At 44.0% G+C, this 72089-nt stretch overlaps 1 long non-coding RNA gene across 1 annotated transcript; it reads right to left on the bottom strand.

Moving 5' to 3' along the window:
- Positions 1-23487: 23487 nt before the first annotated feature.
- Positions 23488-53610, bottom strand: LOC122152664. Its single transcript, XR_006164714.1, has 3 exons — positions 53471-53610; positions 53295-53355; positions 23488-23787 (listed from the first exon to the last, which is right to left on the bottom strand). It is a non-coding gene; the product is annotated as an uncharacterized LOC122152664 (long non-coding RNA).
- Between the last annotated feature and the right edge of the window lie 18479 nt (positions 53611-72089).

Raw genomic sequence — 72089 nt, 5'->3', positions numbered from 1 at the left:
GATATGTGATGATCTTGCTGGGTCTCAGACATGAACTGAAATAACAGCAGAGATAATGCTTGGCTGTGCAATGTCCTGCAGTGGAATAACCCAAGATTTCCATCCAAAGTCAACAAAGCCCCAGGGAGGAAGACATCTTCACTGCTGTGTGCTAGGGTGTTTCACAGTCCTCTCTCTGATTTTGCACATATGGAGACAAGGGAAACTAGGAGAGATGCAGCAGTGGGAGATAAAAGAGCACCTCCTCCATCTCCACTGACCAAAATCGCTGCTCTTATCAATGTTCAATAACTTCCAATGCAAAATGAAAAAGGAAATCCTTTCTAATTCAGGAACCAGTAAGGAATAAAGAGCATAGGTGGTCAGAGCTAGGGATTAAAATCAGCCCTTAAAAATGCAAACGTTTAAACGATCCTGTCTTAGACAGCCACCCAGGAAAAATCAGTCTGCTGCAGAGCAGCCCCGTACACTTTGAGGCCCAGATGCCTCAAACACGTAGGAGGGAAGGGAGTGATGCCTCCAAGGTAGCCACGGCCACTGGGCAGTCACTGCCGCCTCCAGCCGTGCACAGCGGGGAGCACCAGGCTCAGCATGGCAGCTCACATCCAGCACCGTGTCTTCTACAGCCACGGAGAGAAGGTGATGGCAAGGCTGGGTTTGGAAAGAAGGAATCTCTGCATTATAAATATAGGGTTTCGCAGCAGCACGAGATTCCTCAGCACTGGTATCTTGCCTTGCCAGTCTTGGGCTGGTGCTCTGGAAATGGACAATGAGCAAGAGCCGCAGCTCTCTCTGAAGAACATGTGGAATTAAATGACAACCACAGGGAAATGCAATCCCAGACAGACTTTCTGCAGGGAGAACGTAAGAATATTAACCTTAATATTGATTTTTTAATTATGCAGCACTCCTAGAGATGTGGCTCTCATCCTGGCCCAGCAATTTAAAGAGATTATTGTTGTTGGGTGATTCAGCCACCAAACCCACTTAGGATGTAATGCCTCCCATGCAGAGTATGCTTTTAAACATTCAGTCTCTGGTTTCTCACCAACATTTATACCAGTAACAGAATAAGAAAACCACAAAATGTTATTTCTCTGTAGCTCATGTGTCTTCCTCTGCTGGAGCAGACAAACAAGCCCTGTTCTTCCAGCCATGCAGGTGATGAGCAGAAGGCAGGTGAGGATGAGGAGTGGTCGGATGCCACTCTGAATGTCAGCAGTGGAAGTCCCAGGAGCTTGGCATGGTCTTGGAAGTGGCTGATTCATCCTACCTGCCTGCAGCATTTTCTTCAGACACCGCTTCAGGTGTAGGCAGGGCGGCAGCACCGAGCTCTTTACCCACCCACTTCAGTGCTTGCAAGGACACTGTCAGAGGTGGGTCACAAGTACCTGCTAGGCAAAGACCATAAGCCATTGATTTGCAAGTGACTGAGTGTGAGTAATCTTGGAAAGCCAACAGACCATCCCTACAGCTCCAGCACATAACAGTGCCAAAGAGAAAATCCATTTTTTTAATTACACTTCCCCCCAGAATATTGAACACTGCACAGATCCCTGTAGTTCTCCATTACTCACTTCTAATGCTTAGAAAATAATGAGTAAAACCCAAGCCGTTGTTTATCCTCTTCATTTTCCATTTTAGGGGTTTTTCCTCCTTTCTGTTCTCCACCAGTTTTGTTTTTTTTTTTTTTTTTTTAGGTGCATTGAATCATTTTACAGTTCTGAAGTTGTTTCAGTACAGATGCTCTGCCTCCTACCACTATGAGCCCATCACACCACTCTGTGACCACAGCTACCGCAAGGAAATAAACCTTGACGACAACATCTCAGCAGAGGAGCATTTGGAAGCTTTTAAGGAGCAACAGTGCCTGCGGCAGAGCAGCCTTTCCCACTGCCATTGACAGATGGAGGTGGAATAGGCTTTCTTAGTCTCTTTTTAGAGAACAGATGCGACGGCAGCAACAATCCACAGACCAAATCCCAAGTGTCTTGCCCATTTTCTGCCCCAGCTCCCATGAGGCAAAGTCCTCCTGAAGAAAGATCCCAGTCCAGCCCCAGCCACCCTTGTGCTGGTGCCCTACTGAGACCTGTTTGTTGCCCTCCTTAATATCAAGCTCGTTTCCCGTACTGGTCTGGTCACTCCTTCATGTCATCTTAACCCAGCAATGGCCCTGGCCAGCCCATTTCCCAAAGCATCTTTACGGAAGTTGTGGGGATGGCACTTGATCCCTACCAACATCCCCTCTCTCCCTGGGACATCAGCTTTCACCCCATCTGAAAAGCTTCTCACTCTTCTGTTGTATGGAAGCTTTGAAAACAAAGACCAAACTGTGACAATGTGGCACAGGCAAGGTCACATACAAAGAAAAGTGACTTTTTCAATCAAAGTTGGAGTTACTGATGACAGTAACATTTCAGGCAGAAATGGGATTTGTTAAAATTTGCTAACATCTCTGTGTGTCCTTTTATACACGCTAATGGCTCGTCCTTCTTGCAACCTTACTATACTCTTGATGTTTGATGCATCTGCAGGCTAATTCTCTGCTGGTTGAATAAAATGTCTTTGTCAGCTGCAAATCTACAAATTTTTAGTCTCCTTGAATATCTACTTGTATTCTGATACAAGGTGAAGAGAGACTTTTTTACATATATATAGTATACATATGTTATTATTTTATGTATGTTTATTATATTTTATTTTATATATATGTAAAAAAAAAAAACAAAAATAGTTTTATAATCTTCTTTCTTACTGCTCCCCTTTGTAAAAGAAAAGCTTAACAATCCCCTTGGGCTCACTGCTACCCATCACTTATTACATCCATTTCAAGAAGGGCTGAGAAGACTTGAGCACCATCAGGTAGCTGCAGCACACTTCCAGGTTCCACATTTCCCCTCTGCTTTTCTTTCTGCAAACATGCTGGTTGCCTTTTGGATTGCTGCTGCAGCAGCAAAGCAAAGCAAAGCCTGAGCCACACAGATGGATGGCCAGAGATTTCCCCTCCCTAGTATCTACCTCCATCAGCTCCACAGCAGCACCTATAATTTAGACTCTAGAAATGGATGTATTTCACATTTATTCCCTAAATAGGGCAAGCAGGGATTGTCTGTCCTTTCTTCAACTCAGCAGTAAGCCACTTTAGTACATTTACTGACAGCTAAAAATAGACCGCCCATGCCTTGGCTTCCTCTACTGAGTCACCAGCAGTTTTCTGACCAAGCCACAGTTGTACAGCAGATGGTCGGGCTCCAGTTCAGAAGGTGCAGAGAGTTTAACTCCAAGCACCAGCATGCTCACAGACCTCATCCATTGCCTTACAAGTGTGCGCTCCTGGGAAAACAATGGGCAATAGTTTCATTAATGGGGACACTGGGCATCAAGGGGACACCAACATGGGCTTTGCATTACCTGCAGGGCAGGTAAAAGCAAATCTTCTGGCCCTCAGGGTCTCTTCACTGAAGCAGAGCCTGAAGTGGAAGAAAGTCTGCACAGTCCCAAGGAAGAAGAGGGATTTCCCCGGCAGCAGAGAGGGCACATCCCCGGCTCAGCTCAGGGACTCCTGGTGCAGTGCAGACAGGTTTTGCATGAGGTATCTATAGAAAAACACAGTCAGTGATCTCTAAAGAGCTAAGCAGAGAGACCACCAGCACTGTGCAGGGCTTTGTCCTGGTACTGCCAAGAAGATGAGTCAGAAATGTGGCTATAACCCCCTGCCCGAGCAGCTGGCTCTCCGGCAGCCAGCAGCCCTACGGATGGGAAGGGTGCCTCTGGGGATGGGCGTTGCAGAAATAACGCGGTGCCTCAGCCAAATCTCTAACCCAGCACCCCTCAGCTGCCCTTAGCTGGGATGACTTGGTGACGTGGCCAGGATTGGCGACAACGAGGTGCTGGTGTGGTTCAGTGACCGGGCAGCAGCTCCTGCGTTGCACAGCCCTGTGCCAGAACCAGGCATTTCCATAGCACGTGTAAAGCCCAGGGGAGGCCCAGTGCTGCACTCAGCTTGCTTTCAGATAGCTGACAAACCAAAATGACATTCCCTCCCTGTCGAGAGCTGCCCCACTGGCTGCCAGCCCAGCACCTCCTCTGGGAGACAGGGGGACAGGGTGGTCCTGGACCAGAAGCAGGCTGCCTTGGTGCCATGCTCACATAATGTGTCTAGCAACACCCTTTTAAACAGAAACCTAATTAGATTTCTCTGATGAGACAGCATGTTTTACTGGATGGAACAGGAGACAAGATTTCTGGCTTCTTTTTTAGGATTACCCAAAATGAGTCATTTTTCCAGCTCTCTCTCAGATTGAGAATTATTATTTATGTATTTGTTTATTTAAAGTCTGTTAAGATTTTTTTTTTAATTAAAAGAGAATAAGTATAATTTCACTGAAAAAAAAAAAAAATATCCCATTTTAACTATTCCAGGCTGGTCTCAGCTTGACAACAAGAAGGTGGGTGTGGGGATGTCAGAAAAATTATTTATATTGGGTAGCTTTGTTGCTAGCTGTTTCTGCTAAGTTGTTCAATAAATCAGTTAGCCATGGGGTGCTATTTTTGGATGGTGTTACCCTATTTAAAAACGGTCTGAATTCAAAAACTGAAACCTGGGCTGGCATACACTGCTGCTTTGCCAGATTTGAAGCAGGTCTCTTTGGACCCAGCACTTGTGAACCAACATCTCTGTCTATAGGCAGATATTACAAGAGAGAGGAGTCTGGCATGGGAATGTTTTCTGTGACAGGCATGGGGACAGCAGTCAGGATAAGAGGACAGGATTAAAATCCACCTAGGATCTTTTCCTTCTTTACAGGGTGTTTAGGCAGCCAGCACCCTGTTGAAATCTCAACCAAGTGATTCGGAAGGCTGGCACCCCAACAGACAACCCAGGCTTGGTTTTCAGCCAGGACCACCACAAGCACGGGGAGAGAAGATGCACCTGGAGCTACGTCCCAGGTCTGTAGCTGTGATGAAGCAAAGCTTCATGGCTGGGGTTGCAAAAGCACAGACCTCACAGCAGGCAGCTGCAGGAAAGCAGTTGCATAGCTATTGCCTTGCAAGGCAAATGTTTTGATGCTCCACCAAAGTGCAGGAGAGTTATTTGCTAAGAAAACTGATGGTTGACCTGTTCAAGATGTGGTGATGGCCCTGCTGGCCCCGAATTAGGAAGAACCCTGATACACACTGCACACAGGGGCCAGATCAGTGCAGCCCATGCCCTGCCCATCAGGCACCCACGGGAGTGGTCGGAGGGTCCTGTGCTTCACCGTGAGGCTGCAGGGCTGCAGGGGACCTCTCAGGAGTCCTCCTCCCACCCCAGCACCTCCACTCCACTGGAAGCCTCGGCTGCCCCATGACACCCAGTGGGTGAAACACCCCTCAGGGTCACTGGTGTGGAAGAAGGGAGGAAACTCACAGTGGGTCCAACACGTTACTGCAGGCTGGAGAAGGGATGCTGCACCCAAGTGACAAGGTTGTGTCCTATGTGACATGATGGAGGATGCTGGCCCCACACTGATTGCCCACCCCTAGCTCCCCAGGTTCACTGTGGTACAAACGGGTCATTTGTCGGGGCCACAGCATGAGGGGAGCATGGGGAAAGTCCTGTCCTTGGGGCAGAAAGCATATGAGGTAATTACTTATCACACATGCCGCTGTAAAATCTGGGATAAGGTGGTACACAAAAGACTTTCTTCCAGAGGCTGGAGCGGGAGGAGTCAGACCCATAGCCTTGCACCAGCTTGTGCAATAGATCTGATCCTCCAGCCACTTGTTTTGATTTTCCCAGCACCTGCAGCCTGGCAGAGAGGAGCAGATGTTGAGAATACACAGGATTTTAGAAGGAAATCTGATTTCCCTTGAGTTTACTGCTTCTCCTGCCTGGCTCTGCTTGTCTTTTCAGCAGCCAGGAGCAGTTACCGTACGCACAGTACACTCCCCTAATTTCCTAGCTGTACTGGGAACAGTCGTAGTAGGAGGTTCAAATAATTGTTTTTACAAGAGCTGCTTTCCGCAGAGCCTTTTGAAGGTCGTGCTGATTATTTCCTCCTGAGCAAGCAAAGCACCATGTAATTATTACAAATGTCACCTGGTGAAAAATCACTTCTAGTCAATCATCTCAGCCTGAAGATAACTGCTGCAGCTCTTTGCTACTGCAACAAGTCAAACAGAAGTGATGAGGGGTCTCACATCTCTCCCATCAAGACTCCTATATCCCTCCAAACACAATAAATCTGTTAAATAATGTTCACGAGAGGCCAGTCCTCAGGCACCCTGCTCAGTGGGATCTGCACGGTGCTGGATCACACAGGAGTCTGCTCCCACTATGGGTGTTCACACGAAGCAGAGCAGGTTGTGGGTTTTTAATTCAAAGTGCAAATAGATCCTGTAGACCTACCGCTCCTCGATTGCTGCAGAGCAGGGGACTCAGGGACGAGATGTAGATTTGGCTCCTCTGGGAGGGTCAGGCACAGGAACATGACCAGCCTCAGCCAGGCAGCCCCTGCAGCACACAACTTAGAGTGACTAGAGTCTTGAGCCAAAAGCAGGTAGTATATGGCATTAATGATATTTATGTGCTTAACAGTTTTTTTTTGTAGAACTCTGGTTCTATTTAATCCTAATTTGTGATGTTCCCCCTTTGGGGTAAAAGGTTTCATGTGTAGTTAATGCTTCAAGAAGATGCGCTTGCTTTCCTTAAAAGACAAACAAAGCTTAAGAGCAAAGATGATTCAATGACATCAACTGCAGTTAATGTATTTAATGAGCTGGTGGAACTCAAGCATATCACCAAAAAAAAAAAAAAAAAATCTGGTTATCTGTTCCAAGCATTGTATTGTAAGCAATCAAAGTTGTGATATGGAAATAAATTTTATTGAAAATGAGCACTTAGCATACCATAATGATGAGCACGGATATAAACATCTCAACAGGAAAACATCCTGGTTCCAAGAGCAACTGTTTGGATGTGACTGAGACATGGTGCAGCCTCATATTCAGCACAGGACTCAGGAGACTGTGCTCCCATACATACACAACTGCCAAGCATCTATCAAGGCTGAAATGCATAGCAGAGATACATGACACAAATTTACCTGCTTAGATACGTGTCTTGTCAGAAATATTGTCAGAACTAAAAAGGACACAATTGACTAAAGAAAAAAATATTAGTAGCATCTTAAGTTACCTAAAGGTTGAAGAAAAAACCTTTGAGGGCTTCACAGGGGTGAAATAGAGGAAAGTGCACTGTTGCCATACTGTGTCATTCAACTAAGGGCATGCACCCCAAAACGTGTTGCCGCCACAACTTGTATGCACCAAGTTAGCGAATACAGCAGTTATTTATTCTTTTTTGGGATTGTTTGGTTTTTTTTTTCTTTTAATTTCAGCATTAGAAGCTGCCATCTAAGGAACAATAACAAAGTTCTCTCTTGTTGGTGCTCTGAGTGAAGCTGACACAAGGAGGAAGGATCCTTCTGCAGCAGTGCTGGAGAATATTTATTTCATACAGATTTCCTTTCCCCAAGTCTACACAATGTTCTGGTCTGCTTACTGAAGATGTCAAGGAAAACAACATTCACAGATGCTGGAAAATACAGTCCCAAGCACCAGTCTCACATGGTAGGATAGCATCAGAAATAAATGCCCTGGCACCCACATGCTGACTCACAGCCGGGATGGTGTTTTTTGCAAATTATTATAATGCAAACTTCCATCATTATCAACAATTTTAATAATGATCTGAGAACAAAATCAGATGTGTTAAAAAAAACCCCAACATTCACAGGACCACTTGATGGTCATGGAAATCTTCCTGTCAGAGCATAACATACAGTGGAAATCAATTCAGGTATTTTACCTACAGGAAAAAAACGCAGAGCTCGTGAACCATCTGCTGTGAGGTTACAGGATCTGTGACCTGGCTTGTTAGTGGGACCAACAGACCTGTCACAAAATATATAATAACGAAAAAAAATCATTAAGGAAGTTCTCTGATATTTTCTAGCCTGCAAAGATAAATAATGGAGCAAGGTTTCAGCAAAAAGTTAAATCCAGCCTTTCCCAGAAGCTGTCTTCCTCACAAATCAATATGTAAATTACTTGACAAATGCTGCAGGTTTCACGTGCTGGATTCCTAATGGCACAGAGCTGAAATACAGTAGGAGATGTTGCTCCGACTCCATGCATCCATGAAAAGTATTTTTCATGTCCTGTGTTACCTTTCACATGTTCCCAATGCCCATGGCCCAGGAGAGGACAGAGCGATGTCTGTGGGACCTGCTGCCGGTGGTTGCACTGCCTGGCTGGGACCTGAGATCCCGTGAGGGATGCTCTGGAATCCTCCGGGTGGGAAGGATTGCCCTCAGCCCTATCTATTCACATCAGAAAATAATTTCAGAAAGCTTTCTATATTTCTGCTCTAACCCTAGGTCTCTTTTAGGAAGTGACTGATCGTGACACATAGCTGGGATCCTGCAATGCCACAGAAAGCCTCTTCTGACACAAAGAACTGATGTGACCTAAAGTCAGTGCTGGGTTTCCCCATGGAGGGGAGAAGGGCTGAGCTGCAAGCTGGTGTTGTCTGCTTGCTGGGCGGGAAGAAGGGTCCCCTCTCCCCCAGCACTGCTGTGTATCTTCCCCCTCCCAGCAAAAGCTGCTGCAGGGGGATGCAGCAGCGCTGCAATGGGTGCCAGGGGCCCCAGCTGGGCTATTTTTAGATCAAAGGTAGTCAGAGAGCTGATGGTAATCAGATTGAGGGCACCTTCAACTCTGCAATATGCAATTTCAATGTTTGAAATTATGAGAGTTTAACAGGGCCCTTGAGGATTTCAACATTTGTCTGAAAAGTATTTGGCAAGTCTTGAACCAACAACATAATTGTCTCAGTGTATCCCAAAGCTCTGACAAGAGAGATCTTTAGCCCAAATTCCTTATTTTCAGAGCAGCGTCCAGTACTTGGTCGCATTTACCTCTACTATATCTGCAATGTCTGCTTAAAAGTGAAGATTACTGCTTCACCTGATCTGTTTTCCAAAATAAAACCCTGATACCGATCTTCCTGCTGAATCAGGAACCGTGCTGTGCATGCTAAATTGCCCGAAACAAAATAGTCCCTAACTGATAAATTACATGTTTTCAAATAAATCTCTCAACAATAGCTAAGCTAGTTCAAAGTGTTTGCTTTTGACTGGGTAACACTTTTGTCTTTATTAACAATTTGTTGACCGTGTAGCTGAAGAAACATTCCACTGAAGATCATAGACACATAAAGCCTCAGCAGAGGATCCATTGTACATTAATCTGGTAGATGTAATAAATTTCATTTAAGAGCTTCAGCACTCGACAATACTTTAAAATGGCCAGGAGAGAGCTACCAGTTTTTATGGCAGCCATTAGTTTCTTCTCTCCTGAAAAAGATAGAAGTCTAAAGATGTCATCAAACATGAAACCTGATTTTCATCCCAGCCTTTACATGGCCTCCTTATATACATCTTTGTTTCAGATTAGGTTTTCTGTATGTGCCATTTTTCGTCTGCGGGATTTAATTCCTACCGCTGTAAATTCTCACTGTCACCCACAAATCAGACCATCATCTAAATTATTTTCAAGTATGTGTTATAAAAAAATGGTTCCTAAAAGAATATGTGGTTTCTGAGAATATAATTTGTCCCAGAGCATTTCAGATTTAATTTTTTAAGCCAAGTTATTTATTCTGAGGTGACAGGCATAAAGACTTCACCTAGCTAGAAAACAGCTCTTCAATTGCATGCTTTCAATTTATTTTCAGATAGAAATGAGCAGTCTGTAAGATGGAAATGAAGGGTACTCACGGCAGGCAGCTGGAAGAACAACAAAACCAAAAGGTTTTCTTCCCTTTTGCCTGCTCATTTCCATCACACCACAGGTTACCCTTCCTCTGTACTGCAAACAAGCAAATGCTCCATCTCCCCACTTTGTTTCTCGGTCACCCCAAGGGTGTTCCCTCTGCCAACACAAGCACTGTGGTGCACTGAGTAAGAAATCCTACCAAAGACCACTGGAAAATCCCACCAGGACTTGTCTTTTACACCTTATTAAGATCTGGAAATCTCACTTAGCCAACCTTTGCCTTTAACGTGTTTCCAGAAAGACTTACAATCCTACTGGTGGCAGAAATCACCAAGTACCTATTCCAGCTCTCTGACCATAAAACTTTGACTAGTGAAATGTCAATCTTCCCAAGCTACAGCACTTGTAAAATGTCTCTGGGGTCAAAAGAGAGCAGTGCAAAAAGCCCACGAACCAAGTCGGGAAGGCAGCAAAGCCCCAGATGTGTTAGCTTTTCAAGCCATCGGCTACTAACAGAAAAGGTCCCAGCCCCGAGGAAAACGCACTAGAGGAGCTGGATTTTGTCAATCCCAGTACAGCAGTGCTGTGATGGGCACAGAGGGAGCAGGTCTCTGTGGACAGCTTCAGAGGAGCTTCGGTCACACCTCGACCCCGAGCTGCAGCCTCTGCAGTGGCCCAGCAGCGTGCCAAGCACACTGGGGACATGGGGTTACCTCGAAGGAGGCAGCGCAGGAAGAGCAGAGGCACTTCAGCTGCAGGGCTTGGCCACAGCAGGAGCAATGGTGGAGAAGAGCAAGACAGAAGGAGAGGAGAAAGTCCCAGGGAAGCAGCTGCAGCCCCTGTGTTTATTACTTTGCAACTCCTCAATTTTTTTTGTCGTTATGCAAACGTGGTGGTGATCGAAATCTCCTCCAGCTTCAGGCAGGCACTGTTAATAGCACAAACGGGGTCCTGAGACCCGAAAGTGAAACAATTTAGAAACTGATTTAAACACAAAAGGTTGCTACAATCACTTCAATTCCAGAGTTGGCGCTGCATGATCCTCCACTGGTCCACAAACAGCATGGTCAATACACAGCAGCTAAATTGTGTTCAGAAAGTGATTTCAGTTCTTGTGATCAGCACTTCTATTAATGCTCAGTCAAGGAATTGATGAGCCACTTTATTTTTTACCATCCCCTGACAACTTTTGGACCCAAAGCTGAGGATCACTATGATGCAAGGAGCAAGTGAGAGGGAGTGCTGAGGCAGGTGGGTGTTACAGTGGGAGGTGAGGGGTGATGCCTCAGCTCTAAAGTGTGGTCAGCACTAGAAGAAATGGCAGGATTGTACCAGAAAATCTCCAGGTTCTCTCTGAAAAGAATGAATCGATCAGGAAAGTCATCTAGGCCAGAGAGTCACTCTGCAGGAGTAGAAAAAGTTAGAAAATATAAGCAACTCACTCAAAAAAAAAAAAAATTATTAATGTGTTTTAATTAATACATTTCCCCTACATATAGTCTTTCCAGCAGGAACCCCTTCCTACCCACTTGTACCTACACAGTGTATTCTGTAATTTGCCCTACAGCTTTTGAGAACGTCGCAAACAATCTACGTGCCATGCAACAGCTCTTGTTACTTTTTTTTTTTTCCTTTTGCTGGCCACAGATACACACACACACTTTGCTCTGGCATTTGCTCTTAGCAGCAGGTGGAAAACAGGTTATTGCACTTCCTCACTGCCATTAATACAATAATTCAATAAACTAGGAACACATGAATGAGCAAGGCTAGACTGAGAGCACAGCTTGAGAAGCTGACAAGCAACCAAAATTAAACAGAAAGGAAGGCAAGAACACACACAGACTTGAGAAGAAGCCTTTGGGCACTCTTCTGATCCCTTCTGGGGCAAACAGGCCTGGTTTTCCCCAGCCAGGTTGAATGTGGTATTCAGCATCCTTACATACAGTAGAAGGAATCAGTAGCACATTCAGGGTTGCGTGTGTCTATGCAGAGAAAGAAGACATCGGTTTTCAGTGCTGCATCTTCTCGGTATCCTCTGACACAATATGCATCTTTGTCACTTTCTAGTAGTGGGCATTTGGGTTGACCCCTTGATGACAGCCTGCAACTGCCACAGCCATATCTGCATTTGTTTCTGGCTGGATGCAGTACTGAAGTTTTCCAAAATCCATCACACAGGAATGCAGCTGGGATATAGTCACAGGGCAACAGGGAAGAAAATAAAAAACAACAAAAAAAAGCTTATTGCTAAACTACTACCCACACTGGCAGACATTCCAGTCCGATTTGATAATGATATTTTTAATCTATATTAGGAAATACACCTCTCCTACTCTCCTCCACACCCCTAGCACTGCTCTGGGTAATTGCCCACATCAAGCAGAGTTACTGCAGGCTGGGTGCATGGGCAAGGAGATCACCTGTTGACAACATGGGTGCAGAGAAGGAGGTGTGAAGGTGGCTGGGTGCTACCTGTGGTGCTCCAGGGCATCTGAAGGCTCAAAGCTGCCACCTTTCTGCACCTCAATGCAGTTCTCTACCTCCCCCAGCATACAGGGAAGTGGGAAGGCAGGGACTGGAGTGGAGTTAAGCAGGACATGGGCTTGGTGTGTAGCAACTCAGGTCAGCGTCTGCACCTTCTGTTTTCTCCTTGGAAGGGCACAGCACATGCTGCCCTGGGTGAGAAGGACACAATGAGGAGCAGCAGTGCTTTTTCTGGCAGCCCTGAGAGAAAAATCAGTGCACTGGTCTGACCCCCTGCTTGCCATGTCCTGCATCTCTTCCAGAATCAGTGCCTTCCATCTGGCACTTCATCATGATTGTGAAGGGAAAGGAAAAGCAGCTTCTCCTCCTTCATTTCAGGGCACTGAGGGTACCCAGGGCAGCACATACTCCATCACTGTCCAGCCTCAAAGTTAGGCAGGTGTCCACCACACTTAGGAAATCTCAGCTGCTTCAGCTGCTGGAATGAGAGTGTGTGAATGGACTTGCCCTCATTTGAGTCCTTGTCCTGGGGCAGGCAGAAGGCTGCTCCCTGACACATGGTAGAATGACAGAGATGGAGACTCTGCTCCTCACTCAGAGAAAACCCTGATGGGGTTTCTTGAAGGGGAAGTTCACCTAAATGCTCCTATTACCTCATCCCTGAAAACGAACACATCCTTTTGGCTGAATATTTCCAGATTTTCTCAGCCTGAGGCAGACACCTGGTATGCAAAATTTTGGCTTCAACAGTTGAAAATTGGCAAAGTCAAAAGAAAAAGAAACCATGATGCTTTAATGGAAAGTGTTAGGCAATTTTAACACCACACAGTTTAACACCAACTGTGCTGCTCTCTGGATTGGGTTGTGAACCCACAGGTCAAGCCAGCATTTAGGTGTGTTTCTAAACAGCCACAGAGATTACTGATATGAAGTTGTCAGTTTTGCCCTAGGGCTGGGGTAGGTTACTCTTGTTTAACAGTATATGTGTGGCTGGATCTACAAGGAGGAATGCAATTACAGAGATCTTATCCTGCTTACCTACTGGCAAGGCTTTTTGTCTTATTAAGACTTCTGAATGTGGAACTCAGGTTTTCCGTTCCCTGTGTCATTGCTCTACTCATTGAACCCACTGGCAGAAGACAGATGTGTTTCACTTCATCTGGTTTTCCCCAGCGGGCTTAACCAGAGCTCAGCTGCCGCCTAGCCAAAGAACAGCAACAAAACCTCAGGTGGGAGAGGTGCCCATCTTCCCAGGGTGGGCACTCCTGGGTCAGCATGGACATCTTCAGGTGTGCACCCCGAGGATCCAAGGATGCTGCGGGGAAGGGTTTGCAGAGGGGCACAGTTTGGGAGAGCAGGAGGTCAGGTCACGCCAAGACTCAGCCTCACCAGGATACAAGCTATCTGTATCTTATCTACAAGCATTCAAAAAGCCAAGTCCTCGGGCTTCTCAGCTGATCTGGGACCTTTCCAGTGGATCCAGCAGTGCAAGCCTTCTTTTGGTGCAAGCAGGTACCAGTTCTGCAGCCATCACACAGATTTAGGTCAGATACAAGGCCCAACTGATTTTATTGACATGCACTGGAGACTGAAGCGAATGCTGTTAAATCAGCTTAAAAAATCAGACCTAAGCTTCTGTCAGTCATCCCCACAGCCTGCAGCACATTCCCAGCTGCTCAGACCTTGCTGGCCTCCAGCAGCACCACACGCAGCCCCCAGTGCCTGGCACAGACCCCAGGTTTTAGCATGCACTTTACAACACGCACTCACCATGAAACAGTCCAGTGAAGAAACCTGCTCCGGGCTTTCAGAGCCCACTGTACAGTACTGAACTCTTCCCCAAGCCACTGAGAAGCAAGGGCACTCAGTACGGTGAAAGAAGAGTCCTGAAAAATAAAATGGAATTGGTCAGTGGAGATGATGCATCCAAGAAGGAATGCTCCTACTCATGGGATGTCCTTCATCAGAGACCTCTTTCCATAGTAAAGTTCCTCAGAAACAGAATGCCTTGTGCTCACTCATGTGCTGCTGGATGTTTCACAGGCTCCGGGGTAGGTGAGGAAAGTACAGCTCTGACTTCTACAAATGTGCATTGCAAAGAAGAAAAATATATTGCTAGATTGTGTGGAGCTTGTAAGCCTGAGTTTGTATTCTTAAAATGCTTAATTTTTAGTAACTCTTTGGAGTACAATTGAATTTAACTCCCTGTAGCAAAGACATGCCAACTATCCCCTTGGGGTTTCATATTTGTGAAGCCCCATCCTTCTGAATTTGATTATTACCAAAAAAAGGTCAAGAATCCTCTTAACAGATGGTTTCACAAGAGAAAATGTAAACAAATTCTGCAATCCAATATGAAGTAATACTAGCGTCCAGGCACTGCCAATGTTTCACTCCCTATGTAAAAAGTGGTGGGATGATATTATCTGTAAAGGAAATAAAACGGGCTGATACTAATTAAGGCCTTTCAAAGAAACAGGGAGACTACCATCATATCTACACTTACAGTCTAGAGTAAAACCAATCTTTTAACTATTTAGGATCCTGGCAATAAACACCAGGAGAATTGTAAGTTGGTATATAAAAATTTAAACAAATGACAGCAGTTCTAATACACTGAAATAATGCTCTCATGACCAAGAACACCCAGATGTTAAAAACAAACCTAGCTTCTCCACTGACTTTTCATTGTAGATCAGGCTAGAGATTTTTTTTATATCATATGCATATTCTGGACCTCAGATAAGGGCATGGACTGTGCCTGCTCAACTCTTAGAAAGTAAGTTTGACTCTGGGAAGAGAGCACTAGGTTGGGATACAGGAGAGGGAGATATAATTCCCAAAATGTTTGTGTGACATTGATTAAACACACTTATTTTCTCATCTTTTTGGTCAGGCTGTTTTTAGCCTGCAGGGAATGTCCTGGCTTTTACCAGGGCATTTGTACAGCATCCATCATGGTCTAGTTCTCATGTGATCAGTCATTCAGTATTAAAACAAATAGCTACCAAACAATTATTAAATCAATTATTCTGATGCATATTCTGAGTATCTTAAGCTTAGTTTCAGGGGAATTGAGAGCTCAGAACCCTGCATTGTCTCACACAAATGCCACCAAATACTGTGACTGTCACCTTCGCTTGCCATCCAGCAGATATGGTAGAGGTGACTTTGCAGAGATACATAAGAGCAAGGCGAAGCACTTAAAGCCCATGGCCAGGCTACAGCAATAGCTGGTTGTGGCACAGTGTGTTGTGGGACACTCCCAGTCTTCGCAAATTATGCAAAGCACCAAGCTCCATGGCAGAGGCATTAATTAGTCATCTACAGGAAATCCCAAATCTGCTGCACTGGATTGTATCTAACTTTACTATATTACTCTAATTACACACAATAAAAACTGCATAGACCATGAGTTTAAGAAAACATTCAAAGGATGGGCCCTGGACTCCTGATCTGACACCTGCCCAAACATTACTCGCGCGTGGAAGTGCTGCTTCAGTAAGGGGCTGAAAGGGCTGAGTGCTCTTTGCTAGTTCGACTTGGGGCACTACGCACCTCAGCCTGCTCATCATAATGAGATACGGCAGCATCCCTGAAGTCAGAGTGCCTTGCCTTCTTATTATGGCTGTGTTTGGCTCTCGTGTTAAGGGTCCTAATACACCTGCTGCTAATGAAAGAGGCAGCACTGTGCTGAAGCAATCCCTATCTGTGAATTGGTCTGAAAATGGTCAGAAGAGCACGTTCTTTCTTAACTTGGGGTAAATCTTTATCTGCAATGCAGATCCTTCATCCAAAATGAAGTCCCCAGCTGCACCTTCTGTGGTTCTCCCACTAGCCGTGGCACCCAGACCTCAGGGCACCATTGGCTTGGCCCTGAGGCAGGGAAGGGAAGGTCAGGCACGCTGGTATGGCATGTTGAAAACTCACATAAACAGGATGAGAGCAGCATTCCCCCAAACACCTGGACACTGATGGTAAGGACCCTGGGACCCCCAAGAGTTCCCAGGAGATGCCCGCACCATGAGGATGCTGCTGAGTGCAGGGTGCCTTGCATGGCACCATGCAGTACCACTGCCCTTCCCGCTGCAGCATCCCCCATCCCCAGCAGCTCAGAGCCAGCAGGAGACCATGGGGAGAGAGCTGCTGAGCCGGTCACTACGACTTGCCACCACAGGGTCCTGGCCAGATCACTGAGCTTGCTCCTGGACACTTCGCACCAGCAGCAGCGGGTTTTATTTCCACTAACTAATCATTTCAGGGGGCAGTTTCAAAGCTGGCACCCAAGACACCTGATGAGGAGTGCTGAGACTCATAGTGATAACCGAATATTGTTTGTGGCCTTTTGGAAGGCTGTTGGCCATATGTTGTCTCAAGCCACGTGGAAGGAACTGCAAACACTTTTGGTCTGGGAAGCTATAGGTTTGTTTTCTCTATCGCTCTCATGCCTCCTTTTCCAGTTTAACAGTTGGATTTTAGAGGATGGCTAGTGTTTATCTAGGGCATACCATTTTAAAATTATAAACCTGGAATTCACCAAAGCATCTGCCTCTGCAATCTCACTCCTTAACATTATCCTTAAGTGAGGAGGTCAGCCCTGGCAGGCTTTCAAGGAAAGCTAAAGCTGTTTACTTGCCTTGTAAACGTCAGCGTGCACCAGCCTTCCCCTGGCATGTTAGTCAGTCGGAGACACCTTCAGCCACCTGCTTCACAGTCTCCAAAGGGAGAATTCGGCTTACTACTGTGCTGGCACAGCCCCCTCTGGAACCTGCCTCCCCAGCCAGCAGCCAGCAGCACATTGTCCCTCACGGAGGTGATGCCCCGGCCCCAGCAGACAGGGCTGACCCTAGGCACGGGGCAGGAGCAGAAGGTTTTGTGTGTGGCTGTGAGATGCCCAGGGCAGGTGGGCTTGGGCTCCTCACCACAGTCAGCTGTCCCCCCCGTCCCTGGGACTCACAGGAGGGAGCAAGCACGTTGGTAGGGTGCATGGGCACTGGGGGTCCCCACCCCACCGCAGCCTCGGCCCTGTGGTGAGGCACTGCCCAGGCAGCAGGCACAGACTCCGCACGGCAAGTTGGTCTCTGGACGGACACACAAATGTTTGAATGCCAACATGACAGGCTGCAGGAAGGGGGTCCCTCCGGCCATTCACCCAGTGGGAAGGCTCAGCAACTCCTTCCCTGCAGCATCCTCCGCCCTGGGGAACATAGGAAATGGGCCAACAACCTCAAACAGATATTTTTGGGGGAAAAGAGTTGCTCAGTGATGTACAGATTTTTCTTGCCAAGAAATGTTTCAGCATTTCAGGCTCTGACCATCATTTCAATGTTATCTAAAAATTCTTTTAATGCTTTTTCTATTCACTCTTGACGAGTTAAATACCGGTATTTAATACTGCTTAGCTCAAGGTCTGCTGCCCCAGGCAGCTGCAGACACAGGTAACCATCATAGCGCAAATGATCTGGAGAACTTCTGTGAGCAACATTGCCACAGGGGATGAGCAGGTGGGTAAATCGTAAGTTCAGCAACAGATATCTATAGCCTCCTAATGTTTAGCCAGTGTGCTTTATTTCAGTAAACAAAACATAGCTTCCCCACCAAACAAACAAAACCACAATGCAGAGGTGCTTCTTCAGCAGCATGAGATTTCTGAACATTCCTCTCTCTCAGATTTGTCATCAGAAATACATCTAAACCACAGCTCTGGCTCCAACAAGCCACAAACATTTCCTTCCTTCCTTATCTATTGAGGTGAGGGTAGGGGGCTTAATCATCCACAGCCACGCTGGATTGTGCATCTCGGCCTTGTCCCCACTGTCTGTCATGTCGTACCTACCATCACAGGGTCCTGGCCAGGTCACTGAGCCTGCTCCTGGACACCTCACACCAGCAGCAGCGGGTTTTATTTCCATTAACTAATCATTTCAGGGGGCAGTTTCAAAGCTGGCACCCAAGACACCTGATGAGGAGTGCTGAGACTCATAGTGATAACTGAATATTGTTTGTGGGCTTTTGGAAAACGGTTATCCATATGTAGTCTCAGGTCACGTGGAAGGAACTGCAAACACTTTTGGTCTGGGAAGCTTTAGGTTTGTTTTCTCCATCGCTCTCATTCCTCCCTTCCCCTCGCTCCCCATTTTAGTGAAATTAGTGCACTTTTGTGCAACAGCATCCTTTGTAAGTGAAGTCAAAACGTGTGTCAGAACATCTAAACACGGTTGCACAGATGTAATAATGTTATTCTGTCACTGAATTTTAGTCAAACTGGAGGACTCTGTGCATAAGACAAACACTTGATTTCAAATTTTATTTGAAGGATGAGCAAGAAAAGCTCTGTTTGAACCATAAAGACTTTTATTAACTTATGCCACTCCTATAAAAGTATTAGAATTCAGTGCACATCACTGAGCTAAGAAAATAATATTGCATCTCTATGGCAACCTGCAATGAACAGCATATTGACCATCTCTGAAGACACAGGGAATTGCATTATTCTTGCATTATGACGGTTTCTACTTAGAGCATGCCTTGTGCTTACTTTTCTTTAGGATTAAAAAAAAAAAAAAGTAAGAATTGTGAATCACCAACCTTCCAGCCAAATGTTTGATGCATGAAGCATTAATTTTATCTCCTGTAGCTCCTGCTTTGTGCAGAGCAACTATAACTTCATTCATGCTGCCAACATTTCTCTACACAATTCCCAAGGAAAAGACAAAGTCAAAGACTCTATATACATTCTTGATGAAATCATGAAAATAAGGCCAACTGCTTCTCTTCCCCTTTCATCTTTGATCATTTACACTGTTCACGTCTCAGCTGTTACAACACTGCACCATGACATCAGATGTTCCTTTATTCCTCAGGGTTTAGCTCAGTGAAAGGGAGAAAGTGTGCATTTCAAAAAGGAGATGGGTCTGGTATAAACTAGAAAAAACACAGAGGGCACTGTAAAGAAAAGAGGTTGCAGAGTGTGCGAGAGCCACAAAGATGCGTGGACAAATGCGCCTGCTCTGCCTAGAGAAGGGCAGCAAGCAGAAAGGAGAGTAGGCAGAGAGCACCACTGGGAAAGGCAGACACTGATCACACAGCAGTGCAAATCCATCTCCAAAGTCCATTAAATGCTTTTCAGAAGGTTTGTGGCAGGTTAACAGTGGTGAAGTGCTCACTGATTCGTTAATAATAACATCTTTCAATATTATTGGGACTCTTTGGCCAGACATGATGACATTGTGCTCGTTCTGCCTAGTTGTAAAATTGAAGCACTGTCAAAGGCAGCACATTTTTCTCCAGCTCTTTGCACATGCACCTCAATAAAGCTTTAAGCTTTAGGGCATAAGTCCCTGACAAGTAATGGCAGCTAGAGACACTCATTCTTGGTGAACAGATTATTCCATTTCTGACTATTTCATGGTTTTCCTCCATTTCTCAGAGGTGTATCAACACAGGAGAGATGGTACTGGAATAAAAGGACTGCAACTTGTATGTTTGGCATGTTCCCTTCCCTTTCCTGTCACTGTTTCTGCATAGGAAAATTCAGTGGCTTCTGGCCACATTTAAAACAAGTTATTCTACAGAATGCCTCCCAGCCAAATTAAGAGGCTAAGAGCAGCAGAGAGTATTTTTTTAAAAAATGATAATAATAATTAAAAAAAAACATTTGGCAGTGGTGAAAAATGGCAACATGTAGTATAATTATGTGCCTTCAAATCTGGATCAGCAATCTAGTCCTTGCTGCTACGTCCAGTGAGCAAATTACATCAGAAGCCACTGGAGCTGCCTGCAGCAGGCAGAGCCGCTGGCAGCTCAGGCCTGCCAGTACTCGCAGCAGTGCTGTGAGACAAGTGAAAAGTGCTTTGCATTAAAATTCAGGGAAACTTCTGCTCTTTATCAGTTTGATTTGATAGTTGATTTAACTGTCTTGTTTTTCCTCATCCAGCACTCAGTGGCTGAATTTTGTATTTCATGTTCTCAGACAGCAGATGACCTACTTTTCTTGCATTATTATTCCTGGTTTAGGCAGCCTGCCTCCCTGGGGGCGGAGGAGGAGTGCTGATGATATGTTTGTGGAGGATATACAGCTGGGACTAGGTTGGTGACTGATTCAGAGAGGAAAGGGGTAGAGCTTTCAGTATGGTTTCATGGGAGGTGAAAATGTATTCAGCCTGTGATGCTGCACCCTGCAATGGGAAAGTCTGTTTACAGAGGGGTTTAAAACAAAAATGAGTAATTTCTAAACATCAGAAGAGTAAGTAAATGGCCAGGCAGAGATGGGGTGAAGGAGAAGGTGTGAAGCGTGGGAGGAGTGGGGCAATGGGTGACAGGTGGGGAGGGTAGTTTGAGAGTGGGTAGCCAAGAGAAGGGTGGATGAGCTGGGTGAGTGCTTCGAGAGCCCCTGGATGCTTACAAGGAGTGGCTGTGCAGTGAGAGGCTGTCTTTGGAGAAAAAAATGGAGGCAAGGATGTCAGCAAATGTGGTAAGTGCATGGGAGAGAGGAGGGAATAAGAAGCAAAAGGACAATATGCCTTAAAGCTCTATTTTTGCCAGTGTAGGCAAGTGGGTAGCTCAAATTCACCTCCTACACAAATGAGCAATCCCTGCTGCTTTTGGGTAAACACAACTCTAAACGAGACCTGTGCTTGCAGGCCTGTTATGGCTACGAACTTGTTGCATGAGAGCAAGCCTTTGTCCCAGCTGAATGTGAGATGTAGTCAAAATCATCTTGTGGGGTCCAATAACCAAAACAAGGAACCTCCACGAAAACACAAGTCACACACAAGCAGGTGAGAAATGCCTTCAGTGAAGGGAGAATTTCTGCAGTCAGAGAATGGTATCAGGAGGTCAGTCAAAAGAAGGAGACCTGGGAACATACTGCAGGGAGAAAACTAAGTTTTCATGCTGAAGAGTTGTATGGGACAGGAGTAAGACCTGGGAGTGGGAGCAATAAACCCAGCCTGTGTTTCAGCCTCTATCCCTACTCCATTTGGAGAAAAACAGCCCATGTGTGCATTCTTCATAGGTAACAAAGTTTACAACAAATGCTTAAATCCATCATTTTAATTGCCTGTCAGGGAAGAACCCAAATAACCGTTAATTTACCTGGTCAAAGCGAACAATAAGTTATTCTTCTCTTTCTTAATGCATCTGCACAATCTTCCTCTGCAGCCCTTTGGGCAGTCTAAGGTAAGGCTTTTGCTGCTGCTGTAACTGAAGCAAGATGCTTGCAACCAACTGCGGAGTCAGGCAGTTATAAAAGCAGAGGAAGGAAGGGATGGTCTTGCCTTGCAACTGGAAAAGCTCATGACCAGCAGGGAGCTGTGCCTCCCCTCATAGCCACTGGCTCCTTTCAGGCATTTTGCATATTTGCACATTGAAATGAATGAGCATTAATGAGATCTGATGAAGATCATTCCATTTAATACAATACCTGAAGGTAGTAAAACACCTCCCTGTAAAGGTCTGGTTTGAAACTCCAGCTTTACCTTTTCTGATACAGCTAGAGAAAGGAACTGAAAAATTCTATGAGCAATAATAACTGAAAGCTCCTTAGTCTAATCCTTTCTTCCAACACCCATCTCTCAGGCTGCAGGCAGGTCGATAGGCCCTGACACTTAGCAGTACTTAAATATATCACGTATTATCTCACATATTCTGTGTACGACTTCTTGAGCAGCATAAGAGCTAGTTGCTGCTATTGGAAAAATACACAATAGTGGTGCACCTAGTAATGGCAAAATCACATTTGAAGATTTTCCCTTCACTTGGAAATGGCTTTTCTAATTCTCAAAGCAAGAAATCAAATTGCATTATTGCTGGAGAGCGAGGAGAGAGAGAATGCCTATAGCAAGAAAAAGGGTAAACAGCCACTTGTTTCCATGTCATCCACTGAGCAGGTAGAAAACCCCAAATATCCTACCACTGAAGTGGAAAGGCTAAAGATGTGATGTGTCTCTACTTTGTAACTTAAATTATTTCTCGCTAATCAGTCCCAGATGACCAACAGTGAAGATATTTCATGAGTGAATTGATCATTTACGACCCTTCAACAGCAGGGAGGCATTGCCATTGCTTGCTGGAAAGCTCACCACCAGCTGCAGTCCCCAGAGACAATAAACACTTTGACAAAATTTAAGATAAGAAGACATTTCACATAATTAACAGACAGAAAAAACGTCATTAACTTCTCACCTACCCAGACATTTGTCGTGACCAGTCAGTTTCATGTCTTGATTTACTGAAGAGGGGTCCAAAATGTTCTAAGGGATTCTGTATTTCTATCCACTATGGGAAAACTACCCTGCAAGAAACTAGAAGATGGCATCTTTAGGTTAACCACAATTGCAAAGAAGCCGTTTGACTTAGTCCTCACACAGGAATGAGCGTGGCTGCTTGCTGTTTATCATCCTGCAAGAACTGATGTCTGTTGCCCTGAGCTACAATAAAAGGCCAATGAGAATTAAATTAACATCAAAAGAAGCAAAGCTGAGCCATATCATCAAAGGAGTAAAGCAGACGTGTAATTGTGTGATCAAAATGAGTTAGGTTTCTTCTGGTTCACTGCAACCCTGCCGTGTCTGTATCAGGCACTCTCTGCTCACGTGTGCAGCCCAGAAGTGGCCAGAACAGGGGGTTTCCTACCTAGACCCCTTCTCATTTCCATATTTCCCCCCCAAAAGAAGCAATAGAATGCTTGAGGCATCTGCACTGTCATTTGCCACTTGCCTTCCTCGTGGTTCCTTATCAGTGGGAATAATTAGCTTGAACACTGAAAGCCCCTCAGTGGGAATAAAGGGACAACCCCATGTCTCCTAGCACAGAACAGAAGCTCATTAGCTTGCATGAATTCCCCATGAAATGTGGATGCATATACAGCATATGGCCTTGTTATGCTTTTCTCCCCAAACAGATAGCAAAAAAAAGGTATATTTTTGTTGATCATCTTCTAGTATAAATTTGTTTGGGAGTAGGAACATTTTTTTTAATGAACTGTGTATTCTACATCTGTGATTCATGTGTTAAAGAGAAAATTCAATCATTTCAGTGTAATTGTTTTATTTACACCAGTTTAACCAGAAAATAAATGGCTACAATAATCTTATTCTGAGTAAGAAATTATGCAGTTCACACCAGGAGGGTAGTCAGCAGTGAAAAAAAGTAATATTTTCCTGACAAAGCTAGAAATTCATGAATGCTTCCGTGATGGGCAAGAAACCAAACGTTAAAATTACCTCAAGCCATTTCACATGACAAAATAACAATGTTTTATTCATCCTCCCCTTCATCTTTTCTCTTCAAACAAGTGCAGGCCAGGTGATTAACACGCAATCAAAAGCATGGCCCCAGAAACAGAAGGTCCTTCCCTCCAACTCTGCCCAGCACTTAGAGATCTCAGGGAAGCACATCTGTTCTCTTGTAGGGTTTGAAGTAGCAAAATCGCTGAAGGATCTTGATGAGAGGGAGCCTGAATGTCAGTTGTACCTCCTATAAATGAAATTTGATAAGAGAAGAGTGATTGGACACCACATAATGACATTTCATTTAATTAATGTGCTCTGGAAGAAGCAAACATGGGCAGAGCAGCACCGTCAGATGCCCGTACCAGCAGTGCCGAGCTGTCAGCCCGACCCTTCATTTCTGTACTGCCTGTGGAGCAAGTACAGAGGATGACTACCCCGCTTTTCAAATTACCTTTCAAAACAGCCACTAAGTAGGTGCTGACATGTAAGGGCAACACTATAAACCCTTCTTGCGACTTCAGAATGGCACCTGAGCATTTCCCAGGATGTGCCAAAGGGACTCCAGGCTGGGCAAGAGGGAGAATCCCGGGAACCAGGCTGCCCGCCCGTGTGCACAGGGCTCTGGGGATAACACCATGACCATGGCACCCCCCAAACCAGCCGCTAACCGGGATGGGCCAAAGCCCTGGCAGGGAGGATGCTCGCAGGTAAGTAGCATGGATGATCGTACCTCAGTACAACCAGAGGAGTCTCCTATCACTGAAACGGTTGTCAGCCTGAGGAAACAGGGAGCTTCACATGCCTCATCCAGCCTCAGGAAACACCGCTGAGCCCCCAGAAGGTGCCAAGTACAATATCAGCTCAGAGACAGCAGATCCAGGCTCACAAGGCTGGTGCAGCCTTTGAAGCACACACAGTGTTTGCAGGAGGTGAGTAAGCTACTGCTACTCCCACTTATTGGGAGGGTGCTCCAAAACTACGCGGATGCTGCATAATGCTAAAGCTTCTGCTGGTGGATCTGCAGGCGTCCAGGGCAGCACTTACCCAGCCAAGCTGAAGCTGAGTGTCCCTCTGAAAGCCCGGGCCACACTGCAGCTCTGAAGCCAGCCTTTCATCTCCACATCTGCTGCATAAACAAATGTTTGACTTAATGTAGAGGAGTAAGGAGTATCCTTTTCTGTGTCTTTTTTGCTACAAATAATGTGAGCTACCTAGGGAGGACCTGTGCAATGAGACAGATGAACTAAAATAACGCACCCAGACATGTTTAATAATGTGTCCACCCAGCAAGAGCCTCCTTTTGTTGAAGGCCAGGATACTGTTCTGCGGGAATGGAGAAGGTCAGAAACATGCAGCTACCCACGGGGATGGAGGAAATGGCAAAGAAAGGACACCGTGTCCTCCTGTGGCACCTGTGCCAAACGTCCTGCACCTCAAGAGGACACTCTCCAAAAGCAGCAACTGTCTGAGTGCTGCTGCTGAGGCTCCAGCACAAAGTGAGCATTATCCCGTGAGTGAGAAGATGCAATGGCCAGGCCAGCACAGAGGCACCAGCACAAAGTGGGCATGTACATGATTCCTGAGCACTGGTGTTTTCCAGTGCCTTTCTTGAGGAGATCTAATGGCTTTGCTTTACTTTCAGCTTTCAGATAACAGCTCCTAGCGAGAAGCAAGAGAAATCAATACAGCTTGCTCAATGGTACCTCTGGAGTGCTGTAAATCTAATTCAGCAATATTATGACCTTGATAATCCACCTTCTCTGAATCGAGATGGGTTATATCCAACACTGCAGTGACTTCGGACATTTCCCTAGTACAGCCAAGAGCAGTACTGCAGAACAGAGCTAACTGAGGGGTGTATATACTGCCAGTGCCTCAACAGCTATAAAAAGGTTTCCATCTGCTTTGTTAAAATAAGGTTGTTTACTCAAAATGCCTTTGAAGCAAAGACAAGGAGTAGTACAAATTGCTCTAGGAAAGGATCACCGCTATTTATAATAAATCTGGACGGAAATAAAGGTGATGATGAATGCTGGTGATTACACTGGAACCACACAGACAGGTAGGACTGCGATCACTTTGATGTCCCTGCAAAGGGCAGCTTTCGGACCAGAATTGGATTTTGCCCACAGTGCCAACATGGACTTCAGTGTTCATCCCACCCAGCAGGGCCTTGCTTATTTGAAGATATATTTTGTGTCTTGTGGGAGTGAAGATACTTACCATAAGTAAAAATAACAAACTGAGCAGCTGCCAAAGATCACAGCTGGAGGAGTTCTCCAGTAAAAACTTCCAGTTTCGACACTGAGGATCCTGGACCCAAAGCTGGCTGTGATGCAGCTTGGGTGCTTTTCAAAACCCCATCCTCAGCAGAGAGCCTGCTCCTAAGAGCCTGGCAGATTGGGCACAGATTGCACTGGCCTATCACATAGGGTTGTTACTCCTGCAGCTGTGGGAGAGGGACAAGTTTTGCCTTTGCAGAGGCCTGCATTTAAAAGATGAGCTCCTCCGTTCAAGTGTGTCACAGGCAAAGCATGCAACTTCAGTTTCACGAAGGCTTCCCACAAGACTCTTTGCTGAAAGCTTCACTCCCCCAGCAGTGTCTGCATCATTGCCATCAAATCTAGCCTCATGGTGTGCCCAGCACAGTGCGGTAGCCCCAGCACAGCTCCAGTACATACCCAGCACGTCCTCAGCACACCCCAAGCATGCTGCTGCTCTGCACCAGCTGCACAACTTCTGAATGTAAGTCAGAAATATTGTGGCTGCCCAGAGCAGTTCAAAGGGGAGACGTGTAAGAGAGGCCCAGCAAGGCAATCACAGACCCTGGAATAACTGAAAGACTGTTTTAACTTGTATTGTTATTCAATGATAAGATATTGAAATGATGCCTTAGATAAGACCTGGGAGGAGGGCAGAGAGTGGCTGTGGCAACTAAGGCTGCACTTTTATCTACAGGGGCAGCCTAAGGAAAAATGAAGTGCCAAGAGGTCTCACAGATGCAGTTTGCTGTCTCTAATTGACCAGGCTGCATTTTCAAGGCTACCTTTGCAATGAAAGTGGGTAAATGTTGATTTTTTTTTTTTTTTTTTTTTAAGATGACAGATCTTCCCAAATCAGAGAAGCCATGCAAGGCTTGAAGCCTGTCCCCTGCAGAAGTCCTGGCTGAAGAACTAGCTTGGGTCAACAAGTGAACTGTTACTTAGATGGCCCAAGCAGTCAATATGTGCAGTATCAAAGAGAATGAGCTCCTGTGTGCAGCTGTGCAGCAGCCCTGCTCCCCACCGCCTGGGGCTGAGTGTGGAAAATAAGGTGCTAACAGCTTAAGATTCGGGTACGTGCTTGGTGAACCTCTCAAAGCACCTCTGCATCCTAGTCCCCGCCCGCATGAGATGTGTAGGAGCTCACAGGGTTTTCATACCCATACAGCTAGACACCAAAATGTGTTTTTAAAACTGGCCCATGGCCATGCTGCAATTAATACCCCTATTAGTGAGATGGCAAAGCAATGCATACAGACGCTGTCACAATGGCTCTGCACAGCTCTCAGACAGGAGGTAGCACTGCAGCACGTATTATAAGGTGCAAGATGACCAAATTTGCAAAGCCAATATCCTGCCCTTGGTAATGTTCTGCAGAAGGCTTTTAGGCAGAATCCAGGAAAGTATCTGAGATGAAAAACCTCAAAAAAATGTTCTGAAGAGTCTTTACTGCTTTACTCCTACATCTGCCATGCTGCATATTCAACTTGGTTTATGCTTAGGCAAAATAAATTAATCAGTAGGGCTGCAAAGAAAACATTGCTAATTGAAAGATAAATACACTCTAGAGAAACCTCCTCCAGGAAAGAGCTGACAAAGTAGGAAATAGTAGGATAGGAGTAACACATCACTAGAAGAATAAAAATAACAGAAACCTCAATAGTGTTGTAATAAAACCAAATATATCCAAACATTGAGTGAACCACACAACCATTCAGAAGTCATAATTTTTTCATTTATTTAGGAAAAAAAAGGTGTAAGTACTCAATACCTACCTGCAGTGAAGCCAACTCAATTCTAACCTAATTTTAGCAGATGAGCATGATACATACCACATTTCACATCTACAACAGTTAAATCAATGAAAAACTGAATTAGTGGCCATTACAAAAAACGAAGGATTCATTGCAAGGTTAGTTCTTTCACCTTCTCTCTCCCCTGTTCTCCTCCAAACAAGACTGTACCAGTTTAGCTTCATTTTTTCAAGACACTGATACTTTCATTTTTAAGATTTAAATCCTGTCAGTGGGTTTTTGCACACAGCTCATTAGTTAACAGGCCTATTCACACAGATGAAAGATATTGTTAAATATTTTGCTGACTTAGGATTATTATCTAGGGTCAGTGGGGCAAAGCAACCAGCTTCACCTCCCTCCACTCTTTCTGTGGCAGCAGACAAGAATGCAATGGCTTTCTTAGGGCAGTAATTACTAAGAAGCAGCCAGGACACTTTCAGACCTTCAGTGAGTTCTTTGAGCAATGCTAATGCTGTAAAAGAAGAGTTGTGATTCCTTTCAAGGCTCTCACCAGCACACCTGTGGGCAAGGAACCTTGATAAGACAGTAATTGGAGGGGGGGGGTGGGGTTCAGCACCTATTCAAGAAGTATTGTTTTAAACCATATCTTAAATAACATGACAAACATACAACACACTGCATTTTTCACCAGTCACCTAAAAAGGACATGAGCTAGAATAGGGTTCTCTGCCAATTTTTGAGTTTCCAGCACCTGCTACAGAAACAGAAGGATTGTTCATAAAACATCTGTGAAAGAAAACTCAGCTTGGAGTCAGAGGAGTCTTCTTTCCCCACCAGCACTTCTGTAACTATGGCTATGGGATATACTCACACTTCAGGAGAAGCATCCACTCCTGCAATAGGAGTAAATGTGCAAATAAAATTAAAATCAATTAAAAAAAAAATAATGAGGAAATGAGAGTGACCTGTTAAGCTAATGACTGATTACAGCATCTAAAGCTCACAGAGGCTGACAGATGTAAAACCACAGTACTCAGCAGTGCTTGCCAATGTGCACTGGTTAAAAATCATGCAGGATGTGGTCACCTTTCATTGTACAGAGTGTTACAAAAATTAAGAATTTATTTCTGTTAAAAGAAACACACTCAGTGAAGCAGATACAGAGATAAAATTGTGTGATGTTAATAATAAACATGTAAACATTTTCAGTGGCAGGATCCTTCATTTCTCCTCTCCTATTCAGAGACAGATGCATACACTCATACACACATTTACATATGGGGGGAGGGCCAGTGATGCAATAACATACTCTATGGTAGTACATGCAAATATATATACATAATTAGCATGTAGCCATATGAATTACTTGAAGTTTAGAAACATAAACTGTATGTCTGAAAGAGACCAAGTCAGCAAGTCTACTTCCTTGCACTGTAGCTAAGATCATTATGAGATCCTTGCAAAAACCCTTGTTGCATCTTAGAACAGATCAGACTGCTTGTTTTGATGCTTACCAACATCCCTCTAAACCTCAGGCTACTTTATTTACTGCAGCTCATAGACAGATGCTCTTGGGCCAGCGTTCTCCTTCCCCATGTAACTGTTGTTCACTGTCCTCCCTGATCTGTTTATGGACAGTGTCAAGCATCAGCGTCCCTATCACTTCCTGGCCTTGGTGTGACTGAGCATCCAACCTGGTCCCTCAACCCTCACTCCTCTTTCAGTTCTTGCTTGAGGCATTGAAAAAGCCCGTGGTGTATTTCCGACCAGCTTTCAAAAGGCTCGGCACACTGGCATTAATATGTCCCTGTTTGTACTGAAGATACCAGAGAGGCTCACTTTTGCTATCTAGTGGTTACCTCACCCTGTTGCTCATCTCATTCTGGGGCCAGCCAGAACGTCCGAGTCTTCATCACTTGGTTGCCCATCCGTCTGCTGTGGCTGTGCACACAGGACGTGCACGTATCTCCTACACAGCATGGAAGCATCTTTGCACTGGTTTTTGTGCAAGATCACTTTGTACAAGACCTGAGCCAACTTTTACCTTTCACAAAACAGTTTAAGAGTGGGAGGCACATGGGATCTAACCACCTCCATCGCATCCCGCATGTGGGTTTCCTCTGGTTGCAGGTGGTTAGTGAAAAAGTCCCCGCACCCCTGCTTTCATCGAGCACTTCCATGGCGAGTCAGCAGCATCTCGGTTCCCACATCACTGATTTGAGACAGGAGCCCAATTCTTCTGGCAGGACAAATCCCCCAGCTAGGAGTGGGTAGGTTATATCCCCAAGCCAAAGCACTCACTCTCATTTAAAATCAAATTTTAAATTAACAAGACAGGTGAGGTATTGCAGTACTGAGTGTGACAAATTTAGCATGCAGATCAGTAACCAAAATGGGATCTTTCTCTCTGCATCCCTTAAGCCCTCACACAGCTCAGTGCCCAGGAACAAGGACCCCTCCTGTGTCAGGCACACCACCATCTCCTGTTTTCACCACAAGAGAAATTTCAGCATTTGTTTGCATGTTTTCTCCCACTCTCAACTTTAGAAAAGCAGATGGAAGTTTTAGTTCCTTGGTTTTCTTGTTCCTGAGATGGAAAACCATTTCCTCTGCCCACAATTCAGGATTAAGGGTGAGCTTTTTCTCTATCACAAAGCAGTGCCAGCAGCCCCATACCCTCACACCGCACTGTGGGTTGGGATCTCTGGCCAGGTTGAATCTCCCACCCACCTGAGTGGGACCATGTAGATGTTAAAGGATATCCCCCTCCAGGCTGAGAACAGAAATAACATTTATTTTTCATAGTTATAATAAAGACGGTCCTAACTAGAGAGATCTTCCATCTAACTTCACAAATAAAAATACTGTTTAAAATACTGTTAATAGCATCACCTAGTAGCCATATTGCAGAGCTACTTGTACACTGGGGACAGCAAAGAGTTTTGGCTAACATTTGTGTGGAAGCTTTTACTTCTTATAATAAAATGATCCTCCTTCTGCCTGTTTGTATATTGATTAACTAATAAATATCCTCTTTGTTTCCTTCTGTTTGTTATATGTTGATAGTTTTGTTAGCTTCCTTCATATCTTTGTTTATAAAATGAATAAAAAGAAATTGGCCAATCCAGGAGTGAGAGAAAGTCCTGCTTTGAGAAAAGAATTACTTGAACTTGACTTTGCGGGAAACAATGTAGCTAAAGAGGAGATGTTGTGAGGAAGATGGAGAGGCTTCCACCGAAGGCTACTTTGATGCTTCTGAAAATTACTGCAGACAAAGAAAAACTAGATTCTTGGGGTTTATAAGTGCTTTCAGACTTCAGCTTTTGATATCAAGGATATTTATAAAAACTAAAGCAGGTGATGTGCAATTCCCTGGTGGCACTGGGGTGGAAATGATTTCCACCCACTGCAGCCACCTGGAGCACCGGCGTCTGTCGCTGGCTGCTGCAGGCGGGCTGGTGGCTCGGGAAGCACGTGTTTCTCTGCCAGCATCATCTGAGATGGACACCCAGCCCGTAGGGACCCGAGGTGGGGCGAGAGCCAGCCTACCCTGGAGCCCACATCACTCCCAAGCGCACACCACGAGGCCAATCTCACCGCCAGCCGAGCGAGAAGGAGCCCCATAACCCAACAGAAGATGCACTCACTGAGGTCAATGAAATCATTCTAAGACTTTGTTCTCATGCTGAGAAGAAGCACCATTTTTATCTAATAGATCTACTTTATCCTGCTGTTTTCTCTCTGTGCTCATCCTGGCTTCCAGTGGATTCAGCAATAAGATGGGCTCTTATCCCTAGGAGCAGGATGCTCTGCGGTGTTGCACAAACCATTTGGCTGCAGTGGTACTGTGCTGCTTAGAAGCTATTTGCAGAGACAGAAAAGGTAAGACAAATGCACAGAGGGCTACAAACATAAGTCTAGTTTGAAAAAGCTAGAAACCCCAAACTGCTGCTCTCTTCTGCTAGGTTCTATTCACTGTAAAAAAAAAAATAGATGCCATTTCTTCAGGCATGAGTAAGAAAAGGTGAAAATTCAGGCTTGCAGCTCTTTTCATCAGCAGGTCTCCAGCACACCCTTAGGGGTGACTACACACTGTCACTTGCTTTTGAAACACTACATGTAAGAGCTTCTCTTTTCCCCATCATCAACTCCTGGCAACAGATTTCCCCCTGCTTTCAATCTTCCGTTTTACAGTATGGTCTCAGAGAAATATGCTTTGATTAGCCTATTTTGACAAGACAAATTTGTCGTTCCTGCAGTCATTCTGCATTTCTGCAAATCAGTTGGCAAATCTTCGTATAGATAGCACCCAGGGTAAGCACCTGGGCAGCGAATTGTGGGGCCAAAGGCATTTGTGTCTTCATAATTATCCTGCAGCTGTGATAGCTGAACTGCAAACACCAGAGCCAGAACACAGACTCGTGCTTTGTGCTCTGCCCCTCTCTCTGCTTTGTGTGCATTCATCGCCGTTGTCCTATGCTTCAGAAACAAGGTCAAAATCAACACAGCAACCTGAGAGCTACCAACAGAACTGTGCAGTTTTTCCCTACCCTCACCCATTATGCACTTTATGTCCCTTCTCAAATGGCACTTGATGCTTTTATTTTATTAATTACCAGGATGTTTTCTTTAGAAAAGGTTCTCTATAAATAAAAATTCAAGATAAGAAAAGAAAGAATTGCATCTTTGTGTAGTTAAAGCAAATTTTATGTTCTCGGCTTTAAATCTTTCAGGTATCTTCTTTCTGATTTTACTCAGTCAATAGGTATAAAATAATTTTCTGTTTGACTTAGGAACTTATTTTTACTTATAGAACAGAAGTCCAATCCCAAACTGTTAATGGCACTGAGGTAGTGAGTAGGTTTTAAAAAAAAAAAAAAGTGACAAAAATTATTAAATTCTATAAAACCTAAAAATCTTGCCCAGTTTTATACAACACATAATAGTAGCAGTTTAGAGCCTGCCTGAACTGATCAATTGGTCCACTCCATCAATTTAGGGAAAGTTAAGCAACAATGTAAAAAAGGACAGTATAGAATTTTACCAGTCAGAGAGACTGCTAAAAATTTTATTCTACTAAAGCCATTATTAATTGTTCTTTCTACTATTACATTTCATCCTCTGTGTGTAAAATGTTTTGTAAAATGCAGAAGAGAGGATACATTTCTGAATATAGACATATATATATATAGCATTTTGTGTACAAACAGCAAAATCTTTGCCTAGCAGAATAAATTACAATATTGTTTAATTGCTATAAAAATCAAATAATATATAGCAATAATTGTGTGCAGCCACCCAAGAAACATGGATACAGAGCAAAGTAAAATTGCCTGAAAACATTCAGGAGCTGTTGGTGTCAGTGTATGAAATGCCATTTCACTTAGTGCACTACAGACTACATTAATTACCGAACTCTGCTTGGGAAAAGTCTTGCAAGAATATAAATTGCATTTATTTTTTTTTTGCCTACCACAAGAAACAAATAACCCTTATCAAAGATCATTCATTCCCTGTCATATGGCTACAGTGACTGCAAATAAAAAATAGCAACTGAAATCAAACAATGGAAACCAAGAAAGAATAAATTAGAAGATGTCATGAGCCTTTCCAAAGGAGCTTTTAGCCAAGTCTGGGATCTCTGCTATTATTTGTGCTAGGTCAAGAGCATCTAAGCTTGACGATATTCCAGCCAAGGCATCTGCAGAGGTTTTCTGTCGCGGACACGCTGGGGTCCCTGGTCTGTGCCCATCCCACAGCAAAGCTACGGCTGGGCTGGGCAGGCAGAGTGTGGGCAGCAGGGAGCCAGCACTGGGGCTGCCCACATGGGCAGGCGGCAGGGGGAGGGATGAAAAAAATCCCTCTCTGGGGACTTGGAGCACCACAACCGCATTTCTGAAATACTCCAAGCCACACAACTGCATTTTAATAAAAATCACTCATTGCCTTAAACAAAAGCAAGCACAGCAATCTGCTACACACCATTAACACCAATACTTTCCTCCTAACTTCAGGAGATGCATGCCAGCATAAGCTCAGATATTTTTTTTATTAAACTGCAGATATTTCATCTCAAAATAAAAGAGTTATGCAACTGCATTTTGTACCCCTGTTCAGGACCAACTGCTAGACTGACTCCTATATTACACAGGAACAAGATGTTCTGTCAAAACTATTAATACCAAATCTTTCAGGAAAAGGTGGACTATTTTGGCAACAAATACTCATTTCCAGTGGAGAATAGTCCAAAAGGAAGTCAAAGATCCGGACTCTGAACGCAAAACAAGGAGCACTTGTAAACAGTTGAGACATATTTCCATGCTATGAAGGGTGAACCTCGGGCATTTTTTAAGCTCTTTCTTCCTTCATTCATGTATAAACTTATAAATGGTAGTCAGTTAAAAGCTTAAAACAAACAACCTAAGTCTTTTTGAAAAATGTTACTTACTTAACAATAGCCAAGAGCTGGGTATTTTATAAGCAACGTGAGCTGTGTTACAGCAAACTGCAGACACCCAGGCTGCTCCTGCTTCTCCCAGGGAGCCGGGACCCTCCTGCCATCCCACGTCCAGGGACCAGGCGCCTGTCTGCCATACCTGCAAACCCATGTTTACAGCACATCTGCACCGACTGACCACACCAGCCTCTGACCTCCAAATTGCCAGTTTCCCAGGACCTGAGATGGAGCTGGACACCAGGGATAAAGTGATATATTGGAAAAAGAGACACTGGCTGAGATAACACCACCATAAATATTTTTCCGAGCAGCTTAAGGCTCCACCATGTTTTGGCCATCTCAGCTGTGGGGCGAATCTAACAGGTTCTTTCAGCTCTGACACCAGCATCCCTCTCAGCTATGTCAGGTCATTTCTTCTGGGCTGGGAAAAGTGTGGTGCCCCTCTTGATGAAAGGAAGTTCAAGCTGACGAAGTTTCCACAGCCAACACCTAAACTGATTTCTACTTTTTCAAGGGGAGAGAGCAGTAAGGTATCATATTTGAACACAACAGCAGACTCAACCAGACCCAAGTCTGGGGCATGAGCTGTGAAAGAGCTTGGCCAGGCCCTGGTACAGCCAGCCCTGGCCATGTCCCAGATCCCCAGAAAGTGCTCATCTCTCCATGGGGTCTCATCCAATAAACACATCACAGCTGGGATTGCAAAATGGTGAGACATTCTGAACACAAAGGAAGGAAGAAAATTTATGTTGATTTCTCTGTTCTCCAGCATCACTAAAGACTAACAAATCCTTTAGCACTAAGGAAAATGAACCCAGAGAAAGTTGCTTGGTTTCTGTTTGAAACATCTGTCCATCATCAGCGTATGTCCACCCACTTGAAGGATCCAACAAGTCCATGTTACAGGTAACCACTGCTCATGCGGACACAAAAAGTGGCAGATGCTGGCTTGGACAAGTTCTTAAAGACAAAAAAAAACCAAAAGGATTATCAGTTTTGCATATTGCTTCATCAAGTCCCCATCCAAGAAAATTCTTGTGAATTAGTTCTGGAGGCTTTTCAACGAACAGAAGTTTTTATGAACTAAATGGAGCAGGATTCACATGAAGCAACCAGAAGCACCTGGTAGGGGATAAATACGTATGACTATGCCCATATCCTACCACTGGGTTTGCAGCTCAGCATATTCTATCCCAGCAGCCCCATTTGAAGCCCCAGTCCAAATTCTTGTGAATGCCATCAAAAATTCCAAGGAAACCATCACTAAGACAACATGAACATCCTCACTAACCCTAGATCATCACTTATGTATCACAACAGCCAAGCACCCTCACCCCCACAACATATTTTCCTTTATTTCCACTGTATAGCCGCCCACCAGAAACACAGTTAACTCAGTAGCTCTGAAGAGCACAAGGTAACAAAATAGTGAAGTCATTCTATAGGTTATATTGTCTTACTTCAGATTTGCATTACTGCATTTCTAAACAGGAAATTTTGTACTGATTAAAAATATCTCTATCTCATGTCATTTCAATGAGGCTTTGACCTTCCTTGAAGGGGAACTGAGGGAGGTTTTTTTGCTTTTTCTTTTAATAATAAACTCCCAACTGGAACAAATACTTTTTATTTTAACAAGTTAGGACACTGGAAATGTAGCATCATCTCATGTTGCCCATTACACATTTTGATTGCCTCATCAAATTATTGATGTAATATGATCATCTGGAGTCTGTGAAACATGTAGACATGTGAATTCCCGTGCAGGCTTGTGCTCCACGCTGCAGCCCTGCTGGGCAACACAGGCATGGCTGCTGCCCCACGGTCTGCCAGGAGAGACAGCACTAGAGACTACTACCCCTGTAAGTAATGTACTAGTGGCTGAGGGTACCACTCTGGTTTTATTTTGCTTCTGAACAGTACAATGGAGCTGTGTTTTTATCAGGTCCTGGATGCTTTGGTAATGTCAGCAATAATAATATATCATAAGCTGCAGTGATAAGAAAGGGAAAAGGGGAAAGAAGGAACGCAAGAAAGCAACTTATGAAACTTAGGGAACTTCAACCATGAAAGCATAACATCGCAGGAATTGCAGTCACAAATCCCCTGCTTCTACCATGTATTATGCAGCCCATTTCATGGAGCAGAACGTTCTTACAGACAAACAATAACCTAACTTAATAAAAGAACTTAAAAAGTTATGAAAGATATCTGACACAGTAAGAACCCAGTCTTTCTCACCACTTCTCCCTTGCTTATGGGGCAGCCTTCAGCCTCCTCCTGTATCTCTGAGGCTTCATCACCTAGGCACAGCACAGCCCTCTCCTGCCTCTCTCCAGTTCAGATTATGAAGTCCAGCTGGGGACAGAGGCTCAGCAGAAGAAGAAATTCAGAGGGGAGAAAGTTGGTATGTCTCTTTTCCCAGAAAGAAAGTCACAACCCAGACCCACAGATTGCCAGGTCTGCTGGATTTTTTTATGCAGATCAAGGATGATTTGGCTTCTTTCTTGACAAAGCAAGACCCATTAGCCAACTTTTCAGCAGAACAGGTAAGTTGGAAATGTGTGACAAGGAGACCTGCATGAAGAAACAGAAGTTGGGACCACACATGGTTATTTTCTACCTAAGATTTTCTCATATAACCTAATGCATACTACAGGCACAAATTGAATTCTGGCTTTACAAACAATGAAGAGAGCCTGCTTACTAGAGCTGATTTGAGTATAGCACATTTTTAGCGCTCCCATTTCCAGCCGATACCCTGCACAGTGCTTTTCTGTGGTGCTGTGCCTAGCACATTGCCAGGACACTGCAGGGAGATTGGCTGCAAATGTACATGCTCCACCAGCAGCACATCTCAGCATCCTTCCACCAGCAGGGAACTTTACATATTCATTAGACCTAAAAAACATTAATTCCAGTGCATGAGTATCACAGGCTTTTAAAAAAATGCATCTTGTCAAGTCTCACTAGTTAGCAAATGCTTCTCACTAGCTGGCTATCTCTTCATCAAACAAAAGCTCTATTCATGCTGTTGACAATCACAATATTTAGTGAAACAGAAGAAAGAGAGTTGTAACTAATCAAGCCTTGTTCCATGGGTGGGTGTAAAAGCAATTTGTTTAATTCATTTTGGAGGTCACAGAACCACAGCATTAAAGCTTATTTTACAGTGTTTCTATAATTGTGTTGTTTGAAAACCCCTTCTCCTTTTAATTTATGAGGATTTGATTTCACTGTTTACATTCCCAACTGGCACGCTGCTGTAGGACTGTGGTGGCAGTGCCGGCATGGCAGTAGCACACTGGGGCCAGGCAGGGCAAAGCATTGCTGAGCACTTTCCAACGTCTCTGTGAGGGCTGGGCAGGGGTGCACAAGAAGGACCTGTGCCCTGAGCACCTCCAGGGCCACTGAGGTGGGTGACTCAACACAGGAAAAGGGAAAACATCCCAAGGAGATTGAAGGGACAGTGTCCATCTCTATCTGCTCTTTTTTCCTAGTAGTGGCCAAGGTGGGACTTCCCCAGGTTCAAGGCATGCCCAACAAACATCACTTTGGTACTTGGAAAGCTCTTCCATTTCTGTTTCCTTAACATTAAGGTACATGTCCCATCCCCCAGCCATGTCTCACTAGCAGTCAGAACCCACACCAGCTCTCCTTTCTTACCCTTCCTGCCTCTCTGAGGTAGCAGCACCCATCCATCGCTCCATCTCCCTGTCCCACTCTCCCACCTGCTCCCCATCTTCTCCTTCTTTACCTCTCCCAGCTCCTCATCTCCTCTGCCAGTTTTCATCATCCTTGCCAGTGTCATTCTCCAGCCCCCTGAACTTCCCTGCAATGTCTGTCTTCTCAACATTTTCATGGTCTGGTCTCTCCACTCTGCCAATGCAGGAGAGAAAACATGAGCATCAACGATGACAGTCATGGCTGGGGACAGATTCAGCAACTGAGAGCAGGAGAGCAGTAGAGGAGAGGACAGAGATGAGGTTTGGGGATAAAATATCTGGAAACAGCAGCAGCCACAGAAGTTGCTGTTGAAGAGTAGTCTGCTGACCTCCCACACTTACACCCTGTGCTGATATGTTGAGGCAAACCTAAGGGACCACGGCCAAATCTTTCACTCACCAGCAAAACTTCACCGCAAGGCAGGTGCAAAGCATGCAGATGGTGACACCAATGTGCCTTGTACATGTTTTGAATCAGGAAATGTCTCCTCTTGCACTGCCTGTTGTACCTCTCTCCCTTGCCAACAGCAGTCAGCACCTAAAATGTCCTCCCAGGGGCTGGGTAAGTGCCGACACTTCACATCGTGCCTCACGCTGCTGCGTGGATGGCGTTTGCTCATGGCTGTGGATTTCCATTCATTGCAATGACAAGGAAAGCTAGAGATGGTTTTCACACTGGGGAGCGGGAAGAAAAAGAGGCAGATAATAGGTGCATGAAGCATGTGCTGCAGTGCCACATCAAGTCACAAGCCTGGTACCAGACGTCTAGAGAAAATGCAGGCACTGAAATCATGAAGCAGCGTGGCTCGGAGGACAGGCTTCCACCCACTCCCAGCAGCCAGTGTTAGGAATGAGCACTTGGATTTCTGCCACCTTTACCCTTTACTTTCCATTTTAATTTTGACCTTTCGCAAGTCATTCTTCAAATAAAATCATTCGGGATTGTGCAATGTGTTGTTACATTTTACCTGCAGCTAGGGACACGCAGTCTGGATGGCAAAAGACATGCCGGGAAATGCTGGCTTGCCCAATAAGCAGCGTAACTTTGCTGCAGCCCCCATTCATGTAACACACAGGTTCTCCTGCTCCGGGCCAAGCTGTCTTCACCTTGACTGGGAAAAGCCAGCCATCCACAGGGCATTGGTATCACAGCCTTCAGCTTTCATGCAGCACACCCAGCAAATACAAAGCAGCACTGCATTATCACTTATTACACCTTTTCACTGTGCTCTGAACGTATCACAACAGAAAATCAGGAAAGGCAGTGATACACTGGAATGCAGCCTGTGACCATGCAGGGCTTTCAAATCAAATTTATATGGACTTATACACACACACAGTTTCTCATTCAACACCCAGCCTTCTACAGTTGTGCCTTTGTGCCTCCTACATTGTGCCTTTGGCACAATGAGTCTGTGCAGAGCCCATGCTGAAGCCTGGCCCATCTCTGCCATCTATGTTTCGGGGTGGGAAAGGCAGGGAATTATGGCCCAGAGCAGCAAGTGACATGTTGCAGTTTGTTTCTTTGTCTGATGGCAGGAGGGGAAACAGGCACCAAGCACCCTCTCCCTTTCACTCTAGCCAGGGATCTGGGACTAATTCCCACCCTTGAGCATGCAGATAAAGCCAATGGTCAAAGAGAAGCTTTTAGTCTTTCTACAGAAACCAGCCCTTTTGCAGCCACTCCTGGCTCCAGAAACACTGATGCTTCCAGGCACCTCTAGAGGTCTTGACTCCATCCCACTGCTCAAGCAGGGTTAGCTGGAGCAGGTTGCCCAGGACCATGTCTATCTGGGTTTTGGGTTTTCCAAGGATGGAGACTCTACAACCTCCCTGGGCAGCCTGTGCCAGTGCTTGATCACACTCACAGCCAAAATCCCCCACTAGCTTATCTGCACCTCCCAAGTGTGAGGTGTAGAAACAAATCGTTCCTCTGGAAGGCCACTGATGTGGTGGTTTATCCAATTCATAAAATGTCAATTTTTGAATCAATCAGAGCTAAAAATTTCCATATTTTCTTCAAATCAGGAATTCTGAGGAAGCCCTCGCAGGCTGTCTGGGGGCGAGCCGGTGCAGCAAGCAGCTGTGCTGTGACAGCCTGAGCAGAGGAGCTGCCCAAGACATGCAAGTGTTGGAAGCACACCCTAGCATGTCCAGTCTCAAAGTGAAAACCCGTGTCAGGAAGCCTGGAAACCCTGTGAGACAGGATCGCCAGCTCTGAGGGATTTAGGAGACCATCTGAAGGGGCAGAGACCATGCCTAGCTAGAGGCAGAACTCAGGGCTATACACCCTGGTGCCTCAGGAACCTGCCTGAGGCCTGCCAAACCTCATTGCAGGGAACCTGGGAGCCCTAGGAGGAGCATGTAAGGGTCAGTGCGTGACCATCGTTCTGGTCCCTGGGCATGGAGCCTGGACACATGGATGCCAAGAGAGGTGGACCAGGAAGGATGCACTGGCTTCCCAAGCTGCTTATCCTGATTTAGGTGAAGCTCTCCCAGACCTTGTCTGAATTTTATCTGATGTTTGTCAAACCAAAGGTGTTGTGAGTGAAGTAATTCACATTCAGCTAGCCAACAGTTTCCAAGGAAGGTCTGATACCTGAGTGAGGGTCCATTCACTTGAGCTTGCACAAAAGGCCTGTCACAGCCCTGCAGAGACTTTTGTCAGCATTAGTTTGCAGACCTCTGTTGCCCCTGCAAGGAAGTATTTGGTGGATGACTCATTTCTAAGTTTCCTCTCTCTCCCAGAATAAGCATTTCGAAGTGTTTTCCCCAGGTGCCATTTTACTGTTTTCAGATGTGAATCCTATTTAATTTTTGGCCAAGCTTTTCATCTTTTTATTATTCCGTTAGTAGGAGAATGCAATACCTACTGATTATCATGTGGGAATTTGACTTTATAATCCTTGAAATGTTTGGTTTTAATTATGATTAAAGATGCATAGGAAGATAAAACTCCAGTCCCTTTGGCCATTTCTTGTGGCTTGATTCATTGCTGTTAATCACTACACATTGTTTACAATTTCTCAGCCAATTTTCAATCAACAAGAATCTGCAAACTGCTCATATAAAAGCCAGTCTGAATTACTTCTGCAAGCAAGATTTCCTCAGATGCCCAGCCGAGCTCAGCTCTTACATAACCCAGCTGAGGCTGGTGGATTTATTCTAAGGATGAATTTGAACAAATGAGTCAAATTCCAGAGACTATGATAAATCCCCACAATCCGGTATCGCTGGGCACAGGATGGACTGCCAAGACTTAGCAGCAGGCACACATGTTTGACTTGCAATGGAGAGTACAGCTACCATATCAATATAACTTTTCTAGATCATTCCTAAAGTGATCTTCACTTAAAAGACCAATATATTACAGACCAGTTAGAACATATAGAAGGATTTCAATAAATACAGCTGTAAAGGGAATTAAGGGTAGGAGAGAAAAAACCAAGAACCGGTCACTTCAGAGGTTGAGTGTCAGAATATTTCATTTCAGCATTTCTAGGATGTAATGTCTCATTTTCTTATTTACAAAGACAAATTGACTTGGTTCAAAATGGCAATTTCCACTTAAAAATTTACTTTTAAATTATTGCAAGGGAGTAAGTTACTTAAAGTGGAAACACTTTAATTTTGGATTGAGCAATATAGTTCATATCAACCCAAAGAGATCTCTTTCATCTGCTGAAAAATCGTGAGACAAAAAAAAAAAATCTCTTTAAATTGGAAAGGAATTACATTTTCCAGGTGGTGTGTTTTGGGTTTTTTGGGGTGGGGGGAAGGCAGCAGCTCCAAAACAATAAATCCATTATTCACCAAAATGCTCCAATCCTGAAACACCTTGTGCCTCTTTCTTTTGTTTCAAGGAGGCCCTTCATGATGCCTGAAGACATATTATTTATTTCTCTCTAACCCTTTTGCAAAAACTGATCCTCTCAGCCTAGCTGCAGCAACAACCCCAGGTGCAGCAGCAATACCTCCAGACAACACAACTACCAAACGGGCAGCCCAGCATGCTCACCAAACTGGTGGTTCTTTTCCTCCAGAAGCACGTCCATGGGGTCAGACTGTCACACGGGTCTCAGATTCAACCACGAACCACTCGGTGCTTCTGCTTGAGGAGTACACAGGTGGGGATGAACCAGACCCTCCTGGACCTGCTTCCCCAGTGCAGTCCTTTGACATCTCAGCAGTGTGGGGACTTCAGGCAAACCCTCCAAGGAGTCACGGCCTTCTTCCTTGACAGTCAGTTTATTTCCACTTTGCTACCCACGGTTTTTCCTCCTTTCCTTCTCCCTCTCAAACCAGATCTTTCCCTCCTATGAAATCCAGCCGCTTTCAGACCCATCCCTGATCTCTTCCTTCCAACAGGGTACTCACCAGCTGTGTCTCCTAAAAACTCAGATTTTATTTTAGTTTGTTTTGTTTTGGTTTTTTTTTTTTTTTGTTGTTTTTTTGTTTTGTTTTTTTAGTTTGTCTATGGTAATAAACAACTCTTCTCCCGGAGAGGAGAGGTGGGAGGAAAGGATGGCCAGCTTTCACCTGAGGAGAGCATGGGGGGTTTTTTAAATGGGTGCAAGAGTGCCAGCTGGCACCAGGTGCAGGTTTCAGCTTTTGTGTAAGCAAAACCACCAACATGTCAGGGCTCTACAGCCATGTCCACTCCCCAAATGGGGTTTGGCTGCCTGTGCTCACGGGCAGCTCCGGTGTGGTGCAGCTGTGGTCTGGGATCGGCCTTGGGGCAAGACCTGAGGGAGAAGGGGCTGTGATGAGCCCTCTGGGGGCCTCCACCCCCTCGCCTGGGAGCTGCTTTTCATCTCAGGCACTCAGCCTTGGGCCATGCCTGAGCCCTGCCACTGCCCGTCTGGCCAGGTCCCTTACTGACTGGGGTCCATAAGCTCAGCCTACCCTCTGCTTTAACCCCAGCCAAGTCCTCAGCCCTGCCTGTACCCAGGCAAGCCTCTATAAAAATCCTAAAATTTCCACACCAATCAAACCAAATTAAGATTCATATACAGGTCTCCATGGTAACTGTATATAAACCAATTAGAATTATAGAATCGTTTAGGTTGGAAAAGACTTTTAAGATCACCAGTTCCAACCATTAACCTAACACTGCCAAATTCACCACTAACCCATGTCCCTAAGTGTCACATCTACACATCTTTTAAATACCTCCAGGGACGGTGACTCAACTACTTCTCTGGGCAGCCTGTTCCAGTGCTTGATATCCCTTTTGGTGAAGAAACTTTTTCTAATATCCAGCCTAAACCTCCCCTAGTGCAACTTGAGGCCATTTCTTCTTGTCTTATTGCTTGTTATTTGGGAGAAGAGACCAACACTCATATTACTACAACCTCCTCTTAGGTAGTTTTAGAGAGCGATAAGGTCACCACTCAGCCTCCTTTTCTCCATCCTAACCCCAGTTCCCTCAGCCGCTCCTCATAATACTTGTGCTCTGGAGCCTTCACCAGCTTCATTTCTTTTCTCTGGACATAGTCCAGCACCTCAATGTCTGTCTTGTAGTGAGGTGCCTAAAATTGAACACAGTATTTGAGCTGCAGCCTCACCAGTGCCGGGTACAGGGGGATGATCACTTCCCTGGTCCTGCTGGCCACACTATTTCTGATACAAGCCAGGATGCTCTTGGCCTTCTTGGCCACCTGGGCACACTGCTGGCTCATATTCAGACAACTGTCAACCAACACCCCCAGGTCCATTTCCACCAGGCAGCTTTCCAGACACTCTTCCCCAAGCCTGTAGCATCGCATGGGGTAATTATTAGAGATACCTCTAATTATGCTTCTATATCTAAAAGTAGCAGCTTGCTTCACTCGGGTTTGTTTAATCCAATCACTAGTATATTAATAACAAACGAAAGAAAAAAAATCACTGGAAAGGTGGTAGATGCAAACATCCTTCAGGAAAAAATAGCATGTGGGGAAGAATCACAGCACTGGCATGTGTTCTTTTATAAAAATATACAGGCTGGGAGCAAGCTTTAGCCCCATGTATTTTCTGAAAAGATGCACTCATTACATATCATTACACAACTCAGAAGAAAAGTGCTTCTAAAGTCTAAGTCCTTCCTTGCATAAGTGACCCATTTCAATCAGTTTATTTACTTGTTGAAAAAGTACCTGTCATCTTAGCACATTTCCTATTGCCCTTTTCTTATAGGAAGCTAAGGATCATGCATGTTTTTCTAAATTAACATGCTGTAATCTGCTAGGTTTTTAAAAATGTATATACTACATTAGGCCTTATTAGATAAGAAATCTGTCTTCCTCCCACCACGTTCATCCTGCCAATGAACATCAAGGGACTGCATTATCCCTGACACTCCGTGATAAATCAGGGTTAGACATAAGGAATGCAGTATGCCACTGAAACTGCACTGGGAAGTTTACTCCAGGAGCATCACATTACTTAGATCAGACACATCCCAGGATGCCAGGATACAGTGTCATGGTTAAAGACCATTTGGGACCCCAGTATCGATTTCTGTTTAATGACATCCAATAATGAGGCCCATGAGAGAGAAACTATATGTAACAAGAGATAAATAACCTTTCTGCAGGCTACAGCAATTGGTTTGACTAGATAATTAAATTATTTCCTATGTTTCGTTTAGCAGAATGTTTTGGGATACTTGAAATGACCAGCAAATAACTCCATTTTTACCACTCTCATTGTTTACAAGGCACTTTCTCTCCTAACTATTGGGAGGCAGTGAACAAACTTTAATGAATAAAACTCCACCAGAAACTAAAGCAGATTGTGGTACCGGGGAGGCAGTTGAAGCATGGAGAAGTTAAGATTATTTCTGGTGGGTTTGGGGTTTTGGTGGGATTTTTTTAATTAACTGTCTGCAATTCTGGGGATCAGTCTTAAAAGACTGATATTAAACTCCAGGGCTGTGAAACCCATCCACAGCCTCTGGCTCCAGCTGGATTTTAGTTCAATGTTTGTTCCAGATTTCATGGATATTCTTGACACTACAAATCGCGGGCATGGAGGATCACCATTTCTGAAAAGTTAGATCATGTTATCTGACATCTAACAGCTGGAATTTGGGTGTAATTTTGAAAAGCCAAGTTCATGCAGAAATGCAGTGGCAGCAGCTGGGGGCCCTGGGCAGCAGGCAGTGCTCACAGTCTGTTCTCTGTGGCCCAGGGCGGGAAAATACAGGCACACAAGTACATGATGGGAATATGACTGTGTAGGATCTTCCACACAATGCAAGACGTGTTCTTCCACTTACCCACAAATGCCTTTTTAAAATCATTCTTCTGACCAAAGAAATGGGAACATGCACCAATGTTGTTACTAATGTCTATTGGTACATTTGTACTTGAAAAATATCTTGTTTACATTATAGAGACCACTCCCTTAATTAAGTACTTTCTTAATAAAGCTCCTTGTACTAACATGTTACTTTAAGCTCTCTTATGTCCTTACTTTAATTACTTTCTCTTAAGGAGCTTTGCTTGCGTGAATTATATTGGAGCCCTTGAGTACAGTATTAGTGAACTCAGAGTCTGTGGTTCATATCTACAATTTCTTTGGGTATTGAAGCAGCATATTAGCATCACTGCAGTTTGCAGCAGCAGACACATGCCATCACCTCTCCCGTGCTAGAACTATTCTTCTGTCCCTTCTTATCTCAGCTTCTCTCTTCCATTCACCCCTGACCTCCCCTAGACTTTTGCTCTTCTGCTAAAGTTTCTCTCTATAGATCTCTTTTTATGAAAGCAATTATTCCTGGCAGCATCTTGAATGTCTGTCTCTAAGTCAGGCACCTCCATGGAGTGTGGTATAAGATGTAGTAAGAAAAAGCTGGACAGAAAGCAGCAATATAAATAATCTTTAATTCCTTCACTGCTAGCATAACTACAAGCTGTCTGCTGTGGTGGTATGCACTTGCATTTCTGAAAACTCAGTTATGTGTGTGCCTGTGAATCCTAACCTTTGCCCATCCTCTGTCACATCCCTCAGTGTAGGAATTAATGACAGAGCGTATGAAAGGAGCCACAGCAAAACTGAGACTCTGTGGGGATGTGATACCAAACTGTACCAAAACTGTGAGGCACTGCTACTACTGCAATATCAGTACCTTCAGCCCAATGCCTGCCAGTCTGCAGCACCATCTCCCTTCCTGCATTTTTTTTATTTTGCCCTAATGAGCGCAGTCTCATTTTGGGGGGGCACTGGGGAAGGAGTAGGCCTGGAGAGGACCTCCTGCTCTCCTGGATCCGTAGTAGCAAGTCATGTCCTCCTCAGAAGTGTGCCAGGGTGAAGCAGAGCTGCTGGGCAGGAAGGACCACTGGGTTGGAAGGTCCTGAGAGGACAGTGGATGACATGCTGCAGCTGGTGGTCCTGTGGCCTTTGAGTAAGGGTTGATGGAGAGAGGCAGTCCCAGATCTCCAAAACCATCTTGCATCGTATCTTCCATCCCAGAGGTGGGCAGAAGCACATAACTCCAGCTGCTGCATCTTTTCACAAAGGTGTCCTTCCTTGGATGCATTTCACGTACATGGCATCTCACTGTTCTGTAAGTACTATTTCAACAGCCATTTAAAAAGAAAAAGAAGAGTGAAAATGCTGCAATATAGTTACCAAAGGAGGTACCATCAACCAAGGATAACAGGGAAGAGTGGGTGTATCAGACTCAAATTATGACCTCCACTACACTGGAGAGCTGATTTTTTTCCTGTTTGATCTAGTTCAACAAATTAAATTATTTCAACACAGAGCAAACTATTTCCCTGAATGATATGATCCTCTCTGAAAAAAAAAGATCCTCATCAAAGTGTTCAATGATGTGGCAAGAGCATTTTTTTAAAATAAATAAAACTAGCAGTTCAATGGAGAATTATTTATTATTGTTAACATTCACCCTTTTGGTGCTATCACCACATGCAAATACAGGTAGGTATATAAGAGGAAACTGGGTCTCATTTTATGATGGGACAACAGCCACTCAAGTTTTTTGATGATGTTTTAATGCACAAAATACACAGGCTTCTGTTTCACTAGTTATAATACCACAAAGCTGTAATTAATATATTCCAGCTGTGTATTTGTAAAGGCATAACTAAGACAGAAAAATATATTTAACACACAGAATCTGGACAGAGAACTTTCCTCTTATCAGTAGTTAACTGTAGATAAATTAAGCCATTAAAAGAACTGCCAGTCCATTCTACAATGGCCATGTTCTGTTTCTTTTTAAATATTTGAAAGGCAACATTCTCCTTAAAAAGATTTTTTTTTTTAGAATTAAAAAAACAAAATCTAATTTCCTAGCTGTCCTGACATGGTGATGACAGCTCCATAAACCTGTGTAATTATAGAAAATTGTGTTCTGATGTTTGATCCTGAACATACCATTGCAAAGATATACTGTGGAATAATTTTTAATAGCTTACCTGCATCTACCACACATGAGTGGCCGGTGGGCATGTATTTATCATGCTGTTACATCACAAAACACCAAAGATCAAACCCGAGGATATTCCATGGGGCTGTCGTTCAGAGGGGTAGTCTAGACCACCCCCTGAATGAGCTGTCAGGCTGCACACACACACGTTTGCCACTGCACATGAAAACCTTCCCTGGCAAATCTGTGTTTATAGTTCATGTTCTTCCATGGGCACCAGCAAACAGGTCTGTGCTGCAATACCTTGTAATGGCTGGAGAAGTACCGATCTGTTTGGGTATATAATGCAATCTGATGCATCCCAGTAAGTACTGTTAGTTGATGTCCAACCTGGGCAAGCCTCTGTTTTGATCAAAATGAAATTCATATGAATAATTTAGTGCTTTAGAGATGTATAAAATAATAGCCTTTTTCCTCATAGTGTTTAAGAAAATCTAATTTCTTCCTACACAAGAAATCAGGGGGTTAATTGAACCCATCCTTCATTCTACAGTGAAAGTTATAACAGAACTTAATGTTAAATAAATGTACTGAGAATTGCCAACCTTTGATTTTGGACAGCTTTCCTCTCATAATTGAATTGTGTCCCAATGTAATCAGGTTACTTTTTGCCTCTTGCTGAGATTTTAAGGACAACAAATACCCTACAGTGGAAGGATTGCAGTGCTGGATCCATTTCACTCACAAAATTAGGCAAAGTCCTGTTTTGGCTGACAGCAATGGGGTGCCAAACCTCTCTCCTCCTCCTCTGCATGACGAGAGCAGTGCCAGGGCCGTGCCAGCACTGCCTGCCACTGCCCCGTGCTGGTGGGCAGCACCGCCGTGCTCAGCATTATTTTGGGGGTCCATCCTCAGTGGCTGCAGAAAGTCAGTTCCACCCAGCTCTCCTTCAGAAGCATCTTCTGAAGAGTAGGTGCACAGCATGCAGCGTTGAGATGGAGTAGAGGAGAGCTACTTCAGTACCAAAGTATTACAGGCTGACCTGCTAAGTGGATGTGAACAATCCCTGCCAGGACATTTAGATCTTCAGAGACTGCCCTAAAATGAACTTGAGAGCACTTTCTGCAGTACTTTAGTACTAAAAGGTTTTATACATTTATTTTAAAAAATATTTCTGCATGAAAAATCCCCAGTGCCTGAGCACCTGCATGTCAAGAAACTGTCCTCCAACTCCTAGGTCTCAGCCTCATCGCTGAGAAAGGAGTTTTGCAGGAATACAGAATCAATAACCCTGGCACAAAATGGGGTTGTTCTGCTTTTTTCCATAGGAACAAGGGGAGAAAGAAGAAGTATTTGAGGAGTAAAGGAGGAGACTGGAAAGCAACAATACATGCCATTTTAAGTATAATTCAAATGAATAAATAACAAACACAAAGCAGATTACCTATGTTGGTGGAGGTAGATAAAGTATGTTTGTAGGAACACATAAAATAGAATATGCCATTGTACGAATGTTTTTTCCTCAGATGTTAAAAATAGTAAATATAAATACAGTCTCTTCATGGCAACAGGAGCTGTATATGCTCAGCCTTTCTGACAATCCAACAGACATACAGAATCCTGAACCATCACAGCTCTTTTCCAGAAAACTTTTGCACTCCATCTGCCCTTCCTTTCCCCACCACAGATATTTGGTGAGGTGCTGTGTGGCACCAAAAAAAGACTAAACATCCCCCTAGCAGAGACCAGGCTTTCTGAACAAACTCCACCTTTGGCCCCATCCCCAGTGTTGCCAGTTCCTGCATTGCTACCGCAGTTTGCAAACGGAGTGGAGGGGTACCAGGGGGCTATAGTCACCACAGGCATTTTATATTAAATCCTGAACATGTCTGCAGAGCATCCCTCAAGCCCTATAAATATAATAACACCCCTACAGAATCCAGTGGCTTCTAAGTTATTCAGTGGGCTCCTGGGGTAAATGCTTCCACCCTGGGTTGCACGAGCCCCACCACACACTACGCTGTGTTTGTAGTGGTGCTGGGGTGAGAGAGGAGGCTCCTCATCGACAGCACCCTGATACACACCATTCTTCCAAAACGCCACTGATCAAGCAAGGATATACTAATTTTTTTAGCTAAAAGACACATGAATCCTTTGCTTCACTGGTTATGGCTATTTCTATTTCTCAGTGTCCTGGTTTCAGCTGGGATAGAGCTAATTTTTATTCTTAGTAGCTAGATGAGTGCTGTGTTTTGGCTTCATCATGAGCTTCACCACATTCAGCTTCCCTGTGTCAGCCACTGCGCAGGTTGTCCTCATGTCTGTCATGGCCAGTCTAGGCTTGGGACTGGATGTACCACTTCTCTACAAACACAGTTCACATGAATCCTATTTTTAAAAGGCATCAGAGATCCCAGAGAAACCAACAAGATCTCTGTTTCAGCACAGATTTCCTGTTTTAATAGAGGTTGAATGAAAGTTTCTTCTCTCAGAGGCCAGTAGCAGATGCAACAGTAAAAAAATTTACCTTTGTCAAGGAGAAAAGGGTCACCATCCCAGACTTGCAACCCTGGAAGAAGTGCCAGGCACAGAGACCAACTGCCATGCCATTGGGATAAGCCCCAGTCCCTCCTTCAAAACTGTGTTTTACATGAGCAGGTGAAAGGAATACAGTATCCTTAGGGAGGAGGGAAAGGGCAAACTAAAACAAACTGGTAAAATAAGGTTTTGAGGAAGAAAAGAGGGTGACAGCTTTTGTTGTCAGTTCAAAGCTTCCCTGTAAGACTATTCACCTACCTTATGTAAAAGACATCTGTAAAAAGTTCAGAAGTTTCAACAAAGATCCCTACAAATCTAATCTTTGCCTAGCTGCAGAAGCAGTTTAAAGCTTCTTTCAGTCTGTTCATTTCCCTGAACTAGATCCAGATTAAAAGCAATCCCTTCAAAGAAAAAGAAAACCCAAGCACCTCTTAAATCTATTCCCTCTGATGAATCTCTGTATGTGTATCAGGTGTCCTCAGCTTCTATAAACCCTGTACTTCATCCTGCCATTCAATATTTTTTTTAATGGTAACTTCCTAAGAGATTAAATGAAGATTTATCCTTTGGCTTGTATTTTCCTTTTTGCAGAAATGATAAGTTTTTGATGCTCTCTAGAGGGTGAACAGAGGTCAGAGCAACCGTAACTGATCCTTTGCACATTTAACTCATACAAAGACTCGTCTCCAATATTTGCTAACTGTATACACTGATACCCTGTGTACGTCACCAGAAGTAAAGCTACCTAATGCTGTAAATCTACTGAATCAGGCAGCTTCCACTCCCTGCACAAGATGGTTTCCAGTGCTGTGGAGTGCAGTAGCTGCGGGTGACCAGCAGCACACCAGACCTCACTGCCCAGGGACTGTCCAGGCAGAGCTGCCACCTCTGCTCTTGCTTAGCACCTAGCAGTAATCTATCTTGTTATAAAAGCTCCTCAGTTCATTCTGCAGAGGCATTTTTACCTAGTCAGTTGGCTAACCTTCTAAAAAAATGGCCATTGTGGAGTTGGTAATAACTTCAAACAGCTTTTTAACCACAAACAGCATTGTAGAAATTAAACAATCTACACCCCTTTAAAAATTCCTGATTCTTCCATGCTAAATATTCTTATATTTATTATTCTTATATTTGAATGTGATACTTGATTCTTCAAAATTGCCTGGACAACATCAATTTCAGAATAGTTCAGCTCAATTCTCTTTTCTCACAAATAAATAATATTTAGATATTTGCCACTTCATTCACCCAGTAGATCCAGGGGGCTGTAAACAACAAATTATTTTAGTACACTGCACAATTGCTATTATTTTGTCTCATCAGTCCTTATACCAATTAAATTGTCCTTATTCCGATCAGCAAGCTTTTAAAACTTGGGCTGCTGTATACTCAAAATATAGAGATTTTTTTAATTAGCCATGACATACTCAGCAGTGTCTGTCTGCTGGCATGGAGGGAGCTGCCTAGCAACAACGCAAAAAAAATCCTTCAATAACCCCCAGTGGATCACAAAGAGTCTGTTAAAAATGTTAATCTCTCTCATAGAAAAGTAGAGATGGTTTCAATTAAGGACAGCAATTCTCAACTTGTTATTTATACACAGTGAAGTAAAATAACATTCATAAAGTATAAATACAATGTGAAAAAGCCATGCATAATTACTTAAAGCTTTAATTTGCAGTATGTAATTTACCATTCACATCTGTAAGCCTTTTGTTTTACTTAATGGCAAAAACATTCTAGCTAGGTTAGACCTACACTGGAGTTTATACAAGGTAGAAATCTCAGTAAGTAGGGATGGAGAAGCCATTTAGTCCATCCCTGAGCACCAAGTCAGGATAAATTATATATAAACCACTCCTGATCAATAACACTTTTATCCGTTTCCCCAAAACCTCCAAACCCAGACAGTAGACAACCTCCTTTGGCATTGTTGTCCGGCTCTCCCAACAATTGGAAAACATTAAGGAATCTCTAACCTAAACCTCCCTTGCTCTAATCCTGCTTACTGTAATAGAGCAGACATAAAGAACAATACACACTTTTTTAGCAATTTCTGACGTACTTGAAAATAGCTATCATGTGTCAGTCTTCTGTTGAGTAAATAACTCCACATTTTCTCAGCCTTTCCTTATATAGCTCATACATATTTCCTGAATTGCTTCCTATTTCTTTTGGATTATTTCTCCAACTCCTTATACTCCCTCTTGCCTTGCATATTGAATAAACACACCCTCCCATGAATAAACACACCCTCCCAATCCAAGTCAGCAGTGACAGCTCAAGGTCTGTGGCCATCATTTCTCCAGGCATTGCAGGACCCAGATGAGCTTTCTCCTATCCTTTCCTGTCCTCTTCTGGGTTCACCTCTCTTTTGTTGTTGATACTGCTCATGTCACTGATCAATCACCACCTCTGGCCTTTCTACAGAAAACTGCATCAGAAGAACACCAGGAGCTAACAATGGTCAGAGGTGCCCATGCAGAGCTGACCCTCCCCTTGTGCCAAGAGCCCATTTCACCCCAGTGAAGGGCAAATGTGGGGCTGGAGACAACAAGCCCCTGGGTGGGCTCTCACCTCCAGCCCTGCAGCCCCACCTGGTTAGGCAATGAAACGTGCCAGAACCAGCAGCATTATGGATGTTTTTACACCCGCTCTGGCCAGTTGATCCTCCGGATAACGGGCACCGCTTCTTTGCAGTTGGACCTCTGGGGTCCAGATGGGACATGTCCCTCCCACCTCAGCCCAACACAAAGCACCAGGAGACCATGACAGTCCTTGGTTGCCCTCAACAGTAACGGTTGTGGGCAGGAGCACTCAAAAGCCCTAAAACTTGGCCCTCGTTGATCATAAGGGAAAATGCATCATCTCTCAAATTAATTTTGTTTTCCCCAAAGGGCTAACTCATTAAAAAATTACAATTGAATGTCTTTAGGGATTGCATGCTGGCAAAACAAAGTCCCTAGTCCCTTCTCAGGAACAATGAATTACCTTTTTTTGATGAAACAATAAAAGGACTCAGAGTCATCCAGTGGATTAACATAAACATTTATCCTAACTTGGCAGAGCTACAAGCAATGAGGAAAAGAGTCCAAGAAAGGAATAAATAATAGATAACCTCAGTACCTGAGGTCAAAACACTGGGAAAATATTCCCTGCACTACACAAGCTGCGAAATCCAGTCTTTTAAAATACACACTTCAAAAATCAGAATGAAATGCCAAAGTAGCAGTTTTAATGCTGTTGACCAGATGTTTGCATTTTTTTGGTATTTTTAGCAATTATCTGACAACAGTTAATTCAGTGCTTTGAAGAGGGGTATCACTATGTAAAGTCTTGTTATTAGTATAATTATGAATGGACTTCACTGCTGAGTTTGGTAAATCAGGGCCCTTCTAGCTTGTACACAACATGTGCATAGCTACTTTGCAGCTGCACAGTCTGCCTTATCACATGAGAAATTAACTTTCTTATATATATTCTAATTTATTGGGGTTCTTCCAAAGCATGCAGAATACATGAATATATATATTTTTGGTCACATTAGGTAGTCAGTTTTCACCCCAAAAAATCCACTAGAATTTTTATTTCTCATGAGTTTTCCTTCTGATTATTAATGTGACTGATTTCTTACCTTATTAGTTTTTATTCCTCTGTTCTTCTTGCTGGAAGTGGTGTTTTGACTGTGGCACACTCTAGAAGCAACAAGAAAATGTGATCATTCTCAAAGGTCTTAGTCAAATGCTCTGCAACTCACACTAATCAAGTCCGAACCTTTAAATTTGAGTACAGAAGGCAAAACTTTCCTACCTGTACCTCTCATTTCTCCTCTTCAGTTGACTATGTTTTGGGGTGTTAACTTTCAGCCTGTTCCTTCTAGCTTCTTTGTATTAACCAAAGTGGGTATTTTGTTTTTTTAAGACAGCTTAAGAAACAGGTTGCAGACACAGTTCTTGTGTCTGAATACTTATTATGGCAAGGGGAAGCTGTATACTCAGGGGCATTCCTTTTGTTGCTGGAAACATAATAACATTTGCTTAATCGTGTTTTATTAATGTTAATATACCCAGAGGCTCAGACTCTGCCTGCACATTTTTGTAAATTGAATTAAAGGAAAAATGAATCAGAGTTAAAAGACAGATGATTAATTTTATTCACTTGCTTAAGGGCATTTAAGCCAAATGGTTTCCACATCTATTTTTCTTTAGAGAGCAGACTTTATAGCCACAGGGCTAAGAGAAACTTGTCAGTAAGCCATTTTCATTGCCATGTGTCAAGGAGAGCTATTTAAAGCATTAAAAGGAGTGGACATTAGGGAGAGGTGTTCACCTCCTGCTCTGTAACAAATGGCAAGGTTATACAGATATGGTCTCTCCTGCCTGATGCTGAGATCAGAGGGTTTTCATAAAGCATTTTTTAATGAAGCTTTCAGAACACCCCCCAGAGCCTGCTGCTTGAGACAGGCAAGGACATGGGCACAGCACAAACCTGTTAGAAAGAGACATTTCAATCCACAGAAAATCCACATTATTAGCAGGTATGCCTCAACGCATACTGTAATTTAAAGGCCATTATTGCACTATTTAATAGGCTTTCAGCTAGTCACAGTGGAAATCAGTTCTTGAGACAGGTTTCTCATTTGTAAATAAACATAATTTGTTAGAAAAGCCTCTGTTGGATGTATATTTATACAAAGCCTGGACTGAAATATCAGTATGAATGCAGGACTGTTCAGTAGGAAACCCACTCTATTTACCAGTTATTCAGAAGGGTCTGGTCTGAAGACACTCTGTATATAAACGTGTCGGGCATTTCTGGCAACTCTCCTTTGATTTCTTCACGACTTCTTATCCAAAACTAGAAAGTCAGAAAATACAGCAAGGCAAAAATCTCAAAGAAAGAAGGATGTTTAAAACGTATACAAAAGTGGATTGCTTGAGCCCCTCCATGTAAGCAGAAGGCACAGCAGAAGTCACTCATCTTTTTAGGATCAGGATCTGAATATTTTTCCATCTGTTTTGTCAGAGATGGAGCTGGGAATGAAAAAGCCTAATCCATAAGGGAAGGATTTCCACTCTCCCAGGTCTCATCAGTGTGGGATGGGCTGGAGAAGGCTCCCAGTCAGCATAGACCATCTCCACCCACATGGCCATGGCCAACACTTTCTGCAAGTACCACTCAGTTCACCTTGCACTTACCCTCCCTGGTTAATCCTGGCACCTCAAATGGCTCCCACCCCCTCTTCCCAAAGCTAATGACATATGGATAATGAAAATGACCCAGGAGGAGGAAATCTAGAATTTCTGAGAGTAAAGGAAATTATTATTAGGCCCTCCAAATAATCTGTGAGACTTTTTGAAGGTTTTTTCACATCCTGTGTTTCAGACAAACAAGACGTACATACCATCAGGTCTTGCACATTGCATACACCTGGCAAATACTGTGCTGCATCGCAGCCTGTAAAATACTTTCATGTGCCACAGGCATAATGAGAAGATCTGTCCACCAAGTCAACAACCAAATTGAAATGTGGAAATCTGTGGCATAGCTCTACAGCTAAGGGTGGCAAGATCCTCCCTTTTGGTCTCCTTCATGCCTGTGTCACCAACAAAACATCCTGTTGTTTTTCACACCTTTTGGAGATTCATGGTGTCTACCAAGCCTCCAAACAAGGTCTCTGGACACCAGTAGGACATGGGCTCACACACCATCCTAAGCATCTCACACATCCAGAAGTATATGATGTTAGCCAAACTGCAGCCCAGGGCACTTCATTTTGGGCCCCCACCGAGCTTTGCCTCCTATCTTTCACTGTTGTATCTCTATTGCAAAAACAATGTTCAGCTTTATATTGCTAAATAAGAGTGATCTCCACCAGCACAAGCAGGGTTGGGGCTATTTGATGAAACTGAGTTTTTTGCAGGGGTACTCTGACATTTCATCAGAGCTTTGTTTTGCCTTAATTGTGAAGAAAACAATTTAAAATGCAAGAATAACAGGCTCTGAATGAAAGAAAAAATGCAGCTGTCACGCCCGTTCCTCTCCCCGAAGGATGGAAAACCCCCCGAGCCCGTCGCTGCTGGGTGGGGAGCAGGCCTTCTCCCACCTGCCTCTCAGCCTGTGCACACAGCAGCGCGCAGACCTCTCAGTGGCCTGCCTGTATTTACAGGACGTGCAGGGCTCTGAAAGCCCACAGAAATGTGTGGTATTTTGGGGTGGCTGGCGCATCCACGTGCTTCTCCCAGGAGGCACAAATGCTTTCCAATATTTTTCCGTGCTCCAGGCGGGGGGAAACAGGGATAGAAGGGGAGAAGGAGTACTCTGCACAGGTCTCCTCCTTTTAGCAATTTACATTATGCCCATTGTCACTAATGTAGTTGAGATCCTCCATAACAGACAATGCAGAATAAAGATTTATGAGGATAAAAATCCCATTTTCAAAGCTACAGCAGAGGCAGTCCCTTTTCAGACACCTCTCTGCACTGCAAAGGAGGCAGCTCTGGGCAAGCCAGTCTGCCCTCTGGGGCTCCTAGCTGGTGGGCCACCTCGAGCCAGGCTGTAAGTAGACACTGCTTCTTTGATCGCAGTGGGATGCTTTTCCTTGCACTCCAGCTGAGCTTGGCCCATAGTGCCCGAAGCCCCACAGGAGTCCACCAGCAGCCTGAGAGAACTTCCCAGGCCCTGCTGGAGACCCCTGAGAATGCATTCATGACGGGGTGGGCCGAGGGGGGGGGGCTGGCTCACTTCTGAACTTGCCCTTAGAAAAAGAGAAATAGCTGTCATTTAAAAATATAAATAAAGTTTCTACGAGGTCTGGGCACACACCTCCTGTTTGCTTGTTTAAATTGCTTCCAGCTGAAGAGCCAGTCCCCCCCCGACAGCTCTTGAGTGATAGGAACTTGGTGCTGAGAATTCCATGTGAGCTTTGCTAGTGTTCAAAAAGATGCTTTAAAACTAACACAGATTTTGTGTCTCGTAGGAACAGCCTGAGGCACTCCCTTTGCAAAGCGAAAAATGTGTCATGATGGGGCTACCGTGCACGCTTACAATACTAATGCTGCTCAAAGAAAGCGCAAAGCATATGCACACATATGAGGAATCTGACACGTCTGCTAAGCATTGCCGTATTCTCCATAGGATCACACCAGTATACCCAGTCTCTGTCTTTGGAAAGGACTGTTCCCTACATTAGAGACACTGATTACAGCAAAGGTCGACAGAATCAAAACAATCAGTGAAAAAACTGCCTCCCTGAATTTACATTAACTGAACTGCAATCTTGACAGCGAGTTTTCCAGTCTCACAAGACTGCAGTTTGCAGCTGAGTAATATGAAGCTCTGATAGAGATACCTTGTTTATCCAGTACCTTCAGTCCAACATATTGTTACACCATTAGAAGAGCATGAGAAATAGTGCAAGATCCAGCTTTAGATGTGCATATCTGTGTAACATACTAGCAGCATCTCTATCTTTAGTAAAACTTCAAGAATGAGTCCTTGAGGCCCACAAGAACTACCAAAGGAGTACAAGTTTCCTTCAGCTAATGTACCGAGGTGTACATGTGATATGGGAGATTATCTATACTGCAACTTTCATCTGCACATCACATTAATAATCCACTGTGACATGATCTCATAAATTCTCTGGGAAAAAAATTCCGTCTACTCTGGAAGGCACCTCATCCACTTTTGGTAGTGTAAGACAGTAATATTCTGAAAATATATTTTACACAGTTATTTTTAAGACTAAGTATCAAAAATTAGATTTTACTTATATCAGCAAACCCTAGGCTTTAGTAAAATTTTATCACCCATACTAAGTAACTGTGTACATACATATTTTAACAGGTCAGTTATAACAGTTACTAAAATGAAATATGACTATAATTACTGACAAAACATATTTAGATTTTCAAAATTTTGCAGGCTCAAGAGAATTTCTTAATGTTGCTATGAATAAGCCATTGAGTTTATTGACTACAGCACATTTTGATGGCTTTAATCTACAAACTAGTAGGAAGGAATTTCAGAGGTCAGGAACAGTTCTCACTGTTTTGCTAAATGTCATAGAGTCTAGTTCATATTTGTCACTGGAAAATGTCTCTTCAGAAGTGATGCTACACACTATTGGCTTCCATACTGACCTGTTCTGGTTGTTAGAGAAAAAATTCTCACTCTGAAATACCCTTGACTTTGTACAAGAGTGGTGGGCAGCCTGAAACTAGACTAATTTTTCTACCTATGCTTCACCACTCTCTTGGGTATGAAATCCTATGTTGTCACCTTCCCTGAAAATCACTCTTAGCACTAGATTAATATTATGGGAAAACAAGGAATTAATTTACCTAATTCAGTCTGAAGACTGAAAAAACATTTTCAAGCAATAGATACACATGTATTCAGGACCAGGATTTCCTCCTTGTTTTCCCCCAAAACCTCAACAGCTTCCAATCCTTAGGCAAGACCCTCATCTTAGAGTGATCATGGTTTCAGGACACATCCCAACATACCAGTTTGTTTCTGGTATGTTTCTGGACAGGTTTCTGGACAGGTTCAAGCCTTTCCCACTCACTTGAGAATTTCCTATGATGCAACAACAACTCAACACACCATCAGAATTACCCACTTTAAATATTTCTTTCCAGTGTTATTGGCAGCCTCCACCTATCTTCAAATATTACTCTCTTGGGCATGACAAGATGGAGCCACTGCCTGGCCAGAAAATTAAAATTTCTTGTAATTGTTCCAAAACTTCAATTTACACAAGTAAAATCTATTGCAAGGAAACACTCTCTGCCCTCTGTCACAGTCAGGTTCAAAACAGTGTGTGTGCTGTTTTGGCCCTGTTAACGTTTTATCCAGCCATAAGCATTGGCAACCACAGTTCACACAAAAACATACAGAAGAATGATGCAAATGGTTTGTTACCAGTAAGAGAAAATGCCCAGGCAAGCTGCTGGCCAAAGAGCATGAAGCGGGGAGCACAGACTAGAGAGGCAGACCCCACTGCTGCTGCTGGGGGCTGTACAAGTGAACCTCATCATCTGTTTCTCATGTCAGCAGACACAAAGGAAGACTGCTACTCAAAGTGGAACAGTTAAAGTAGGGTACAGCTGGGAACAGAGGCTAGCAATGCCATATCTATGCTACCAACCTGTTTCACATCACAGACTAGCCAAATGCTTACTGGTCTCTGCACTTACTGGCCTGCCGCATGTTTTGGCACTCAAAAAGAGAATGGCATATCTACCATGTGAAGGCAAAACTGCATTATATATCTGCCAGTCATAAAGATCAATATTGTGAAATACTGAATAGCTGTAATTTTCACTGTATCCAGCTGGATCCATGGAAGTTCAGCATCTCCCTTTAAGGATGTAATAAACCATGAAATGAATGCTTAAATAGACAAACCTGATGTGTTAGCTGGTGTCACACCTGGTGGTGTCTCACTTACCCCATATGATGTTCTGAATATATTGCCCTGTTTTAGCACTGTAACATTAATCTGCTGCAGAATACTCCATGGGAAAGTGGGAATTTGGGCTTTTAATCAAATCAGAATGTTTTTTCCAAACATTGTCTGAAAAAATCTGATTCCATTGTAAGGACAGGAACCACAGGAAGAAAGCATTTTCATCAGAATCTTATTTACATATAGGATTTTCTCCATGAGCTGTGCTCAGGTAAAAAAATTCTGTGCTCCATGTAGTAACTATTGTGTAAAAAATAGGGGTTTGAATGAAATCTTAAAGATAGATAAAAAAGCACAGATGGAGATAACTAACACCACAGGTATGTGACATGAAGCCATTCACCCCAACAGAGCACTGAGAGCTGCCAAGAGTCATCATCATTAAGTATTTCTTTAAATGTCACCAGATGAAACACAAAAGGAGTGAGGTATCATTTTCATGTCAAAAATACATGATGTTTGAGAGAGAGAATCACAGTGTGTTATCAGATGCTTGGAGCTGAAAAGTCCAGAAAGGAGACACAGATTTGGGAGCGTCTGAGTGAGAGGAAGGGTAATGTTTTCCACCACAAATCCAGCTGTGTCGCACAGTAGTTGTCAGTAGATGCTTGGCCTGTCCCACCAGCAGGCAGCTACCCAGGATGGGGTTCTCAAACTTATTACACCAAAGAAAACTAAAACCTCAGCCTGTGAAGAGGTTTGAGGCCCATAAGAACAAACTTATGTCCTGGTTTGAGCTCAGAGGGCAAATGAGCACCATGCAGCCACTCACTCCCCTGCTTCTGTCCCAGCACTAGGAAGGAGAAAATAAAGCAAAAGGCTCAAGAATTGAGATAAAGACAGGGAGGGATGGCTCACCTATTACGGTCATGGGCAAAAACCAGGCTTGGTAAGGGAAGGAAAAAGAACATGAATTTAATACAGGCACTAGCAACAGCAGCACTTAACAGACAGAGTAGGACAGTGAGAAGTATCACCACATCTTGAAAACACCTTCCTCCCACCCCTCCCTTCTTCCTGGGCTCACTTTTGCTCCCCATATCTCTACCTCCTCTCCCTCAGCAGCACAGGAGAGCAGGGAATGGGGAGTGCAGTCAGTCCTGCTGCTTGGTGGGGGATGGAACTTCTGGCATTTTCTCCCTCTTCCAGCATGGTCCCCCTCTGACAGGAGACAGTCCTCCACAAACTTTCTCTGATGTGAGTCCCTTCCATGGGCCACAGTGTTTCCTGAGATGCTCTGACATGGGTCACCCCCATGTGTTGCAGTCCTTCCAATGCCATACTACAACAGCAGCGGCTGCTTCTCCTCACAAAGTCCTGGCCTCCTTCAGGCAGAGTCACCTGCTCCGGCATGGGATCATCCACAGGCTGCAGGTCAGCTCCTGCTCCACCGTGGACCTCCAAGGGCTGGAGGGTAGGCAGCCCTGCCATCTCGCCACAGGCTGCAGTGGGGCTCCGCACCAGTGCACCTCTCCCCCTTCTCCTTTTTTCTTCCACTGACCTTGGTATTCACATAGATGTTCTCCTCACAACTCCAACTCCTCCTCCCAGGTTCCCCTTCTTAAATACATTATCTCAGAGGTGCAGCCACCATCGCTAATTGGCTTGGCCTTGGTGCAGAGGTGGATCTGACTTGGAGCCGGGGGAGCTTCGAGAAGCTTCTCACAGGGAGCCACTGCTGTAGCCCCCTCCTCTGCTACCAAAAACCCCACCACTCACGCAGACCCAGCACAAGGTAGCTACCCAAGATGAGGTTCTCAAACTCGCTACATCAGAGAAAAGCAAAACCCCAGCCTATGAAGATGTTTGAGGCCTGTAAGAACAAACAACTGCTGCTACATACATGCACACCAATGTGAAAGTGTAGATGTTATGGCATATCATCATTTATGCAGACAAGGCTGTAGGTAGGCAGCTGGTCACACCAAGGGTTTCATCTAGTCCGGTTGGTGAGAGGGGAACACACAGCAGACAGGCCCTGAGAAGTCAAGCAGTATTCACGTTCTGATATCTTGAACTGCAAGCAGCATCCTGAGTGTAGGGAATTTGAGAAGGTGCTTCTGCTTCTTTTCACAGCTTGAATCACCTCTTTATATACCACTGCACGGTACAGGTGTGTCACCAAGTGCCACTTCAGCCAGGGTTAAAACCTGGAAAGAGAAAGAGTTTATTTCTCACTGCACACTAAATTTCTGTGGTTAGAAGCTTATGAGACAATTTATATAGATTTGATATATACAAACCCTTACTGATGGCAGCACTCTGATTCCTATGAACTCGGGCCTGTCATCAAGGAACAAAAAATTCCCAGACCACAGTTTTCACAGTTCTTTATTGATTTAATAGGAGAAATAAATGGTTTTGGTAGGTGCCTTAGGAGGCAGAGCTGAATGATGGAGTGACACTTATGTGGGTTAACAAGAAAGTCCCCCAAAGGAGAAGTGCAACATGCTATTGAATGCATTGCCATTCACTCCTTCCTGTCATCTTTCAGTTCTGAGCCAGTGCCACACAGGAGACTAGTGTTCATGATCTAAATCAGATTGCTCAGACCATGCATCACACTGATTCTGTTGTACAGAAGAGAAAGGGACGGCTGCCGGGGAGGCTTCCCACTGGGGTATAAATGGAGCTCGGTTCCAGCCTGGTTTGTCTTGGTGTCACAAGGCAAGCGGAGAGACAGCACCTCACGTCTCCATGCAGAGACTCCCCTCATCCCTGCTCTAAGGGAGCGACCCTGACAGTCAGGCAAGATGCCCTGCTCTTCCCCAGAACATACTTTTCACATTTTCTCCCAGCTGGACAACATGCCGTATGAAGTCGCCGTAGAGAATTAAATAGTTAGTACCTGTAGAGTCTTCTGCTGTTTAAAAATAACACTACCCAGGCAGACACACTCTGCTGTTTGGCTTCCTGGGATATAATTTCCTTCTGCTTGAACTGTGTATTCAGACAGGTGTAATTCTGATCAGATTCTCAATTTAAACAAGATATTCATCAGGATCCTTCTCTAATTTCTTTTCTTATGCTTAAGTGAGGAACTGTGATTTGATTTTTTTCCCATGTTATGTCTATTAATAATATTTTCCTCTCAGCCTGTCTACCCCATGATCACATCCATATGCTTTGTAAAAGCCTGGTGACAGGACATCTTTATTCCTTGCCATGGGGGCATACTACCAAACAGCAAATGGGAGCTTTCCCTTGCATTTCTTCTTTTGCACTAAAATCCTTCAAAAACCATTCAGAAATAATAATTTTCCTTTTTTCCTTTGTGTTCAGCAATGTCAAAACAGCCACTGTATGTATGGGGCAGTGGAGCTGTGTGACAGCAAATAGGCAGAAAACAGTATTCTGGGCCCTTTAAATTGAAAGCCCCAATCCCCATCAGTACTGGAGGTTAAACTGCTTTGAGAGTCACTTGTCAGGTACTGTAGCTTAAAATACTCCATATAGGAAGATGTTAATTAACTTTTCAAAAAAGATACTACCTTGCAGGCACTGCTTTGTCATTGTGAGCTAAGGACGGCTGCCTGCCTGGCCCTAGGGACTGCAGGCAAGGAAGCAGGAGTGTCAGAGCAAGGGCGAGGAACCAGGCGGCTGCGGCTCCCCTCAGCCAGAGCACATCTCTCCCCGCTGCTCCATCCCACTGGGCGGCACTGGGAAGCACCAAGGGCAGAGATCAAACAAGTGGATGTTTCTCAATCCACTGGTCTTGTGGGGGAAAAGCCAGAGGGAGTGGGAGGTAGGAGAAAAGTGGGAAGGAGGAGAGAGACACTGATGACTTCATTTTTCCCTTCCCCAAGCATGTTGTTAACAAACAGGAGTGAGGAAGCTGAAGCACAACAGGAACAAATGCCTTAGAGACCTCAGTGCTGCATGAAGTTAAATCATCAAGGAAAAGGGAAATGAGGAAAACTAGGTGGGTGGGAAGGTGTAGCTGGGGAGCAGAAGAAAAGAGAGAGATGTTTGTGTGAAGACAGAGGGGTTTGTGGCGCTGAACACTGCCTGTCACACAGCTGCCTGGACTCTGGCTTCTGTTACACCCAGGGATGTACATGTGCACGGTGCCAGACCAGAGGCTGCAAGAGACAGATGTTGTTAATTTAGTATTTAGCAGGGGGTGGGGCTGGTCCTTTTTTTAAAAAAAATATATTCCTCCAACACATAAAAACAAAGAATTTGTCAGGGCTCTGGGTCATCGAGTAAGTAGCTGTGCTTCGCTGTTAGCTCTGCTTTTTGCATTCCTGCCTACTGCTGTTAATACTACACTGCTTTTACATTATTCATACATTGGCAGGTGCAGAGGCTGAACATGGAAATATAGATGCTAAGAAAAAAAAAATTATTTTTCAAAGTGGCTTCAAAAAGGTTTTTATTTATTATTTTTGTACAGAAGATTCCTCATCAGCAGAAAGAAAGAATCATACTTTAGAAAACAGTAAGTTACAGTTCAGAGACCCACACACAGATACTTAGATAATGTGCAACATAACTTATTTTAGAATCGAGCCAGTATCCACTCCAGAAAAAAAACATCTGAATACAAAAGTCATGTGTGACTGGATATAATCACTACCTATAGGCAGACATTGATATTTTTAGCAATAACTAATGAAAGTCTATCCTTGATGCTATCACACAGAAGAGTCTTCTTACCTAGCCTCGGAGGCACAAGGACCGCAGCTGCCAGGACGCTGCCAAGGCAATTTGCTTGATGCAGAGTGAATGTTATACACCTGTGTGCACAAGCACACATGCACCCAGAAGTGCTGGTTGGGAACCCAGGCTTAGCTGCTTTTGGGAACAGGAACAAGTTTGCTTGAAATATATTTATTTTGATTAATGGCTTTCAATTTTAACATACCACCACTTCTTTTTGTATCATATCATCACGCAAATCCTGCTACTGGTCCATCCAGCCCATTAACCTTTCTCCAGCAAGAGGTCAGCATCAGCTATGATCTCTCAAACGGGCGGTTAGGGATACCCTGCCGAAAGGAGCATTTCCAGTGCTGCAGCAGCCAGTACGAGGACAAGACGTGCAAGAGATTAGAATGTATTACATACAGGTACGTTTATGCACAAGTGCCAAAGCAGGGCAGCCTTTGCTATAATTTCATAACAGCTATTCAAGAAAATAATCCAAGTTTCATTTAGGAAGAAAACAAGGGAGCAAAAGGATACACTGGGACTTTGCTCCTCCTTCCTACTTACCTCCAGCTCTACTGTCTATATATTGTGAACACTGTATATAAACCTATATAAACCAATAATAGACACTTTTCATCAACAATGCAATGCTACAAATACAAAGACAGATTGGGACCTGTATTTCTCATCACTTTTTGGGTATATGATGCATTTGTCACATTCCTTTTCATGAAGGTTGGATGCAATTTGTCTTTCTTTGTGCCCCATACTTCGGCACACCCTTAGTATGCCCTTCTGCAGCTCACATTTGAAAGGTTCCATTTGTTTCCACAGAAATTTCTCCAGCCTTTTAAATAATTTGCACTATCTCCATTGCAAACATCTGAAAGTTTTTGTTATGGTTTTTCTTTAGGACTACCAGAACTAAAACAAGTATTCCAGATGAAGGAGTTTCATGAATTTACGGGTTGGTTGATCATCTGGTGATTTTTTTCTGTAGCCCAGAATTTTGCTTATTATTTTTTTTTTTTCATTGAGTTAGATTAGGTCCAGTCCTATTAGTGGGATTATTTATAAACTACAGAAGTGACTTGATAATTGCTACTGATGTGCAGTCCTACACATGTGCATGCCCACATTATGGTTAGTAACTTTTGGGACAGTGATATTTCACCTATTCAAAGCCTAAGCTGGCACACCATTGTTTACCCCTTCATGATTATTATTATTGAGATGGAGTGGAGATAAGAAGCCACAGTAATCCTTTTGGGACAGTCAGACTGTCAGATTGTCCTTCCTCCCAGGAGAAGTCATACATGTATTGGCCCTACCTTCTCCTTTCAGTAGAACACCATGATCAGCCATGGCCACCCAAAATCTGACTACAAAAATGGTAAACTCCGCAACACAAATAAGTGATAGCTAGTTTCTGCTACCTTCAAAATACAAGACAAGTCACATTTGGGTTGCAGCCTCTCTCACTGCCTCCTGAAGCTGTTTCTGCTTAAGAAATGATGTGAGGAAACACACTCTTCATATACATGTTATTGTCCCATGGTTTTTTTATGGTGTTAAGATACTACAGTGATGGGCACCTCAGAAATAAAACAAAAATTATTCTTTCAGAATAAGAAATTATGGAAAGGCTCTTAGATGAACTGCTGAATATACAACATCACAAAAGCATTTCTAATGTCTTTTTCTACGCTGCCATTCATGTGCACACTGGAAGGGCAAATTTCAGGTTGAAAGACATGGCAAATTCATCAAGTTAACAGCACTGAAACGAAATTGCTCTCAAAGTTATAATTTTTAAAAAACCTACCTATACTTTAAAAGAAGCTTTTGAGCAATAGGAAAGATACATGAAAAGTGCACTATAACCCTGCTTTATAACCATGCAGAAAGTACATATTTTTTTTTCTTCTGTTAAAATGTTGCTAGAAACTGAAAATCAAAATAACCTTCAAGTACTTTATTTTTCAATTTGACAAATTTTATAATACAAAATATCACAATCACATTATGATCTTTGCAGATATGGGCAAGTTTACACTAAATCGTCAAAATTAATAGACATTTCTCTTTAATAACACTTTTGTTTAACTGATGTTTTGATGGGTCTTGCAGATAATTTTTAGTGCTATAAAATGACCACTAATTACCAAGGTCCTAAGCCTGCTCCAGAATAATCAGTGAGATTCAGAGATCAGCAAGAGGAAGACTTGGTGTCCTATCTGCATACGTCAGAAACTAATCCCATGTGTCTGGGAGTTTAGTAATCTGTGCAACTGGCTCTCTGCAATTACTTTTTGGAGGAGAGTGGGGGTTGACAGAGATAGAAGCCCTGTAGAAACCCTAAAGTGCTTCACCTTCCTTGAGAGCTTATACTTGGAAGATCCAAGATGCCAAGGTAAAATTTGAAAATTTTCCTACATTTAAATTGGGGCAGACAGGATTTACAGCATCAGGAATATTGAAACACTGGGATTCAAGCACAAACAAACAAGCTCTAGGGGTGTTTTTGTTAGGAAACCACTGGAAGGAATTATTGCAGTTTTATGAAATTTTGGAGTAAAATTAAATATTTCTTATGTCATTGAGTAATCTTGGTAAAGTGATGAATGCCTTGAAATCTTATTAAAATGATGGCAGTTTAGAATTCTTAGCATGACTCAGGATCACTTCATACTTTAGCCTGGAAACACAAATAAGTTTTCATAAAAAATAGCTGAAGCAATACCAAAGACAGTTTCTATATTGACTATAACAAGGGTTCAGTCAAAGATTTAATGAAAACCAGAGGGAACAGGTAAAATCTCATACTCAGATCTATCATTATTTTTCAGAACAAACAGACCTAAAAACTTGATATCAAGTAGCAGATAGCTATAATCAGCAAAAAAATATCGAAAAACCACCTGCCTCTGCTAAAATGTTAAAAAATCTGATGCATACATCAGTATGGATTAGCCACACACTATTACAGACTGGTTTGAAATACTAATTAAGACATCTCCTGGTTTTGATTCAGGTGACCATTTTAAGTTTAACCCCAGTCTATCCACAGGTTTTAATAAGAGCTACTACCACATGCCAAAAAATACTGGTTTCCCTGTCTTCACCACTACCAGTCACCTTCACGGTGGTGCAGAAACAAGAATCCCTGTTTCAGTGGTCATCCAGATCCATCAGCAGATTGAAATCTTCCAGTACATCCTGCTTCTAAATTTTCCCAGGAGCCAATGAACATTTTCTGGTGAGCTCTGCAGTTTTCTATCAGCATTTCAATTCTACTGAAATTCCCACCAAGGCTTCATGTCCACTCCATCTGAAACAACCACCAGAAAGGGAAAAATCACAAGGCACTTGCACAGGCTTAGATAAAACAACATTTCATCTTTATCAACAAGGATAAGGTATAAGGAAGAGCTGCAAAGGGTAGAGGTCAAGGTGGTGGAAAAAGTCAATAAAAGTTCAGGTATGGAAAAAGTCAAGAAAACCAGGAACAGGAGGAAAAAGATACCATGCAGAGAGGGTAGACCAGTTTTCAGGTGTCTTCCTTGGAGCAACACATATCTCCAATGCAAACTTAATAAACCTATAACTATGCTGCTGAATATTTCTGCACATCTCCAATAAAAATATCTTGCTGCTTGACTTCCCACTCCAAATGTACCCAACATGCTGTCCAGTAAAACTGCACCTTACTGGGTTTTTTTTATATATATAAACACCATCAGTTACACTTTCATTTTTCTGTTTGTCTGAAGTAAGAGTCCAGAGCAGCTTCTTCTCTCCTGCAGGCAGGATCCCCCAGAGCTGTCCTCCACTGTCCTTCCCCCTGCATCCTCCATTCACCTCCCAAAGCCTCTTCTCTCCCCTCGGTCCATCTCCTGGCAATAAATCATTCACCACGTTAACCTGTGAAATCACCTTGTAAAGGGTGAGCGGAGCTGGCAGTACTGCCATGCTGTAAAGTGCTAATTACCACCATCACCTCCTGCAGACAGCAGCAGAGATGATGGAAGATGTTGTGTTGCCGTGCACTGGTGGGGGGGACAGGGCCCTTTGCTCCCCCCATTTCTGACTTTTTGATGTGGTGCCCTGAGCAGCCCCTGCAGTGGGGGAAATGACTGACCATCCACAAGCTACTATGCTGCACAGAGATAGCCAGAGCTTGCTTTACGCTGGATTAGAAGGTTTCTATAAAACCAGTGGTCAAAGGCCATGTTCTGTAAAAAGCACCAGAGCAGATGCATATGGGAACCAGTAAGCAAGTGTGGCAGGGGCAGTCAGCAACAGATCACTCCATGTGTGAAAAACAGGATAACAGCAACCAAAAACCAACAAGCAGATGAAGGAAAGAAGAAAACACCAAGAAATTGTGTGAAATGGAAGACACCAAGGCAAACAAAATTAATGTTAATTTACTAGAGGAAGGTAAGGAGAAAAAAGGAAACAATACACAACTGGAAGAGGAGGTTGACAGCACAAATTGTCAGGGACAAACAAAAAAGAGTGGAAAGATACAAGGCATAAAGATAGGGAGCAAGAAAGGATGTAAGAGACAGTGGGTGAGTGTGTAGTGCGAAAACAGCCTGAATACAATAACCAAGGACCAGAACAATATGAGAACTGGTGCTCCAGCTGAGATAATCTCAGGTCTCCCAGAGACCAGATAAGATGTCATGTATGGGGGGGAGGGAGAATGGGGAGAAAAAAATGTGTAATAGAGACAAATAAATCTTACTCTATCTCATGGCATTGTAGCCTTGAGAAGCATTTCCAAGCAAAAACTGTGCGAAGTGTAGGAGGAGAATAACTAAAATTTACAAAATCATGACACATGCTGTGAGCCAGACAGTACAATAAGCAGCTTATCTGAGCACACTTCAGCCTGTTTAACATTTGCGTTGCTCTGGTACTCCTGATCCCAATGAAAATGGGGACTGAGTCCATACCGGCCAGGGCAGTGGAAAACACTCTGACTTCATTAACCGCTGTTTTTTTCAGTTACCCAGCAGCATCAAGCCTCCAGCAAGAATAATCTTTTCCACAGAGACAGTCGAGGAAATGCACCAACTGAACAGAAAGTACAGACCAGGTCCCCTGAATCTGGGGACTGATCCAGCAGCTGAGTTGTAGTGTTTGGCAGATCCTCAAAACAGCTGGAGTTTAGTGTCATGGCACGAAAATCTCTCACAGAAGAAAGGTTTTGTGGGCACAAGAGAACCTTGAAAAACATTGGCACCAAATATTAGACTGAGTGGAACTGCATCCTGACATGACAAGTGAGGATGAGGAAGCTAACCAGGAGGTTGGCCTGTTCCAAGTGCAACATGTAGGCAAGGGTCTTCACCATCACTCTCCACCTTGGTCCATATCACACTTGCTCATGAACATCAAGCAAGTCTTCCAAGCAGTGGATGGAAGGTGTCCATAGCTGCATGACCAAGTGGTAGGTATGAAGCTGAGGCTTGGTGGCAGGCACAGGTAGTTGGGCATGGGACAGCAGGGCCAAGCAGCAGGACTGGGCAGCAGGAAGAGGAATGCCGGGACAGAGACTGTGAGGCAGTGGCAAGCACCTGGCCATGGCGCTGCACCTTCGGATCCCGGTACATTACATGCTAGTAGGGCTTTCCAAAAGCATGTCTATGGCAGAGGATGCTTTGGTCTTGCTTAATCTTTGCAGCAATCCCTTTGGATCAGGGCACAGTGGGCCACTCTACAAGGGCAGAGCCAACATGAATTCTGGCATTTGCAGCAGTGTTAGGGGGAAACGAGTCTGGGTATTGCTCTGTGACAAATCTCTGCTACAGCAGTTTTTGGCCTAGGAAGGCTACCTCTCGCCGCTGACCCTCACGGAGGAAGATATACTGGAGTTGCCCTGTAGTAGGACCTGTATTTTTCAGAGATCTTGGTCTTCCAGACAGATGAGACAGGCCTGCATATCTTGTTTGCTTATCAAGTGCATTACCCAAGGGTTGCTCATCAAGGTGTGGATTTCAGCAAGATCTGAGGGCTCCAAGATATTTATGGGAAGTTCTGCTTGTGTCAGCTGTACTGTGACTTTTTTTATTTCTTTTCTCTATCCAATCCCCGAGATGGAAGTATCTGCCCCAAAGCAGTGAGTAGAGCTGTTTTTTTTCCCACAGCATTCTTGTTGTTACATGCACAACAGGGTCTGAAGTGAACAGACAGAGCCAGCAGGCATCGCTTCAATCGAGTTCTCCTCAAGCTACAGCAACTGAGCTGGTAAGCTGCTGCTGATCAGTCCAATCAGCCATATCCAAGAAGAAGAGTTCAAATGGGAAGAGGTGCAAGAAAAAGGCTACCAGAATTGTCAGGGGAGATTGAGAGAAGTCTTTGCTCACCCTAACTGAGCAAAATCTGAGAGGTGATAGGATAGCTTTTTATAAATATCCCTGGATAAAGGGGAGTACCAGAGAGTGAAAAGAGCTATTCAAAACAGAAGACAGTTTTGGCAAAAGAACAAATGGTTATAAATTGGCCACAAATATATTTAGGTTGGAAACTGGCTTTTTAACCACTGGAGCAAAGAGGATCTGGGACCATCAAGACTGTGAGCAGTGGACTGAGGCAAAGCACCCAATCTCACAGCCTGCATGGTTAGCAATATCCCTTCTGTCTTTAATTCATACCAACAATTTATATTCAAGAAATTTGGGATGGGGAGGACAAAGCTCTCCCTTTAAGTCAGTTGGGGGGAAAAAACAAACCTCAAACAACATAAATTAAACTAATCTCTGATAAATGGCATGCACTGTCAACTCCTCTGTCACAAGGCAGAACTGAAGGAGACTGTGATCATCTGCCCATGGGAACATGAAGAGGCATGAGATGCAGACATTTCCCCAGTGGGCAGTGCTGTATAAAAAAACCCAGCACATGTGAGACAGTCAGGCACCTTCCACTCACACCCAAACCAAAACAGAAACAGCTCTGAAAATTCTGCACGTGAAGTGAAAAGCAGATAATCCTCACTCCCTTTAGTCACGGTGCAAAGTCTTTGAAAGAGAAAACAGCTGTGAGACACCCACAATAAGACTGGCAGACACAGCCATGGTTTGCCAAGTTGTGCACAGGTTAGCAGAGTACAGCCACATCACTGCGATGAGCCCTTGAGTCTGCCAGAGCCTCAGGACAGACCTGCCTCACCTGTGATTTAAAATAGACACACCAAAATGCCTCTGACATCTCAGGGGAATGACTCACTACAAGGCAAAATAATCCACTAGAACCAGGCAAACAGATGCTGTCTGCAAAAAAAAAAAAAAAAAAAAAAACCCAAACAAAAAACAACAAACAAAAAACAACAACAACCAAACAAAAAAAATGGAATTGATGGAAGCAAGGTGCTGAATACAACCAGAAAACAAACCTGCCCCAGCTCATTCTGGTCTCACAAAGGAAGGATCCCATTTTCTGTCTATCAGCTTTTTCATTCACATGGTCCCTGTCGTGGTTTGAGCTCAGAGGGCAATTGAGCACCATGCAGCCACTCACCCTCCCACTTCTGCCCCCACACTGGGAAGGAGAAAATAAAGCAAAAGGCTCCAGAATTGAGAGAAAGACAGGGAGGGATGTCTCACCCATTACGGTCATGGGCAAAAGACAGACTTGGTAAGGGAAGAAAAAAGAACATTAATTTAATACAGACACTAACAACAGCAGCACTTAACAGAGTAGGACAGTGAGAAGTATTACCACATCTTAAAAACACCTTCCCCCCACCCCTCCCTTCTTCCTGGGCTCAGCTCTGCTCCTGATATCTCTACCTTCTCCTCCTCAGCGGCACAGAAGGGCAGGGAATAGGAGGTGCGGTCAGTCCTTCTGTTTCTTCCTCCTCAGGGTGGAGGGAACTCCTCACAGTCTTCCCCTGTTCCCTCATTGGATCTCTCTCATGGAAGACAGTCCTCCACAAACTTTCTCCAACATGAGTCCCTTCCACGGGCCGCAACATTTCCTGAGCTGCCCTGGCATGGGTCACCCCCATGTGTTGCAGTCCTCCAAGTGCCAAACTACAACAGTGGGGGCTGCTTCTGCCCACAAAGTCCCGGCCTCCTTCAGGTGCAATCACCTGATCCAGTGTGGGCTCTTCCCAAGGCTGCAGGTTGACCTCTGATCCACTGTAGATCTCCATGGGTGGTGGAAGGGAGAGCCCTGCCATCTCACCACGGGATACAGTGGGTTCTGCACTGGTGCACATCCCCCCCTTTCCTCCTCTGTTCTTCCACTGATCTCAGTGTTCACACAAATGTTCTCCTCCCAACTCGT

This window comes from Tyto alba, unplaced genomic scaffold, assembly GCF_018691265.1.
Source record: "Tyto alba isolate M040663 unplaced genomic scaffold, T.alba_DEE_v4.0 Super-Scaffold_9, whole genome shotgun sequence".
Taxonomy (NCBI): Eukaryota; Metazoa; Chordata; class Aves; order Strigiformes; family Tytonidae; genus Tyto; species Tyto alba.
Note: the sequence above shows the minus strand (reverse complement) of the source record. Positions and strands in the feature narration are given on the sequence as shown.